Consider the following 65179-nt stretch of genomic DNA (forward strand, 5'->3'; position numbering starts at 1 on the left):
CTCTGGGGAAAGACGAGCCACACCTATCAAAACAGGACTACAGAAACAAGTGATGGGTCTAATGGGAGCCTCTGAGCATAAGTCACAGGGGTAGAGCACCGAGCTGCAGACTCCAGTTTGCAATGGAGCTGCTTCTCAAAAGGGCAACTCTTTGTAGGAGGGTGGGGGGGGGATTGTCCAGGGATTTAGTTACTTAGTGATGGTTAAAACTGGCAAGGCCCACTGGTGGAATAAAAGTGTTAGTAAAACTTGTTCTAGATAGGAGGTATCAGTCCCCCATATTTGCACAATTGCAGCACGACCTGTTGCTTTGATCTGTTCTATGTCCACATGGGAGGCCTCTTCCAGGTGCCAACGTGGAGTCAGGGAGGGAAAAAAGCTTATTTCTCTACCCTCTTGGGTTCGGTGACTGGGACCCTGCAAAATAAACTGACAAAAGACAGATTAACAGGAGAAAAAGGTTTATTAAATATGCATATGGGGGGGCTCACAGAAATGAAGTGAAAACCCCAAAGAGGCTATCAGACCTAGAGGCTTATATTACGATTTCAACAAAGTGCTATAAATTGGTGGACATGTGCCAAGACAATGGAGAAGGGTTTCAGGACTCTGGGGACAGTAAATTGTGAGGAACACATGGAGGAGACTAATGGAAGATAAGGATTATTTCAGTAAGATTTGTTTATGCAGATTTCACTGCCATCTCCAGTGATAAGTCGTCTCCTCTTGATGCCGGAGAGTGGAGGGGAGACATCTCCACAGAGGGAAATGTATGCCCTGCCTTTCGGCAAATAGGGGAGGGTAGAGAGCTTTTTCTCTACCTGCTGTTTCTCAGTTGCCTTTCGCTCAAAGTCATCATCATGCCCAAGTGGCATATTTGGGGATAGCATATTCGGCTCCTCTTCAGTGGGTGTATGATTGTAGAAGTGAATAGTGGGGGACACTCAGGATGTTGATCCCCTTATCATAGAATGGCACCCCTTACCCTTTCTGCAGTCATATGATCTACCACTGAGCTATGCCCCCTCTTACCCTTTCTGAATCACTTTTAGGACAACATTCACAAGAGCACACCCATACAAATTCAGTCTACCTCACTATTAAATGTGCGCTCTCAACCAGAATCGTGCATTTGTCAAGATGTCGGTTGTCCATTTAAATGAGATCCATTTTTGAAAAACTAATGTTACCAAGTCCAAGCTCGCAGACAGGCCAATAAAGAGGTGAGGTGTTGAGACAAGGAAGACGACTTTATCCGGAAAGCCGGCAGACCTGGCAGACCGAGAAGATGGCAGACTACAGTCTCAAAATAACCATCTTATCGGGGTTTGGATGCCAGTTTCTTTTCTAGCAGAGAGGGGGAGAAGATGAGGAAGTAAAGTAAAAAGGCCGTAAGATTTGCAAACTTCCCCTGGAATGGCCAGCCTCGGGGAGGGGATGTGTTAATTTCTTCTTTCTTACAGCCATCCACAGGTGGAGAGGGTCCGGATGTTTCCCTGAACAAAGGCACTTTAGTTTAACATTCAGGCAGAGGGGCAGGGTTCCCCGAGGCAGGCCATTATGTATAGACAGTATCCTTTTAGTGAACCAAAGCAATGGGAAGCAAGGGTGAAAGTAAAAGAAACAGATCCAACATGTAGTCACATTTGGCCCTTCCCTGTTACACTGAGATGGGCCATTTTATTTCATTTAAGGGTGAACACAAATCGGGGTTAAGAGACTATCTTGTTTCTCAAGTTTCTTTGGGATGGTTGCAGAGGATGGGGGCAGGACTCACCACAACAGAATGTCGACGTGTGACCAGAGCCTCCCCAGTAAAAGATCCCTCCAGACTGAGGCTGGACTCCCAGCTTGCCTGACGGGGTCAGGGTTCAGTGGAAAACGTGTTCTCTCCAACGCTGTCCAACGTGTTAGAAAGATTTTAGAGACACACATGTCTAGGTCTGCATCACAGCACTTAAGGGGTAAAAAAACAACCGGGAAAATGCACATCAGTGCTTTGAAGTCTATGTCTCTATAAATACTGTATTTTAAGGGATTACGTCAGTGGTTCTCAAGAGGAGGTGGGGGAAGGCGATTCTGCCTCCAGGGGACCTGTGGCAAAGTCTGGAGACATTTTTGGTTGTTACCAGCGGGATGTGGTGGAAGCTACTGGCATCTGGTGAGTCGAGACCAAGGATGCTGCTAAACATCCTATAATGCACAGGACGGCCCCCAGGACAGAGAATGATCTAGCCGCAAATGTCAATAGTGTCATGATGGGGAAAACCTGCTTTCCATCACCATGCGGCACAAGTCAGAGCACACCCACCCCCTGCCTCCCAGCCATGGCTCCAAAAACAAACCACCACCACAGGACACCCGCAGACACCACGCCAGATACGTAGAAAGAGACCAAATCCTTCAATCAATTCTTAAGAGTCTTATGTGTTTTTAAACAAACATACTGAATCATCAGGAAAGATATTTGAGCTTCTCTTTTTTATTAGACTCAAAGTGAATTTTTCATGGAAAAAAACCCTCATCAGTGATGAGTGATCACAGGTTTTGAAAGCTTCTGCATACTGAGAGACAATTCTCATCCCCAAATTCCCCTGCTCCAAGCTTCTGTAGGTTTCTTTCAGTGTTTCTTTGGGTTTTGTTTGGACTTGTAATTTGAGTTTAGGAAACGTCCCCTGAGGCATTCTGGGATCCAGTCCTTTGAATGTTGATCCTTGGATGGATCATTAAAGAGCCATTAAGAACTGGCTGTGGTGTCCCTTTGTAGAATAAAGTCAGCATTTTCACCCGCTGAGAGTAGCCCTGTTAATCCATTGTTTCTATTTCTTGGAGGAAGTAGCAGATTTTTGTTAACTGAAAAGCAAAACCACCTGGTAGATTTCTGAAATAAATGGAGTCTCCAATCTCCCAGTTCTTTTATAAATGGGGTAAATGGTACTGGGAACCCGGGGGGTATCCCCAGGCCCTATGCTTCTTGAAACAGAGGGAGTTAGTAGCAAATATATAAGAAAGTAAAGGTCCGTGAGAATTGTTGTAGTAATGACTTCTCAAAAAACTGTTTTTTTTTTAAAAAACATTTGGCTTGATTATGGGCAAAGGTCAGCCTCCTGTTTGTTCCAGGCAACACAATTATTAATCAGGATGTAGCTCGTCGAAATAGTTGCTAGTGACCTCTTAGAGCCGATGTTATTTTTCGATACACCAACAAATCCTAATCTAGGTTTTCAGGCCCTCCCTGGTCTAGAACAGCACTGTCCAGTAGAAATATCATGTGAGCTGCATGTGTAATTAAAACGTTTCCGGTAGCAAAATTACAAATAAAACTCAATGTAATCATATATTTTATTTAACCCAATATAGCCATGGTATTATAATTTCAACATATGATCTGTGTTTTTAAAATTATTAACGAGATATTTTACATTCTTGTTTCATGCTAAATTTCTGAACGCCTGTGTGTATTTTTCCATCTTCAGCGTATCTCAGCCAGACTCACTGCATTTCAGTTGATCAGTTAGCCACGTGGAGCCGATGGCTGTCATATTGGACAGCGCAGTCTAGCCCCCGTCTATCTATTGGACTCCATCTATTTTTTCACTCTCCCTTGTGAAATTCACATTCCAGTGTTGGCGAATTTCCTTCTGTCGGCCCATGTGTTGTTCTCTCTTATTTCTTGGTCTTTGTACAAGTCTCTCCCTGGAGCAGGCTCCATCATCTCTCCTACCCTACCTGGCTAATTCCTACTTATTCGTCACCAAAGTTGATTCTTCTGGGGGAAAAAAAAAAAAACTGTTGGGTAGGAAAAACTTTTCCTCTGCCCTCTTAGGTTTGTGATTGGGAGGGACCTGAGAATTTAAACTAACAAAAGACAGATTAGCAGGAGAACAGACAGACTTCATCTACATGTGCTGCACACATACATGGGAGGGCTTGGTGATGAGTATTTCAAAGGAGTGGTTAAAATCTGGGGCTTATATACCTAATTTAGTAGGCAAAATGGAGTGGGGAGTAAAGACATATGTGGGGAAGAACAAATAGGTCTTTTTTGGAAAGTCAAATGGGTTTTTAGAAGAACAAATGGCAGATTTTTTTAAGTTTATGATAATGTTTGCTTATGCATGACTAGGAAACTCCCCCCAAGAGGGGATTTATGGTGGGTTTACTCTTGGTCTGTCTCCTGGGAGTAGAAGCCACCCTCAAGAGGGAATTTATGGTAGTCTTCATTTCTCCTAAGTTTCTGCTTTTAGTCAAATAAGGGAAACTCCAAGAAGACTTCTTTCTGTATCTGTTGAATCTCAAATGTCATCATCTTAAAATAATCTTTATACCAACTTTGGAGTTCCAAGTGCGGGCTCACAGAACCATAGAAGAGGTTAGGTGTTTGCTCTTCCATGCTGTAATGCTACCTGTACCTCTCATTCCATAGTTCTCATTCACTGTATTATCCCCTCAAGTTGAGTGTTTTTCTTCCCAAATAGACTCTAACCCATGGGAAAGCAGGATCAACTGTGTTTCCTGTATGTTAGTGTGAACTAATCATCTCGGACAGTGGGCTGGCACATAGTAGACACTTGATCAATATTTGTTGAATGAATCAACCAGCTCTTGGAGGAAAGGAAAGATATCTTTTTCTTCTACGCTTCTAAATTCTTGACTGGGGCCTCTGTAACAAAAGACATATTAACAAGAGAAAAGCATACATATTTATTTAACAAAAGTTTTACATGACACAAGAGCCTTTATAAAGAAAGAAAGACCCAAAGAGTGGTTAAAGCTGAGTGTTTTTATGCTAGGTTTGATGAAGAGGTACAAATGCTATTTAGGGTTAAAAACCAATGCAGTCATAGTACATGTTACAACATGGATGACGCTCAAAAACAATTTTTTTAGTAAAAGAGGCCATACACAGAAGACCTACGTATTGTATGACCCCATTTATAGGACGTATCCAGAACAGACAAATCTATAGAAATAGGAAGTAGTTGCCTGGGGCTGGGGGTAGGAATGGGGATAAACTCTAAAGAAGCACGGGGGTCTTGTTGGAGTGATGGAAATACTCTAACAGTGACTTTTGGTGATGGTTGCAGAACTTGATAACTTTTCTAAAAGTCATTTAAAATGGGTGAACTTTGTGATACGTAAACTATACCTCAGTAAAGCTGTTAAAGATTCAAAAATAATGACATTTTTTGAAAAACACAATGTAAAAATGTATATATGTATATATATATATATATATATCTCCAGCATGAACTCAATTTGTTGAATGTTATCTCTATCATTTATCATCCATCTATCTATAAATATGTATAGCAAACTATTAATAGTGGTTGTCACTTCAGTTTTGAATTATAGGTGATTTTTTTTCTTAGATTTTTTTTTTAATATCCACAGTTCCACACTGAGCATTTATTACTTGAAGCAATTAACTTACAAACTGAAAAAACAAAAACTCTTTGGAAAGACGAAATGATTGACTCTTTGGATGAATAATATCTTGCCTGTGGGAGTTGGAGGTGGGAGCGGGTGGGGGTGAGTGTGGGTGTGAGCACGCCTGTGATTCAAGTGATTAATGATCCGATTCCAAAAAGGAGGATCAGAGATCCTAGCTTCCAGAGACAAGATGAACTGTGTTTATTCAGGATGTTAATGATTTCGTCATTAAGAGTTGACCGTGGAACTCTTTTTGCTTCTAGAGAATCAGAGCTGAGTTCACCCATGCATTCCTTCAGAGGCGTGACCTTTCAAGGAGTGAAGTTAGAGCTCTAGCATAAAATATTAGAGATTTCAATTGGAGTCAAGTAAAAGGAAATGACTACAATTGGATACAAACATGACAAGGCTTACTAAAAGCTGATGACTATTAAACCAGTTTAGGAGTTCAGCTAAAACTATATTCTTCTGGTGTCGCACAAATGACTCTCATTCTATCAGGATTGTTTGTTTAATCCAGCTTCATCCGATGCCCAAATCTGACACTATCACTCTCCCAGCACGAGGGGAAATTGTCCATTCACATTGGTTCATGTGTCATTTCTAACATCTTGGTTAAGCAGCGCTTTCAGAGTATTTGCTATGTGAGAAGTTAGCAATTTTGCTTCCAAAAATAAGTTCTATTTTCATATATTTTAAAAATAGTAATGTTCAAGAAAAAGGTAGTGATAGTGTAGCATGGTGCCTTACATGCACACCACAGTTTTTCTTTTCTGATATCCTGATCCCCATTGAACTATAGCCTACTATTTCAGTGATGAAAATGTGAATTGATTACTGTTATTCTCACCAATGACTAATTTGGAGACAAATTACTGTAATGAGGTATCTTATAGTTTAAAGTAATTGTATTTTATGTTCCTGGTGCTCTTTAGTTATTACGAAGGAAAGAGAAAGTTTTATTTTTACGTCCCTTAAATTCTTTAAATATTATACTTTACATCAATTAAATGCTTACAGATAGCTAAACAATCAGTTCTTCCAAAAGGCAGAAAAAGGAAAAAGTGCTTGGCAGGGAGCATTCTAATTAGCTTTCAATTATCTTTAAAAAAATAGGGCAACCTTTCTGACAATCAACTCAGACTATTGTCCTCTGAGGTTCATTTTGAAATACCTTTTAATTTTCTATGAACATTCATTAAAAGAATATTATAAACTCACTGTCTTAAAAAAGTGAAACTGTAATCCCATCACAGAAATATAACCAATGTTCACATTTTGATGTAGCTTCTCTTAGAATGTTTTCAATATAGACGCAAGCATAAAACATGATTCATTTCTATACAACAATTTATTCAACCAATTTTTGTTGAGTGTGAGTTATGTGCCTGTGTTCTTTCTAGTGGATGGCACCATATTGGCTATTCTAGCAACTCAGCATTCACTCTCATTTGAATGTCTTTCCATGTCAATAAATTGGATCTGCTGTATCATTTTTAATGACTGCATAATTATGACAGATTACACTTTGCAAAATGATGACGACAACCTTTCCATCACCCCCTTCACTTTCTGGACCTGTCATGCCCCAGCAAGAGGTAGAGTCTACGTCCCCTTACCCTGAACTTGGGTGAAGTTTTATGACTGCCTCAGTCCACCAGATGTGACACCATATGATTTCCAAGAGAGATCATAAAAGGGGATGTGACTTCTGCCTACTTCTCCCTTCGGACACTCACCCTTGGAACTCAGCCATCGTATTTTGAGGGAGCCCGTGCCACACAGGAAAGGCTGTATGTACGTGTTCTAGCCACCAGCCCCCACTAAGGCGTCAGGCAACACCCACTGTCGGCTGCTGTCCACGTGGTGAGCAAGTCTTTAGATCGCTCCAGCCTCCATCCTGCAAGCCACAGTAGCTGATGGGAAGTAGAGAAGAGGCGGTTGTCCACGCTGGACCCTTCCAAAATCACAGGTGTGTGAGCACGGTGCATGTGGCTTGTTTTAAGCCACTAGGTTTCCGGGTGGTTTGTTTATATAGGAGTAGATAGCAGGAATAGCAATATTCCTTTGAATGACCATACCACAACTTCTGTAGCTGATTTCTTCTTTGGGGACATTTCTTTTGTCACTAGTATTTTGATGTTGCTTTGCTAATTTATACATCACTTGTATGTACTTCTCTGAACACAGTGGTATGTGTAGCCTTATTTCCTCAATATTATTTCCCAAAAGTAGAGGTGCAGGTCAAATGATGTGCATATTTTAAGGGCTTTTGATGCACTTTGGGGGCAGTTCACTTTTTAGAGACTCACAGATATGTATGGTTTAGAAATAGTTAAAATACTTTAACAAAATCAGTTACTAGAAATTCGTTAACTGAAAAGGAAAGATCATTGAGTATAAGAAAAACCACTGATAGTTCTAACAAAAAGAAGTTCTGGTTTTTATGTTAAAAATAATACATTCAGGGGCTTTCCTGGTGGCGCAGTGGTTAAGAATCTGCCTGCCGATGCAGGGGACATGGGTTCGAGGCCTGGTCTGGGAAGATCCCACGTGCCGCAGAGCAACTAAGCCCGTGCGTCACAACTACTGAGCCTGTGCTCTAGAGCCCGCGAGCCACAACTACTGAAGCCCGCGAGCCACAACTACTGAGGCCTGCATGCCTAGAGCCCGTGCTCTGCAACAAGAGAAGCCACCGCAATGAGAAGCCCCCGCACTGCAATGAAGAGTAGCCCCCGCTCGCCACAACCAGAGAGGGCCCTCACGCAGCCGTGAAGACCCAATGCAGCCAAAAATAAATAAATAAAAATTTAAAAAAAAATTTCTTTAAATAATACATTCAAAGAAGAAAAAGTGATTATGCAAACATGAATTTTGAGGGTGGGAGTCTCTTCCTCAAATCTGAGTACATATTTGTCACATATAGTCCCCAGGTGGACCCCAAATACATTTAGTATGCCACACTTCATAGTAAGATAACCTCTGTTAGATGAATTTTAACTACTAGAACTTAAAGATATCTTCAAGTCTCAAAATTTCGAGAGCTTTCTGAAAACCAAACAATTCTACTGCAGTCTGAAGACCTTGTCCTGAGTAGGCTTTTACCTGTGAGTCAGTATTGTCACATGATCAGATGCAATGACTCGACTAGTTGTGGAGAGCAGATGGGAGCTGAGAGTTATCCTGTGACCATGGCTGATATAAGTATAATATTACCTAGAAATGTTAAGTGGAGAAAAGTTTAAACGCAATGTTTTCTTGTTAAGTGCTGCAAATTTTTTAAATGTCATGGCTACTCTAATATCAATTGTCTATACTGATTATGTGTGTATATGTGTGTTACCTATCACCTCCTAATATAATAATATTAAAAATAAATCTTAGTATAGTCGTTGAGAGTTTACAAGGTGCTTTCATATTTATTTCATTGGTTTTTGGTTTTTATTTATTTATTTTTGGCTGCGTTGGGTCTTCGTTGCTGTGCGCGGGCTTTCTCTAGTTGCGGAGAGCGGGGGCTACTCTTCGTTGCGGTGCGTGGGCTTCTCACTGCAGTGGCTTCTCTTGTTGCGGAGCACGGGCTCTAGAGCGCAGGCTCACTAGTTGTGGCACGTGGGCTCAGTAGTTGTGGCGCAAGAGCTTAGTTGCTCCGCGGCATGTGGGATCTTCCCGGACCAGGGCTTGAACCCGTGTCCCCCGCATTGGCAGGCGGATTCTTAACCACTGCGCCACCAGGGAAGCCCTGTTTCATTGTTTTATTTAATCTTCACAGCAAAGCCAGGGGTCATCACTTTGCAGAAGATGAAAACAAGTCCAAGGAAGTTAAGTAACCAGACAGAGACATCCAGGAGTTGAACACAAGTATTCTGATCTCAATTTAACATCTTTTAAAGTAGAAACCAGGGATATCTACCTCATCTTCTTAAGAGTGTCTCTTGCAGTATGCTAAAAGTCATCTCATCACACAGAGTGGGGATCAGCAAATTTTTTCTGTAAAGGGCCAGATAGTAAACATTTTAGGCCTTGTGGGCCATTCAGTCCGCTACCGCGACTACTCAGCTCTGTCACTGTAGCAGGAAAGCAGCCGTGGACAACGTGCCATGAATGGGCATGGCTGTGTTCTAATAACCCTTTATTTTCAAAACCAGGCAGAGGGCCTTTGGGGTCCTTAGGCTATACAGGTAGTCCCCGACTATCGAGCCTGCGCCCCCTGCAGTGGAAACACGGAGGCCTAACCACTTGACTGCCAGGGAAGTCCCATGGTTTTTTGACTTTATGGTAGTATGGAAGCGATACACATTCAGTAGAAACCGTACTTCGAATTTTGAACTTTGATCGTTTCCCTGGCAAGCGCTGTGCAGTCCGATTCTCTCTCGTGATGCTGGCCAGCGGCAGGCCGCACTCAGCCCCATGATCATGAGTGGAGACAACCCATACACTTACGACCATTCTGGCTTTCACCTTGAGGACAGTATTCAATAAATTACATGAGATATTCAATACTTTATTATAATATAGACTTGGTGTTAGATGATTTTGCCCAGCTGTAGGACTAGAAGTGTCTACATGCCTGTGCCTGTATTTACAAGAAAAGGTAACTCTGGAAGGATAAATAAAAATCTAATAAAAATAGGTTTTTATAGGGAAAGGAAGTGAAGAGGGGGAGAAGGGCAGAAACGGGCCTGAGATTCCTCTGTGTTTGCTTACCCTTTTCTGTCTGGGATTCGCAAACTACAGATCCTCCTCGACTTGCGATGGGGTTACATCCTGATAAACCCAATGTAAGTTGAAAATATTGTTAGTAGGAAATGCATTTAATAAACCTAATCTACCAAACATCACAGTTTCGCCTACGCTACGTTAGGACTTTTAGTCCTCCCACTTCCTGATTTCTCACAGCCCCACGCCCTCTTCTACACTTTGTTTCAGTGACCTGGGCGTTCGTCATACTAGTACATGGAGATCTGACCTTCCTTTTGCAGTTGGGCAGAGCTTTGCTATGGAGCCGTACTATGGAATAATCAGTCTACTGCTGGGCTTTCCATTATTTTGCTTGAACGTATGACATTTTATGCTTGTACTGGTGATTCTGTGGAATAGATGCCTAGAAAGGGGTATGGCTGGATGGAAGGGTCCATGCATCTCTAAATTTGTTACTTATTGCCAAACCCCCTCCATATTTGTAGTAGTGTTTTGTACTCCCGCCAGCAACCTATGGGAGTGCCTGTTTCTCCAATGATGTATGAGGCCAAACCTTTGGATCTAGTCTAGTCCATTAGGTGACAAGTGATATCTTGGTGTAGTTTACATTTGCATTTCTTACTGCAAGCGAGAAGGAACATCTTTCCATACGTTTAAGGACCAATTATATGTCACCTCTGTTTCATAACCTTTGCCCATTTTTCTTTTGGGTGGTAGGTTTTTCTCTTTTCAAAGTTTACCCACTTGTTAAACATAAAGGAGAGAGGCCCTCTGTCCCAGTTCGTCATTTCTTTTGACTTGGCTTATGCTGTTTTATGCCATGCCAAAGATTTTGATTTTTATATAGTTAGATCTACTGATCATTCGTAGATAGATAAGCTAGAAAAAGAGTATAGATATAGATGATACAGATAGAGATATAGATGAGATAGATTGATAGATAAATAGATGAGATAGATGAGACAGACATAATATAGATATAGATATCTTCTGGGTTTTTTATTGTCCTTGTGCCACACATCTGAAACTTAAATGGGTGAAAAGGATGGAGGTAATGATGAGAGTGGCAGAGATATTAGAGCTTTTATTTGCAAGTACGTTTGTATTAGAAGTTCAAGTGGACTTACTAAGCATTACTTTTTTTAAATTATTTTTTTTGCTTTTACTTTATGTTTTAAACATCTTTATTGAAGTATAATTGCTTTACAATGGTGTGTTAGTTTCTGCTGTATAACAACAAAGTGAATCAGCTATATGTATACATATATCCCCATATCCCCTCCATCTTGCATCTGCCCCCCATCTTCCCTATCCCACCCCTCTAGGTCGTCACAAAGCACCAAGCTGATCTCCCTGTGCTATGCGGCTGCTTCCCACTAGCTATCTGTTTTACGTTTGGTAGTGTATATATGTCCATGCTGCTCTCTCACTTTGTCACAGCTTACCCTTCCCCCTCCCCGTGTCTTCAAGTCCATTCTCTACATCTGCGTCTTTATTCCTGTCCTGCCCCTGGGTTCTTCAGAACCTTTTTTTTTTAAGATTCCATATATATGTGTTAGCATACGGTATTCATTTTTCTCTTTCTGACTTACTTCACTCTGTACGACAGACTCTAGGTCCATCCACCTCACTACAAACAACTCAATTTCGTTTCTTTTTATGGCTGAGTAACATTCCATTGTATACATGTGCCGCATCTTCTTTATCCATTCATCCGATGATGGACACTTAGGTTGCTTCCAGGTCCTGGCTATTGTAAATAGAGCTGCAATGAACATTATGGTACATGACTCTTTTTGAATCATGGTTTTCTCAGGGTATAGGCCCAGTAGTGGGGTTGCTGGGTCGTATGGTAGTTCTATTTTTAGTTTCTTAAGAAACCTCCATACTGTTCTCCATGGCTGTGTCAGTGGCCATCATCAAAAAATCTACAAACAATAAATGCTGGAGAGGGTGTGGAGAAAAGGGAACCCTCTTGCACTGTTGGTGGGAATGTAAATTGATTCAGCCACTAAGCGTTACTTTAACCGTTAAGACTGGTGACGTGTACTGGTTCAGAGAACAACTAAAACACAGAATAGAGCGAGTAGCCAAGGTTAATTCAAAAGTTATATATTACTTGAGAGTGAGGAAGAGGAAAATCTTTTCTAATCAAGAAAAATGTGGTATTAAGTGAGTTGCGGTTAAGTCTGAAAGTCTTCATACAGACACTTGAAATATCCTTGCAGTTGTTTGTATATAATTTCATCGTAAAATCTCTTAAATCGCGTGTCACTGTGGAGGTGTTCAATAGTGATAGGAAAAATAAAATGTTCCTTTTGAAGGTTACTACTTTGCTGTCCGGTGATAAACTTTTAGAATATCGAATTCTGCGCTTTTGTTTGGTTTTGTCTGAATTTTCTCCCCAGACCATTCATATCTCGGTCCTCCTTTCATTACCCCAGCCAAGGGGAATCAGAAAATTGAAGTGAAGAAGGACAGATAAGTTATAGCATTTGTTTTGCACCCCGGGCTCATTTTTGCTTTTCAGATGGCACTGTCACCAAGCAGGGGCAGTTTTCTATCGAGAGAGGAGAGGCTGGATGGGGCCTGGGGTAGGGAGTGCAGACAGAACCGTGATGTCACAGATTGCATTGTCTCTTGGGAAACTCATCCATCAAACCGTCACTTCTGATTCTGTGCAGGGTCACTACGGAAAGAGGCGGCCTGCCCCAGTTGGGGCATTCTGGAGTGTTAGTATGTAGCAAAGCTGGTGGTGTGAAGCCGATTCATTTTGTTTCAAAGGCCCAAATGGCATGCTGCCGAGCAGAGGCACCCGCGCAGCAGCGTCTCCTTAGAAATAATGACCCCAAGGCAGACAGCCCTCACTGCAAAATGTAGAAGGGTGCCATCTGCTTATCTCCTCCTTGATTTATTCGTTTCGGGGTTTCAAATGACACACTAGAAAGGTAAGTCTTCTTTTTCAAAACTTGAGGGGAAAGGGAGGAATTCCAGATTGATTATAGCATCTCTGAGATATATGTAAGCTATTTGTCTTCGGTTGGAAGGGGATTTGGATTTGTAAGGTGCGAAAATTTTTGTGAAATACCAGGGTGAACCCTGTCCTCGGGAAGACAAGGTAAACTTTAGATCTTAAAAAAGGTCGTGCCTTACAACTTAGCAACTGACTTTTCATTGCTATTTTTAAAACATGATTTTTTAAAAATGTATTTAGGTCAGAACAGTCATTTTCAGGATCTTCGCTAGCGCATGTCCATCCACGTTTTCCTATTTGCTATTCTGCCTTGTCTCGATGTTTTCAATTTATTTTCAGTTTGGGGATACATGAGAAACAGCTGCTGTAAATTGTCAAGGGCTTTGAAAGTGCTAGCTAGATTTGGGCAGCTTCTAGCTGATTTCTACCTACCTTGTTTGAAATTCTTCTGTCGTGGGAGGGAGTAGAAAGGAGTGTAGAAGTCAGATGAAGTTTTAGGCGAGCTGCCTTGCCCATCCCTGAGCGTTTGGAGGGCACCGAGAAAGAGAGCAAACACGAATCCCCACGCTTGCCAGGGACCCATCCCGGTCCCGGGCTCCGTACTTGCTGTCCGGGTCCCATGCCTCTCTGAGGATCCGCCTCGTAGGAATTACTGCCAGCAAACACCCCCTTTCACCCCCTCCCCTCCCACTCCCCAGGAGAGGCGCTTCTGCAGGAGTCATTTGGTGTGTGTGCCGGTTTTCCTTGTGAGGGGATTAGAGAATAGCAGAGCGCTTTGTGGGAAAGATCCTGGGAGGGCTTGCTGGGGAGAAACCAAACAGAGCAAAGGAAGACTTCAGCCTTCTTGGTCCCCTCAGTCAAGTGACTCTAAGAAACCCAGTTGCCCGGCCTAGAGCAGCTGGGGGTGGTTTTCTCTCGTCTGTCTACCGTAGGAGAAACTGGTAAGGCTCCTTTTTTTTTTTTTTTTTTTTTTCCTACTGCTCCTGGGATGCTACTCTAACTGCTTTATTAAAGTGGCGGTGTTGGAAGGAAGGGAAATTGGTTAGCGATGCTGGGGGATGTCCTGCATTGTCTCTGGCTAACGTCTGAGAAAGGCGCTGTTTCCCGCACAAAGGGCTGGTAGTCAGAGCATAATCTGACTTTTCCCAAAGTTGATTAGCATCACTTTTGAGCAACTGATTTAAACAGAACACACGCAGACCCTATTCTCCGTATCGGAATGCTGCTATTTATAGGATAATCATATTTGTAAAGCAGTTATATGTAAATGTGATTAGTTTGAGGATATAACTGCATGGAGGTGGGAGAAAAATCAGGCCTTTCTAGAAAGGAAGGACGCCCGTTTCACCTGTTTTGTAACTAGGGCCGTGCGGACCCAAACCACTGCTGATCAACCAAACAGTCCCAAGAGTAAGTTCTAGACAGTGTGAGATAAGGGGAGAGTGGTCCCACTAAAATGAGGAAAATGGAATTTTGAGTCAGTCACGAAGAACTTACATCCTCTGTTCCTTACTCAGCCGGTGTTCTAATGGGAAAGCAGTGAGGAAGCTGCTCCAGAATCAGAAAGCGCAGGTAGCAAGGCTCCTTCAGCGTTTGCAAGGAATCAGCTCGCTCCCGTGGCCTTATTTGGCCAACGTTATGTCTTACTCCCTAGTTCCATTCTGTTATTTTTAGAATTGATTTTGGTATTTGTATGGAGATATATATACATATATATATCCTTTTAGTATATCGTGGTAAACTTGAGTCGGAATAATTTAGAAACATATGAATTCAGGTGGAGGCCATTTATCCCTCAAACAGACTACTAAAGTCCTCCAAGCTGGTGTACGCATGGGGAAGATATAAGTGACAGACAGCTGTTGCTTCTGTGACGGACAAGTCCAGAAGCCTGTCCCCAGGGCTGAGAACCAAATTCCTGCAAACCCTGCTGCCCCTCCTGTCCACAGCACAGGAGGGGTGGTAATCTTTGCCGTGGTGTTTTTTCCCTGACAAAGTTTGGGTGCTGCCTGATGGAGCTGACGGCATTTTTTCCCCTCCTCATTAAAATAAAACTAAAAATTTCGCAAGCTGTGCAAAGTTCTGCAAAGTAGATGTTTAGTTTCTAAACCTAACATATACCAAAGAGTACACTTACGATCATTCCAGTTGAATCTGTACATCATGAAAACGATACTCAAGTAAAATGATTCAGCCGCAAGTAATTACACAGGTCTGCACCTTTAACCTCAATTGAGATTAGGCCCCTAGAGTTTTGTCTCCTTAATTCTGCCGTCTTAAAATGACCCAATTATTAGAGTATTCAGAAATCAGGTTTTCTAAGTATATAACTATTTAAATAAAGTTTCTTTGCACGTACATTAATACGAATGCCTGAAAAATATATGCTCTTTCTTTAAAAAAATGAAAGCCAATTCCCTTTCAGTTTTGGTTTTCATTCTTCTTCCGTTTTCATCCTTCCTCAGCTGAAAATGCTAATTTAACCAAACAGTTTTATCTTTGCCTGGGAATTATTTACAGAACGCAGGCAGTTAATTTGGGGGTCCTGGGTGTGAGATAACAGTTAATCAATTTATCTGTGAACTCAGAGGATGCCTAGGAGGTTTTCAGCTTTGATCAGTGTTATTTACTATCCCTCTGCTGCTTTGCTCATTGCAGTTTCAGAGACTATTTACGTTCATGATATTTGAGCCCGAGAGCATCGAGTTGATTAGAATTGATTTTCTTTCCAGGTTGATCTTTTAAAATACTTCTGCTGGTCATTTTTCACCACCACCTTACACAATTGTCATTCATCAGGCCTCTATTTATTGAGTGTCTGGGTGTCACCCGTGTGGCCCACATTTGCTCTTAGAGATAAAAACTGTGTTTTGCTGGGGCTCCCTGCAGAGGTGGCCACGGCTAGAAGGGAAGAGACCAACTTTGGCTGCTCTGACAGTTGTCTGCTTGTTCACGTGGTTCAAGTGCAAATGTGGTTTCAGCGACCACAGAAAATGCTCCTTCTTCTGAATTATTGATACCTTAACATAGATTACTGGCTACTTAGAATCCAGGAGCTGAGTTAATCAATAATCCTCTCACACTGCACAAGATCCACTGTGTGTTATTCTCACGGCTGGGCATTTCAAGAATTCAAAAGTCAGGTTTCTCATGAATTAATCCAGTCATGGTGCAGGTTGGGAAAATATGGACCAAAACGTTTTCACAAGCTTAATCTTTACAGCCTATAAATGACTGTTCCTTCTCATCTTTTTATCTTGACTTATTAGCTTTTTTTCTGTTAGATGGTTTTTGTGAAACGTTTTTCTCGTTAAATGATGCATTACAATAAAGTACATAGTTTACAATAATATCAATCGGAAAAGGGCATCATGGGAAAGAAAGGAACCTTTCTTGAATCCACCATGTAGCAGACACTGCCCTGGCATCTTCACAAGCATGTTATCATTTAATCTTCTCAACAATGCTGCAAAATAGGTATTGTTATGCCCATTTTAAAGATGAGGACGCTGAGACCCAGAGAACTAAGAATGAAATCATGTCATGTGACTACTGAGGTCGCAAACCCAGATCTGTCCCTTGCTCCGCAAAGGTACTTTTTAGTCACTTCTGTGTCACTCTCTTAACAGCCATGTCTTTCTTTCTTCCCAGATCCCAGATCGCTTGATCATTCCCTACAGCCTATCTTAATGCTTCCAGAGAATCTCCCTTGACAGTTTCACCGTGCTCTCTGCTTCCTTTATGAGCTGGCAGCCAACATATGTATGTAGGGATTCGACAGGTGCTATATGTATTTACGTGTAAAAACTGCTTTTGAAACGTCAGAGTAGAAACAGCATATTAAAATGCAGAAAGCAGCATATTAGGTTTGCTTGGTTATAGGGGAAGTGAGTAAACTTGGTTTGGTTTTTGGCCACACCTGCCCTGGTTTTCACCATATATCTAGTAGGGGTCCCAGTCTGCAGGCAAGCTGGGAGGCAAGTGGGTCTCCTCCTCTATTTGTATAGACACGTGGGTTTCCCACCCCGCTAGGCCTCACTTCCTGCCTCCTGCAGGGAAGGTGAGGAAAGGACAGAGCTGTAGAAACCCGGGAAAAGCATCCCAGCCCCCTTCTAAAGCACTGAGTTGAGAGAGAGGAAACAGTGGCATGTCATGAATAAAAAAGACTTCTAGATGTATTGGTGCATTAGTCTGGCGCACCCATAGTATAGTCATTGATTGACCTCAACACATTTATTTAGTCAGCACTATCTATCCAACTGCCTTGTGTATTTGTTTCCTGTCACTGCTGTAACAAATTACCACAAATCTAGTGTCTTAAAACAACACAAATTTATTTTCTTACAGTCCTGGAGGTCTGAAGTGGTCTAAAGCCAAGATGGCAGCAGGGGTGCATTCCTTCTGGAGGCTCTAGGGGAGCATCAGTGTCGTGCTTTTCCCAGCTTCTAGAGGCCACCGGCATTCCTTGCCTCATGGCCTCACATCCCTCCGACTTCTCTGCTCTCATCGTCATGTCTGCTTCTCTGACACCGACTCTCTTGTCTCCTTGTTTCCCTTAAAAAGACCTTTGTGATTACGTTGGACCCACCAGGCTAATCCAAGGAAATCTTCCCATCCCAACATCCTCAATCACATCTGCAAAGTCTCCTTTGCCATGTAACATATTTACAGGTTTGGGGAATCAGAACGCGGACATCACTGGGGAGACATTATTCTGATTTTCCCACCCTTTTGAATATTTCTTTATAGCTACATGATATTTATTTATTCTGTGATCTTGTAGGTAAGGAGGAGCCACGGAAGCATTTCAAGTGGAGAAGGTGAAGTAATCAGGTTTCCTTGTTAGGAAGCTTCCAGAGAGAGTCCTATGGAAATGGAGGCCCAACTAAGATGCCAGCTGGGATGCAGGACAGAAGAGTTGTAGAAGAGGGGACGGGGAAGAGTTTGAGAGATAAAAAGAGCGTGTCGGCAGGACAGCTGAGAGGAAACGGTCTGTGACTTGGATAACTTGGGTGGGTGACTCTGAGAAGATGTGTGTACACTGGGCTGGGTGCTGGGAGTACAGTGGTGGCCAGAAATACCTCTTTGCTCGTGTAGCTCAAAGCCCAGTTATGAAGATACCAGTGATAGGAATAACAAGAACTCATATTTATTGAGTGCTTTATCTCACTCCAAGCACCTTATATTTACGCTTTATACCAAGCCTCTTAGGTAGATATTAGTATCATTATCATCCCATTTTTCAGATGAAGAAACTGAGAGAAAGAAAGATTATATAATTTGCCCAAGTTTGAGCAATTCGCACGGGGAGAGAAGGGAGTTGAAGCCAAGTAGTCTGGCTCCAGGGCCCACGGTTTTAATTATAACACTCTACTGCCTCACTTAATAACTAATTTTAATTTTATGGGCTGTTTAGTATGAGAGCTATCTGTACATTTCCACGGGAGGGCAACGGGGATAGGATGTGATGCGTGATAAAATAAAATATTGGTATGGGGCGCTGAACTAGGCATAACGGCAACCTTAGAGAAAGATCCTATTTCCCTGCTCCTTGAGAATTTATGTCCACATGGAGAAAACCATATTGCAATCATAAAAAAATACATGATCAAAAACGAAGTGCTTCCAAGGCCCTCTGGAGAAATCTGCCACGAGGATATAGTCTTCTTCTAAAAGGAAGTGGGGGGCTTCCCTCGTGGCGCAGTGGTTGAGAGTCCGCCTGCCGACGCAGGGGACGCGGGTTCGTGCCCCGGTCCGGGAGGATCCCACGTGCCGCGGAGCGGCTGGGCCCGTGAGCCATGGCCGCTGAGCCCGTGCGTCCGGAGCCTGTGCTCCGCAACGGGAGAGGCCACAACAGTGAGAGGCCCGCGTACCGCTAAAAAATAAAAAAAATTTTAAAAAAAGGAAGTGGGAAAAAGCAAGGCGATGAGAAGGTTAAGATGGTCAGATGCAGGGGTGTTGAGCCAATGCCTCCATGTGCTATGCACTTTCTGTACATTCTTCCATTTAATCCTTACAACAATGCTATAGAATCACTGGCCTGATAGATGGGGAAATTTAGGCAGAGAGAGGTACCAGAGTAACATTTGGACCCCAAGGTCTCATTTCTCACTCCGCTAATGTGTGTTTAAAGGCTTTGGGTTCAGTATACCAGACCTTGAAATAAAATTTTTAAATGCCTCAGGAATTCTAAAATAATGTTTACATCTTTTGAAAAGCCCTGGTCCGTAATATGGTTCTTCTTCAGTATCGTTATCATTGACGAGTCTGTTGGGTAGAGCTGCCTTGTGTGTCTGAAGATCTGAGTATCGCTCACTGTAGGTGGTCTTTAAAAGGAAAATCATTCTTGCCAAGAAAGATAGGTGTAAGCTTCTTTTTTACATTCTCTTGTTATCTTCTTTAAACTATTCTATAATCTTTGCAGAAGTTGCAACGTGAAGTGATAGAACAGGTACCTATGGGCTCTAAAAAAATAATACGGTAGTCACTAGGTAACAAATACCAAGAGATATTATTGACAGGAATAGGGTGAGGTTTTTTTCTTTTACAGCTAGCTCACCAGGAAGATATGAGACCTTGCCCCTTAAGCTGGCTTCTTAATTTATGTAACAGAAAAGTTTAGATGTGTTTATTTATTTATTTTTCTTATTTTTGGCCGTATTGGGTCTTCGTTGCTGTGCACGGGCTTTCTCTAGTTGCGGCGAGTGGGGGCTACTCTTCGTTGTGGTACACGGGCTTCTCATCACGGTGGCTTCTCTTGTTGCGGAGCATGGGCTCTGGAGTGCGCGGGCTTCAGTAGATGCGGCGCGTGGGTTCAGTAGTTGTGACTCATGGGCTCTAGAGCGCAGGCTCAGTAGTTACGGCGCATGGGCTTAGTCGCTCCGCAGCATGTGGGATCTTCCCGGACCAGGGCTCGAACCCGTGTCCCCTGCATTGGCAGGCGGATTCTTAACTGCTGCGCCTCCAGGGAAGCCCTTTAGATGTGTTTAACCTTTTCTACTGGATGTTTATTTCACAAACAATGATTTGGTATCTACGGTGTGTTGGGCACACGTTTGCTTTCGTTTATTCCCTGCAGCTCTTGTTCAGAAGGCTCCTCTTTCTAGGGGAGGAAAGAGAGTCTTGGAGAATGGCACAGCCGGACTTGAACTCCTGGTTTCTGCCCTTAAGCCCGGAAGACTGGCTCTCATGCCTCTCAAGCTACTGAGCTAAGATGGGCACTCAGAGCTGCCGGAGAAGGACCCCATGATGTTTCTCCATTTGGAAGAGCAGACTAGGAGAGTTTGCTCATATTCCCATGTTAGGCACATTTGGGGATCAATATTCCTATTTATCAAAACAATCTGCAGCTTGCTTTAATGAAAGAGGATTTCAAAGCCCATTTGTTGAAAGGATAACGCTCTACAATTGTATAATTTGCTTCAAAGTGAGAATTCCAAAAAATAGGAGGTTTACCCAACAGCTTGCTAGCCAGTGGCTGAGAGATTTACATTCAACGTGACATCTGTTCAGGCTTACGCTCTGCTTCCATACGTGTTGGCAAAACACTCTCTGTGAACCTTCCAAATGTTCTAACCCCGTGTTGACTTCTCCCAAAACTCCTGACAAGGAGGGGACCAAGTTAGAATGATCATCCCAGAGTACCTGACCCTGGGATCAATGCTGAGAGTAGGTCACGATTAGTTTTAATAGTAAATAATACATAATTGCTGACAGGTGCCTTTGGGCATTGGGAAATAGCACTTAAAATAATGTTTCAGTGATACATTGCGTACAGGAAGATGTCATCATGCAAACTTAATAGCACTGCTTGACGGTGAGAACTCAGTATCTTATCAAAAGGGAAAGTTTGTTCAGATTTTTTGCATCCACCGTTAGGTAATCAAACATCTCCTAGCGTGTCTTATATTTCTAAAACGAATGAAGCTAAAATCCATAATTGCAACCTAAATAAATACAGTCATCAACATGCCAGTAAGATCTGCAAAGCCTGATCCCTCAATGAAAAATTATTGTGTTCAATGAATTTCCATTCAGAGTTCAGAGATCCTCAGGTCACAGTAATACTGTATTATTCTTCCCTGTAGTTCTGCACCACAAAGATAAGTTAACGCTTTATATTGACTAATTCAGATTAAGGTGATCAACAAATTTAATTTCCATATACCTGTGTAACTTCAAATATGTAGAGGCTTGAAGCTACTGTAAACACAAGCTTACTCACCGAATTTGTTTCATAATACCCATCCTCTTGCCACGTAACAGCAAGAGCAAACATTCTAAAACTTCTTGTAAGTGAAAGGAAATCATCCGTCTTTGTTAATTATGTGAACTTTCCCTCATTAGTCATGCACCGTACGGACCCAAGAAAAGTGTGGGAAATTGGCACATAATTGGGACATAATAGGCATTTAAGCCTTATATTTTCATAACAAAACTGTCCTAAATTAAAATAAAAATGTTATGCAAATGAGATTTGTTTAGCTAAATGTGGACAGAAGGGCTGTAAAGATATCAGGATGTATTAGCACAACATGAATAATTTATTTCATGATGTAAAGCCTAATAAAGATTTAATGATCACCCATGTGCCTTTAAAATTATGGGAGAAATAGCAATACAGTGGGCACACAGAGCTATCACAACTCTGTCTAAAACTCTGTTTATAACTGTTCCTATGTAAGTTATTTTCTGGAAAGGGTGGGTCACAGAATGAGGCAATAAATAGTTGCAAAGAAGTTTGTGTCCCGAGGTGCGCATTCAGTGAATTCTAGGCCTGAGCTGCTTTTCTCTAAAACCGTGAAATACACACTCTTGCTTCAGAATTGGACTAATGATTTTCTCATTTATAAATTTAATGATTACAATATCATAGAATAATTTCTGGGAAGAAAAACTATGTTAGGGGTTTCATTTCCTACAAATATTGTTGGCCTGTTGCTTTTAATTCCATCCGAATGCATGCTACGGAGTAGTTGAGTTAAAGCCGTAGCATCTTGGTTTTTCTTCATGGATGAGTTCCAGTTCTTTTGGTGATAGAACTGAAAGCTCACAAGATGCTGTGTATCAGCAATGAAACAATTAGTCTTTGAGAAGCTTTGGGGAAATTACTCAAGCAGCGAATTAATTGTGATTCTGGTCTCCCTTCACAGATGCTAGATCTCTGAAAGGAGTCCCCCACCACCCATCCTAGTTCGCGGTGCTCTTATTAAAGTTGTAAAATTTCATAAACTTTGGGTAAAGCATTATGAATTCTCTTTCTGTGCAATACAACTGGTATTTTTTCCAGACGTGTATTTCCATAATTAAACATCCTAAAATACAAATCCCATTTTTATTTGTTATGTCTAGTCAGTAATTAGACCTCAGCTGGTAGGGCAATTTCAGAACAGAGTTTACCAATTTACATACTAATCCAGCAGAGTCTGGTGGGACGTGATTAGCATAGATTCAGTCAACATCTTAATTAGCCCTAATCCCAGCATGCACTCCGAGGTGCCTTACCCCACCCCCACCCTGGTGAGTCTTGTTTAGCTGACTTGTTTCCCTCAACAGATTCCCACTCTTCAAAGATGTTCTTCCAGTGTCCTTTTTCACAGGTGAAATGGTTGTATCTCAAAGTAGCATGCCAGACAAGGTGTTTTGTGTCAGGCCCAAGAAATGTGAGAAATCTGGTCAGGCAAATGATGAATACGTGAGTGTGAAGTCGAAGCACATTGTGTTCTAGAATGTTAGAATAGACCCACTCTATCATCCCAGCCCCAGCTCTAGGTAGCAAGGTCTGTAAGCCATCCCACACCTAGGAGAGTCTTACTTCTTTTCTAAGACACTAGAGGATATTCCTTATTCCCATCCATGATCAGGAGCCCATTTCATTATTTGCCGTTTCTCATGTCAGGGAATTCCTTAAACTTAACTGAGATCCCCCATGTTGCCTCTTTAAGCCTCTTGTGTCTCTGTCCGTCCGTAGTGGCGATGGAGGGCAGGTGGCCACCTTGCCTATGAAAAGCTCCTCAATTATGTCCTTAATCTTCTCTTCTCCAGATTGAATTTTTCCAGCTCCCTGAGTCGTTCCTCTCAGGCCCCTTTTCTTCAACTCTTTGATCTTCTTTGTGGCTTTGCCCCGAACTCTTGCCAAGTTTTCCACACCCCTCTTTAACTGTGGCGCTCGGAACTATAGGCAGAGCACCTTTGAAATAGCTTGCATGGCCAGATTTCTGCAGGCTGGGTAGCTAATACTTCAGTGTATCTCCATATTCGACTTACTTCTACGATCAGTGCTTGCTATTAGGTAGCTGGATAGCTTTGTTTATTCCTTTCCCATTTAAAAAAAATTGATTTTTCTCTTTTTGTGTTATTCTGTAACCTAGAGGGCATTTCTTCTCTGTAATATTTAATTGCAGTTTATCAAAGGCATTTTGAGTTTCAATTTCAGTTTGCAAAGCTAGAAACCACTGGTAACTCTTGCTGAGGTTTGAAGTCATTGGCAAGCTCACGTTGGGCATTACCAACGAATCATTGTACCAACCAAGGGCTAACACCCTCAGCCCAAGCTCTTGGTTTTTTGCTCTCTGCCACCCTTCCCCCCTTCTGACCTGTGTCCCAGGACGTACTCTTTCCCTATTTCACACGCTCTTTTTCCTCTCTTTTTTTCTGTTTACTCATCCCTTCTTCCTCTGCTTCTCTTCCATTTTCGCTCAATACCTTCCAGTTCTCCCTGCTGGAGATGGTTCCCCAGCCGGAACGTTTGTTGACTTATCATCGTTGGGAGTGACACAGTGGCTTCGCTCAAATCCAGCCACATAGCTCACGGATAGGAACAAGTCAAAAGCACCAACTGATGGATCTTATAAGAATCAAGAAGAAGGAGAAAACATGGCCACTTCAGCCCCAGCAGCCTAGCAATGCCAGCCAGGAGACTTCTGCATCCCTCTCTGGCACGCACCTTTCTGGCCACACAGAAAGAGCTAGTCAGAGCATTGATAGGTTTGTGCACAAAAGAAGCAACCTCCTTCACCTCCAGACTCTTACTTGATTTGTCAGGGGCCAAGTATGTGTTTTAAATTCCAGAAGGTGTCCAAACTTGTCTGAAAAGCCAAAGTCTGTATTGATCCCTGTCTAGAAACTTAAGAATCCTTGAGATTATAAAAGGTTTCTTCATGCATCTTTGGAGATTTTTTTTCATAGTTGTGTGTCTGTGGGCAGGGAGCAGGTGTGAGGGCTTTTGCATGGATGTCTTTATAGCCCAAAATATCTCTTGCTAGTGAAAACTACAAAACTATAAAAACAGTTCAAATATCTCCTAATTCTTCAGGAGATGAAGAAGCAAACGCCTGCACATTGGGAGTTCCTGTTTGACTGGTTGGTTTGTTTTTATTTTTGTAGGGTAATTGAGTTTTGTGTGAATGTGTATTTGTTGTCATCTAAAATTTTAATTTTCCTTGCCGAAAAGTAATTCACACTCTAGATGTAGAATTGATAAACACATCCTTAATTTCCTTGCTTCCCATTCTAATTCCTGATCACTTTTCTGAAATCATGGTGAGGCAAATACACTCTCCCATCTTTCAACTGGCCAGTGAAAGAAGGGACTTTGGAGTTTACTAGTAACAGTCAAAACATAAGCCCTCAGAGTGACTTTGTTAGCTCAGGTTAAAAAAAGGAATTACTGGTGGGATGTAAGATGGTGCAGCCATTTTGGAAATATTCTGGTGGCTCCTCAAAAAGTTAAACATGAAGTTAACACATGACCCAGCAATTCACTTCTAGGTATAGCCCCAAGAGAAATGAAAACATATGTCCACGCAAAAACTCGTACATAAATGCCCATAACAGCATCATTCACAATAGCCAAAAAGTGGAAAGAGCCCAAATGTCCATCAACTGATGAAGGAATAAATAATATGTAGCAAATCCATGGAATGGAGTATTACTCAGCAATAAAAAGGACTGAAGTACCGGTACATGCTGCATTGCGCTGAGTAAAAGAGGCCAGTTACACAGGATCACATGTTCTGTGATTCCATTTGTATGAAATGTCCAGATTAAGTAAATCTCCGTATAAACAGAAAGTACATTAGTGGTTGTTCGGGGCTGGGAGTGGAAGGTGGGGGGAGTAGGGAGTGATTGTTAATGCATACAAGGTTTCTTTTATGGGAGCTGAGCCTGTTCTGTAAATTAGATTGTGCTGCTAGTTCTACAACTCTGTGGATATTCAAATAAAACCTTGACTTGTGCCCGTTAAATGAATAAACTGTATGGTATGTGAATTGTATGTCAGTGAAGCTGTTAGGGAAAGAAAAGGAGTTATGATACAGAGCCCAGTGTTCCAAAATGCTTTTATTTATTATAAGTTAAAAAAGAGGGGGACTTCCCTGGCGGCGCAGTGGTTAAGAATCTGCCTACCAAGGCAGGGGACATGGGTTCGAGCCCTGGTCCGGGAAGATCCCACATGCCACAGAGCAACGAAGCCCATGCGCCACAACTGAACCTGTGCCCTAGAGCCTGCGAGCCACAACTACTGAGCCTGTGCGCCACAACTACTGAAGCCTGCACGCCTAGAGCCCATGCTCCACAGCAAGAGAAGCCACCACAATGAGAAGCCCGCGCACCGCAACGAAGAGTAGCCCCCGCTCGCCGCAACTAGAGAAAGCTCGCGCGCTGCAACGAAGACCCAACACAGCCAAAAATAAATAAATTAATTAAATAAATAAAAAACGATAACTAACTCCTGTTATCGCTTTTAATTAAATATTTTCGCCAAGTGGCACTATTGGAGATGCCAAACAAGATAATTTAATCATGACCATGGCCTTAGAGACTGTGGCTCAGAATGAAGTACCTTGAGCAAGGATGTGGAATCTGGTTTTGTTTTTCTTTTCATTTATTTTATTGAAGTATAGTTGTTGTGTTCATTTCTACTGTACAGCAGTGATTTAGTTATACGTGTATATACATTCCTTTTCATATTCTTTTCCATTATGGTTTATTACAGGATAGTGAATACAGTTCCCTGTGCTCTACAGTAGGACCTTGTTGTCTATCCATTCTATATGTAATAATTTGCATCTGCTAATCTCAAACTCCCAGTCCATCCCTGCCCCAACCCCCTCCCCCTTGGCAACCACAAGCCTGTTCTCTATGTCCGTGAGTCTGTTTCTGTTTTGTAGATAAGTTCATTTGTGTCATATTTTAGATTCCACATATAAATGATATCGTACGGTATTTGTCTTTCTCTGTCTGACTTACTTCGCTTAGTATGATAATCTCTAGGTCCATCCTTGTTGCTGCAAACGGCATTATTTCATTCTTGTTGACGGCTGAGTAGTATGGAGTCTGGGTTTTAATCCCCAACCTCACCTTGGCATGCCTTATAAGAGTAAGCTAGCGGTTGGACCTCTTTAGAAGTTAGCTGCCCATTTTCTCAGTGAGAATAATGGTAACGACCTCTAGTAAGTTCACAGAATAATATTAGGATAAAATTAGGTGTGTGCTATCATGGCGCCTTAAAGAATGCCATGGAAAGGCAAAGACTTATTATATAACCAGGGGTATGTATTATAAATATCAAATATATGTATGTTTAATATGTTAATATTTAGGTTGAATTAGGTGATTCCTATGATTCTCTTGATCCTGACATTGTATGATTACACACCTCCACACACATACACAGACACACGCGGTTACACCCAAGTGAAATATGAACAGACATTTACATTAGGTATAATCTTGGTTTGTGCTATGGTTTTTTGTTTTTTTTTTTTGCGGTACGTGGGCCTCTCACTGCCATGGCCTCTCCCGTTGCGGAGCACAGGCTCCGGACGCGCAGGCTCAGCGGCCATGGCTCACGGGCCCAGCCGCTCCGCGGCACGTGGGATCTTCCCGGACCGGGGCACGAACCCGTGTCCCCTGCACCAGCAGACGGACTCTCAACCACTGCGCCACCAGGGAAGCCCGTGTGCTATGTTTTATATTCTTTTTTTTTAAATCTCTGAGCTTCACTCATGAAGAGGAGGAATGCAAAACTAGGATTTTAACTACCAAGTTTTTAAAAAGAGGACAACAAAGTTAAAGTGAGAGATCCAATGACACAACTAGGTTTATGGGAATTGTAAATGCTGTTTTAATAACTACTGGAGGGACGTCTGAAGTAGTAAAAGTAAATAGAGCTCTCACTTATAATTGTTTACAGAATTCTTTTCTGAGTGAATTGAAAATGTGGAGTACATAGAATTTTTGTTGAGAAAGTTAACTTATTGTCCAAAACTCCTTTGACTCCAGACCCCTACACAAGTGCTGGGAGTAATATGTCATATGGCTCTGTAATTGTAATATCTAAGCTCTACTGAGACAGCACATTTTTCTACAAGTCGGAAAAATACATTTTTATTCGGCATCCAAAGTGGATTTTTGCTCTAACTGTTTTGTAGTGTGAAATAGTTTAAGACACAAAAGGTTGCAAAACTAGTGCTGAGAATTCATATGTACACTTCATGCAGCTTCCCCCAATGATAACATTCTTCATAAGTACATAGAGTGTCAAACCCTGGAAATCGACACTGACAGAATACTGTCAAAAATCGATTTTCATAGTGGTAAAATTTCCCTGAGAAATTGGGCTGCAAATTATCACAGCTTGTCTCAAGTGTCACAATTGAAACTGTTTTCATTGGATCAAGCTTTTAATTATTAAAGAGTGTCATTTGATTCTTCACGTAAACAAATGTTGCCTTCAGTGGTTTTTTTTTAAATTACATGTATTGAAACCCCAGATAATGGTGCATTTTAGATTACATTTGTATCCAAAAATACTATTAAACTCCTTTTCAAAATATATTACTATTTTTTAACTCTGCTTTGCTTTCAAACAACACTTAGATCATTTAATTAGATCCTCATTGTTTCCTCAGAGGTGGCAGGCATTATTAAAATGTATTCTGCATATTTTGTTTCTGTAATTATGTCTAATCAGTGTGAATTGATGCTGTAGTAAAATACTTAATTAAAAACACACATTTGAGAGATAAGTGGGGAACAAAAGAGAAACTCTCCTACTTTGCTTCTAAGTGACAGAAATTGATAGAAAGTTGAAGTATTAGACAAGACCAGGAGCCTGGAAACAAAAATGTGTTAATAGGGAGAGAATGCAAATTTTCTATAGAAAGATCCTGGCCTTAAAACAAAAGCAAGGGCTTCATCATTGTGAATTCTTTTGCCCCTGCAGAATCAATTCTCAAAGATATGGAGATCTCATAAATGTCTCCAAAGACCAGTTAGCAACACCCAGCAAGTGAAGCTTTCTGAAAGAAATGCCTTCCCAGGCTGTGTAAATGCATGTGTCAAGGGGGAGAGACCCCAGCGCTGTCGTGATTGAGCAGGGCCTGCCGAGGCCCTTTCCTTTGTATCCTGATCATTTACATGACTTAAACACAACAATGTGCTCCATAGTCAATAAAACAAGACGCTTTTGCCATAGCAACAGTTTCAGAATGTGGCACAGCTTCGGTGCTGTCCCTGAGACAGAGAAAAGTACCATAAAGGAACACTCCTTATGAATATGTTCAGAGATTTCTTTATTCCACTCGTACTTGTTTCAGATGCCACTGGATTTAGGTTTTATTTATGCAGCCCATCTTTCCTTTGCTCTGGGAGAACGAGCTTTGTGTGTCAAAGTTGTGGACGTGACTGAGGGGTCAGAGGGTGGGAGTATATACTTGGCTGTGATGGAGATGGAATTCCAGAGTATCTTCGCGGAAAACTCTTAATGCTATCGAGGAAACCACGTAAAACTCAGGAATGTGCTATACATCCCTAAGTCGCTGGTTTCTTTGAAGATATGTAATAAACAGCCCTTTTAGCATTTGCACTTTTCAAGTCTTTCTATCACATATCAACATGTGCACATAATACCACACTCTTTAGAAAATCATAAGGAAATAAACTCTACGCTCAATGCTGTTGTGCAAAAGACATAGCACATGTGTTATCAAAGCTGTAATTAGGCTTCAGTGTTTTCCTTTTCTTTCAAGGTCATTTCCTGGCATGATAAAATTTTCTAGTTAAGAAAGAGCCCTCTCTTTTTTAAAAAGCAATCGTACTTGCTACAAGTTTGAGTCTAATGCAGCTGTGCTGGTAAATCTTCACTGAAGAAGGCAAATCAGAGAGGAAAAACATAATTTTAATGATCTTTTCTTTTTTCTCTTTTTTACTATGTGACATACAGTGGGTTTTACCTTTAGGAGATAGAGAGCTTGGTCGTTTGTAAGTAGTAAATTCTTTACCTTGAGACATTCGTGCTTCTTCGGAAAGATATCCCTTCTGTGGCATATGGGTCTTGTCCCTTTTCCTCGTCTCTGTTCTCTTCGTTGATTGCTGGGAAGTAGCCAGCCCTTAACACTGGAGCTACTTATAGTGATAGATGAGGCATTGAATCTGTGCACCTGACTCCATAGTAATCTATAAATTAGTTATGAGCTGGTAATAAAAAATCCTGAACGTCCCTGCTTCTTGGGGAGCCGCAGACCCCAGGGGTCACCAGGCAATGAAAGATCAAACTGGACTCACCAGTGAAAACACAGTTAATGATTTACACACATCAGCATTTGACATTGGTACAATCTGAATCAAGAGATCCTTTGTTTGCTACATTGCCTCACTGACTGGTGCCCCGAAGACTGTAAATTTGGGCACACTGTTGTTAGGCCAAAGGGAGGTGAACACACAGAGGGTGAGTGTGTACTCACTCATAAAAGGTGAGCTGTGAGGGTCAGATTTTATGCACATGTTGGTGTCAACTAGAAAGTCACGTGGATATTGCAGTGACACATTCAGGAGGGTTGGAAACACAAAGATTGTGTGCGGGTGCAGAGTGGAAGGGATGACGAGTGGAGAAGCAATTATAATTCTCTTATCTCAGGCCAGTGAAGTCAAATTAATTTAACCAGACCTGGGGAGAAGTCCTCAGGGAGAAGGCCTTCCAAGTAAAATCCCACTGGAGACACTTCAGCGACGCCAGAGAGGAGTGACTCCAGTTCACGTCTCTTGGTTACTCTACCATTCTCGAAACTGATTTCTCGAGCACAGCAGGGCTGGTGAGTTTCATAGCAGAAATTTCTGGCTCGATATCATAGGCATTTTACACGTTAAATTGTGCATTGGAGAATAAAGCGTGTCCTCCTAAGTCGGGATGCCTCGAATATTTAGCCTACTCCAAAGGCTGAGCAGGTTGGAGTCTTTTTGTGAACCTGGGGAAGAGGAATAGTCATCTTCATTTCGTAGGTCCTCTGATCTGCGAGGCTTTTTACAGGCAAAGGGCTACCACTGGAATGCTGTGGATCTGGTGGGCCACCGCTGAACAATAGGGAAATTTCACTAAGCCGAGCCAAGGCTAATTTTGAAGCGGTTCTAATACGTTCTCTGTTAAGTAGAGAGATTTGATTTCCTATCCTCCCTGTCACACTCGAAGGATCTCAGAATTCTTGACAAAGCAGTGACAACAATACTGGCTGCGAGCAAAGGGAGCCCTCTTCAGATGGTCAGCCTTGTCTCCCAGATGCCGAAATCACTTTTTTTCTTACACGGTTCATCATTCAGAACTATTAAGCATTTTTCTGCTCTTTGTTAGAAGAATAGGTCCAAGATTTACATAGCAGTCTTTCCTCAGTCAGTTTGGTTGTTCACTCTGTCCCAAAAGATGAAAAGTAAACATGTTCAATATTTAATTCATATGTACCAGTAAAGACTCATCATTTTCTGGACCACACAGAATCCTTGTACAAGTTTTGGATATAATCTCTGCTTTTGTACTAATTCCAAAAAAAGTCAATGAAGTCTGAAGGCATTTGGCAAAAGAACTAAGGAATTTAACTCTGTGCTCAAAAAGTCAATGTTGCATAAATATTTGAACATAGTTATTGGAACACCCCTGGTTATCTGTTTAAGTTGTACTTTGCTCTTAGACAAAGAATCGTATCAGAGTATCATTCTCCCATAGAAATCTGCAGAGTAATGCTTGAATAGCTCCACATGCAAAGAAATTAAATTCCACAAGTTTATTGCCCTGTGGATATTGGGCAAAGAGACCGATGCCCACGTTACAGATGGAGCAGGTCATAACCAAAACTTGCCCTTATATTCGGCCTGTTTCAGTTACTCCACTATCAGGAAAATCACCCAGACTCTTGGACAGAGGGCACATGGGGCCCAGTGGCAGCTCTTAGCCTCTTTACCATCCCAGTGGCTGGTTCTGTTCATCATCACATCGTTAGGCTCTTTTCCCCCTAAACTGTTGCCATCAGCTTCGTAGATCCAACTCCTGTCCTTCAGGGCGTTCAGTAGGTGGGTTACTGTCTTTGTTTGGGCTCTCCTGGATGTAGATCTTGAAACAAAATTTCAAGCGCAAGTGATTTATTTGGAGGAGAGAGACAAAGGAGGGAAGGAAACCAATAAAGACTGTGTTTCAAGTAAGTTATCACCGTGGGCATCTGAAGCTTAATCCTACTGGGGAACTCTGGGAGCCAGTGTCAAACAGACTCCTCAGAGGTATCCCAGCCAAGTGACAAGGGAGTTGGGGTATTTATATACCAACTCTGGTCATTGACTAGGTAAGGACTGCACAGGGCCAGAGGTGGGAGACTTTAATTCTCCAGTACCTCTGACCTTGCCAGAGCAAGCAAAAATCGGTTCCAGCACCAGAGAAGGCTCTCTAGCAAAGAGATGTAGGGGCTGGCAGGTGTCAGGCCACCAGGCACAGAAATGGAAAGGCTTAAGGGAATACGAGTTGAGCGTTGACCTATCCAGCTCATACTATTCAGAACCGTCTTCACTGTCTATGCACCCCAAAGGCAGCCCACAGACTCCCCAGGTCTCTGCAACAACAGCCCTGTCAATATTCTTCCAGCAGAGAGAAAGAGTATTTCCTTATGACTTGTTTTTAAAGCTCATCATCTACTTCTGTGGTTTACAATTTACCATCTGGATATGAGAGCTCGTGGAGATTCACCTGACTTCCCAGGCCCCGCTGTATCTCAGACAGAGGATAAACCAAAAACCAAAAGAATAAGAGCATGAGAATCTGGGCCTAATGGAACAGAACATCCAAGGAGGAAGCTGGCTGTCAGTATTTGGCCGGTGGATAGCTCTCCTCTTTGCAGGAGGAGGCCTACACAGACAAGTGAGGCGTGGTGGCAGTAGGTCCGATGGTCAGTAACAGATGGAGAGTTGCATCATCAAGCAGTTGGCATTGGGAAGAGCCAACAGGAAGTGGCAGGTACAGACCCTTGGCCAAGGCCATGGGAAGGGGTCCAACCTGCAGGTTGTTGGGCATGGAGAGAAGGGAGGAGATGGTTCTTTGGCAACTTGTGAGGACAGAGCATTAAGTGGGTAATGGCAACATGGGGGTTGGGAGGAGAAGCTTGGGATTTAGGGGCATAGTTCGAGTCACAGAATAAACTAAATGAATGGACAGAGCGTCGAGGCACTGACACTGACACAGGAAGCCCTTTCATTTTAGTCAGGATGTCTTTTGGTTGTAAATGGCAAAAGAAAAAATCTTTTATTTTAGGGAAAGGAATGGAAAGTTTGTTCGTGTTGGGTGTGTGTGCGAGAGGAGTGTATCAGCTATCCAGTGCTGCGTAACAAGCTATCTGTGAACTTAGTGGCTTAAGACAACAATCATTAGGTCATGATTCTGTGGGCCAGCAATTACCTGGACTCAGCTGGATGATTCTTCAGGTGGTCTCACCTGGGGTCACTCATGCGTCTGTAGTCAGCTGGCAGGTCGTCTGGGGACTGGTTGGTCTACAAAGCATCAGCTATGGTGCTTGTACATGGTCTATATGATCTATGCTCTCCATGTCTCTCATCTTCTAGATGGCTGGCCTGGACCATTGCATAGGTTAATGGAAAGGTACCCGGCAGCAAGAGAGGCCAGCTCCCAAAGCACAAACACTTTTTAAGCCTCTACTTGCTTCACGTTCGCTGGTGTCCTGTTGACCTACAAGAACTGTATGACCATGCCCAGATTCAAGGAGTGGATAGATTCTACTTTTTGATGGAATTTGGGGCCAAATTTTGCAATCTACTAGAGAAGGGCAGCTGAGGACCCACAGAATTAGGAATAGAACGGTGAAAGAATACAGCCTCTGCTTATTATCTTTTCTATTCGTTCTCTACCCACTTCAGTCTCTTGGGCCAGCTGTCTTGACAAGACAGGGGCTCTCTGGTCACTTTCAGCTCTTGGGCTCACATCCTCACTACATCATAACCTGAGAGAAAAGTGTTCTTTTCTCTTAGGCCCAATTAAGAAAATTCTGAGAATAAAGCTGACTGACCTGGCCTGAGTGTTGGGGGATGAAGGTGGGTGGCTCTTTCCACAGATGGAAGCCATACAGAGCAGGCTGTCTCATGGCCCGTAGGGCAAGTCCAGGGTCTGAAGTGATTGAGTACTTACTATACTCCAGGTGTATGTTTTAAAAAAGAGGTTTGGCAAATATTGTTTCAATCTTCCCAACAACTTGTGATGGAAATGTTATTGTTCCCATTTTGTCAAGGAGGAAATTCAGGCTCGGATTGTTAAATAACATGGAACACATTTTGATCCAAGCCAACTGGACTCTAAAGTCAAGGTTTTCCACTACATACTGGTGTCACCCCACAAATGTACATTACTTAAGGTGAGAGGATCATATATTACCTTCCTAAGAGGTCCTCTCTGACTTCTTGTGTAAATTACAAACCCCCCATCTTGCCGACAGTACTCCCACTGCCCCTTACCATATTCTGTTTCCCAATAGGGCTTATTTTCTAAGATACCATATAATTTATTTTGTTTCTTGTTCCTTATCTTTCTATCATGCTGTGGCAGCACATCAAAGACAGAGATTTTGTCAGTGTATTTCACTGATGTATCCTAAACGTCTAGAACAGTGCCGGGCACATAGAAGGCACTTAGTAAAGATTTGTTGAATGAATGAATGTATCAGAGTGAGTCTTCTGTAGCACATAGTCCTATTGTTGCCCTTGACTCTACCCCCATGTCTACTGTGGGTTTCGGGGATTTTATACATTTTTATATCTCCAGTGCCCTACCCACTCTGGCATGTATAGGAGCCCCATAAATTGTTCTTAAGTAAATAACTGACTTACCCAAGAAAGGAAAAGTAGCTGATGCTATTGGAAGGGGAAATTCTTCTCATGACAAAAGTGTTTTCCCTATTTAGGTAATATTTTCAAGGTAGAGGAAGTACATGAATAAATTTATTAGGTAGAATAAGACCAAATTCCTTTTGGTTGCTGCTATATTTATATCTACATGTAACGATAACTATATTAGTGTCTATATCTACGTGCACTAAAGGTTCAGTTGACCCGGCAGAAATTCCACCTTTGCTAGAACTACCTCTGCTGAGAATAACCTTTTTTTTTTCATCTTCATTAGATTATAATTGCTTTACATTGTTGTGTTAGTTTCTGCTGTACAACAAAGTGAATCGGCTATATGTGTACCTATATCCCCTCCCTCTCAGGACTCCCCCTTACCCTCCCCGAGAATAATCTTTTTCTCTTCTCAAACTCTGTATATAAAACATGCTCTCCATAAATATTCATTGTCTGAATGACCGTAGAAATGATACACAGATCTTTATAATGCTTCACTAAGGAGTGCGGTTAATTGAAGCTAAAGAACAGTTCTCTTAAAATAGTGGTAGAATTTTCTGTTACTCAAGGAGAATGCTTGGCAGGGACGACTTACACAACAGACATTTTTTGATAACTTTCTTTTGCATTCCCATGGAGGAAAACCTTAAAAGGTATGGCTAGGAATGACAGTAGCTTTTGGCAAAAGGCCTTAAAACTGTATCACTGTCTTTTTTAACCTCCATCTACAAAATAATTAAATTTTGTTATGTTTTCACATTGGGGGGAATTTTCTGATAATTTCCTTTTTCATGTTTCAATTCTTGTATTTTTCATTGGAAAAACAATGTTTCCCTTTTTTTTTCTAAATTTATTTATTTTGGGCTGTGTTGGGTCTTCACTGCTGCACGTGGGCTTTCTCTAGTTGTGGCGAGCCGGGGCTACCCTTCGTTGTGGTACGCGGGCTGCTCATTGCGCTGGCTTCTCTTGTTGTGGAGCACGGGTTCTAGGCACGTGGGCTTCAGTAGTTGTGGCACGCGGGCTCAGTAGTTGTGGCTCGCGGGCTCTAGAGCGCAGGCTCAGTAGTTGTGGTGCATGGGCTTAGCTGCTCCACGGCATGTGGGATCCTCCCGGACCAGGGCGCGAACCCGTGTCCCCTGCATTGGCAGGCGGATTCTTAACCGCTGCGCCACTAGGGAAGCCCTGTTTTCCTTTTTTTCTTTAAAGAAATGTAGGTTTCTATTTCTACCTTTTTGGTCGATGATATAAAAGAAAGATTAAGGCAGGTATAGACCTTGCCTTCCATTGTTAAGAGCAAATATTTTCTGAGAAATGTGCTGTGCTGATTTTTGCATTAACAATGCCTAGTGCCGGGCTTCCTTGGCGGTGCAGTGGTTAAGAATCCGCCTGCCAATGCAGGGGACATGAGTTCGAGCCCTGGTCCGGGAGGAGCCCACATGCCGCGGAGCAACTAAGCCCCTGTGCCACAACTACTGACCCTGAGCTCTAGAGCCCACGATCCACAGCTACTGAAGCCTGCGTGCCTACAGCCCGTGCTCTACAACAAGAGAAGCCACCACAATGAGAAACCCACGCACCGCAACGAAGAGTAGCCCCGGCTCGCTGCAACTAGAGAAAGCCCACACGCAGCAACGAAGACCCAACGCAGCCAAAAATAAATAAAACAAAATAAAAAAATTTATAAACAAACAGAAACCAACGCCTAGTGCTGAAAATATGTTTTAGAGAGAATTTTGGTTATTGCACAGGAGTTGATTTCTAAGTCAGAAGGCAGAAATAAAACACGAGAATTAGTGAATCGGTCTTGCCTAAGTTAACTTAGAGTTGAAACTACTTAGTGCCTTAATTAAGCTTACATTTTATTCATTAATTTATACATTTGAAGGGTAATATCTAAGGCTGGGGAAACAACTCATACTTTGAAGTACAAATTCAAGGGACAGGAGGTAACCTCACTGTGAAAAGAACACATAAAACCAAGGGACCTGGCAGGCCGGGGGCGGAGCCGGAAGCTGAGGGCAGTAAAGGGTTCATGCCTCCCTCAGCAAGTCTTACTGAGCACCAGCCATATATCCAGCTCTATTCTGAATGCTGAGGCTACAGAAGTCAATGTAACAAGTCCCTGTCCTCATTCGGCTTATATTCTAATAGAGGGAGACAGACAATAAACCAACGAGTGTCTAATATGTCAGGTAGTGAGAGATGCTATGAAGACAAAGCTGCAGAAAGAGAGAGGAGTGAGGAAGTTGTCTTGTCATATGAAGTGTCTTGGAAAAGATAACAGTTGAGCAGAGACCCGAAAGAAGTGCAAATCATGCTGTTCTCCTGGGGGAGAGAATCCCAGGCAGAGAGAAGAGCAAGTGCAAAGGCCCTGACACGGGAGCATGAGGTGTGTGTCATGGATTGCCCGGCAATGACCTTTTAGAGGCTTGTAGGTGTTGCGTGAACTTTGGCTTTTACTCGTGTGCAAATGGGAGCCGTTGAAGAGTTTTGAGCAGAGAAGTTCAAAAGAGTGACAGCTTTAAATAGGCTGGGGAGGGGGTGCAGGCCGAATGCACGGTAGAAGCAGGCACGCCTTAGGAGGCTACAGCAGGAATGCAATCAAAAGATGGGGGTGGCTTGGACCAGAGCAGTGGGATATGGTGAGAGGTCGTCAGATTCTAGGTGAGACTGACAGAATTTCCCGATGAACTGGATGTCAGATTTGAGAGAAAGAAACAAACCGTGGATAACTACAAAGATTTTGGTCTGAGCATCTGGCTGTGTTCATGGCTGGCTCTAAACCGCTCAGTTGCTTTTAGGGATGTCACATGTTTAAAGGGCCAGAGATGGAACAGATAGGAGCAAATGTGTGCGGATTAGGCTAGTCACAGTATTCAAATCCAACAACGTGAAATGAATAGAGTATCAGTCCTACCATTAAACTAAGTGCAAAAAGGAAGAAATGTAGCTTGGCAGCCATGCGATCACTATTGCAGTATTTTTTTTATTAATTTTTATTGGAGTATAGTTGCTTTACAGTGGTGCGTTAGTTTCTGCTGTACAGCAAAGTGAATCAGCTATACGTATACATATATCCCCTCTTTTTTAGATTTCCTTCCCATTTCGGTCACCACAGAGCACTGAGCAGAGTTCCCTGGGCTATACAGTTGGTTCTCATTAGTTGTCTATTTTATACATAGTAGTGTATATATGTCAATACCAATCTCCCAGTCCATCCCACTCCCCCCTTCTCCCCCTGGTATCCATACGTCCGTTCTCTACATCTGTTTCTCTATTTCTGCTTTGCAAATATTTGTATCATTTTTCTAGATTCCACATATAAGCAATATCATACGACATTTTTTTTCCCCTTTCTCACGTACTTCACTCTGTATGACAGTCTCTAGGTCCAGCCACGTAAAAAATATGGAACACTTCACAAATCTGCGTGTCATCCTTGCGCAGGAGCCATGCTAATCTTCCCTGTATCATTCCAGTTTTCAGTATATGTGCTGCCGAAGCAAGCACTGCAGTTTCATTCAGTTTTTACTCAAGCTATAGAACAACTGGAGCTAAGAAAAACAAAAGATCACGTGGGGACATAAAAACAGACCATATGAGAACAAGTTGGCTAATTGTAGGAGTAGCCCCAAAACAAAAGTGAACCAAGAAGCATGACGACTATCTTTGAATATCTGTAGGGCTGTTGTACAAAAGCAGAATTAAACTTAGTCAACACGACTCAAGTTTAAGCTGGGTCCTATAGGGAGAAGCTCCTGCAAGAAGCACTTTAGCTCAATGGAAGGATAGCTTTCCTTAACAGACACAGCCAGTGCCCTCAAAGATCTGTGAGCTCATCTCCAGCCTTGGGACCCTGATACGCTATATGTCCTAGCCTGCCAGCCAGCCAGGTGCAGAAGACCCAGGGGAAAATTCTGAGACCCTAGAAGATGGTGGTTGGGAGCCTGGGTGCGTGAGAGGAATCGGGACAGCAACTCCATGTTGGACTGTGATATGAGCATGAACTAAATCCTTATTGTGTCCAGCCATGGAGAATTGGGGGTCTTTTGTTGTAGCAGCTAGATTTACTTACCCTGACAGTATATCTTCTAACTTATAGAGCTTCCCAACTGTAGAAGGGATTGCAAGGAAGGGAATGAGTTTCCTGTCCCTGGATGTGTTCGAACACACTCACTTAGATGTGAAACTCTTGAGGCAAAAATCAAGCTGGAGATAAGTGACTTGAGCAAATAACTTGAGCAAATAGTGCTTTTGAAAATTTTCCACTAAAGTATCCCTATCAACACAGAGGTTTCACTCCCTAGTGGCCGTGGGTTTAGTTTCCAGTGAACTTTCTTTGACATCTTTTGTTTTCATAATCTTATCTTAAACATGTATGCAGTCTCTGTGTTTTTCTGTTTCTTTTAATATATATTTATTTTAATATATATCAGTTTATTTTACTATACATTTTTAAAAGTTATGAAGTGCATACTATTACTGAAGAGGACCATTTCTTTTCAGTCTTCCAGTGAGGTGGACCCTTTAGGATTAAGTGTTCAAAAATTACTATTTTCAAAGCCAAGCTATATCGAAATCAGTAAATTCATATTTACGCCCTGTTTCAAGTGAAATGCAAAACCAAATTCGAATGAGAATGTACATTGCATTTCATTAAGCTAAAAATTTTAAATCATGTCCTATGTTAATAGTATTCCACATTACATGGTTCGCATTAAAAAATTGTAATGCCAGCTAGAGTTCTTTGGGAAATGCTGGAGACTTCTTTATCTTCTAGGTAACATATATAGAAATTATTTCCATGGCATTTTTTTATTTAGATGGATATAAATTGTAATTCTGTTCTTGTGCCTGCTTACAAAAAGTAGAAGTTGCCATAAACGTGATACAACTCATAAAACGAAAACTCTGTTGCCATTAGCAGGCGCACACATTTACTTGCTTATATCTCCTGGTAAATGTGATTCAGCTACAAGGAGAGGTGGATTTCTCCTTTGGCATTTTCTCACAACCCCACATCTTCCTTTAAAACCAGCCAGGCCAGACAGAGTGGAAATGCAGAGTGTGTGTTACAAGCTGCAGGAGAAGATAAGCTGTCTAGGCTGTGCTTGAGAAAAGGAAAAAAAAATGTATGTGCCTAAGGACATCATTTTCTTTACGGGCGTTCTTCCTAGTGGATGTTTAGGTATAAATAATACCACTTATATGCACCTACTTAGAGGGGTAGCTGCTTTGCTTCCCTGGGAAGAATTTGTCCGTGGATTTTGCAAACTTTATCTGATATTTTTAAAGCCATTTCCCCATATTTAACTTTATATAGATTTTGAGCTAGCTTTCTTAATTATTAACTTGCCTTTCATTTTTAAATGGAAAATAGAAAACATGAGTGAAAGGAGATCATCGTAAGTGAGATCATCGTCACTGAGATGGTTAAGGGCATAGTACGAATCCACCAATTATTATTAACTGTTGTATCATACATGAGAAATCCGGTATGGCAGAGATTGCTATATGGCCACCAAATCGTGTTATATTTTGTTTTTCTTCCTGGACACACAGGAAGACCATTTTTCCCCAGTTTCCCACATGAATAGGTCTCGATCATGTGACTGAATTCTATGTTGTGGGAAAAAGTGATGCAATCCGCCTGCGGCCTGACTCCTGTTAATATCGCACGTGATCCTCCTGCTGGCTCTCCCAGTGTCATATTACTGTTGAATTTCAAGGCATGAGACCAAGTCTTCGTATTGGCCACTAGATGGACATTGAATACTTTTATTTTATTAAAATATCTAACAAGATTTAGATATTTTAAACCAGGGAAGCCCTCTTCTTCTTTTTTTAAAAAGTCTCTCACACACAAATTCAAGCACAGTTCAAGGACTGATTCATTTCTTGGCATGACAGTATCATCAAGAATCCTGATGGGGCTTCCCTGGTGGCACAGTGGTTGAGAGTCCGCCTGCCGATGCAGGGGACACGGGTTCGTGCCCCGGTCCGGGAGGATCCCACATGCCGTGGAGCGGCTGGGCCCGTGAGCCATGGCCGCCGAGCCTGTGCGTCCGGAGCCTGTGCTCCGCAACGGGAGGGGCCACAACAGTGAGAGGCCCGCGTACCGCAAAAAAAAAAAAAAGAATCCTGATGTGTCTCAGTTTTCCATTCTGCATCCTCACTAGGTAGCCTTACATCAGCAAGTGGTTGGAAGATGGTTGCCCTAGCTCCAGGCATCACCTCCTCACTCCCCCGTATCCAAGGGCAGGAAGTAGAGTTACTCTTCGCACATCCCCCCCTTTTTGTGGCTTTGACAGTTCCACATCATCACGTGGAGTTGAGGAGAGCACACCTCCCTGAATATATTGCTGCCCCAGACCTGACAAAACTTGGGGGAGGGTGCTGTTAGCCAAGATTAAGGGGCCATGGCTGTAGGACGGTCAACTACAAGTGTCTTCCAGGTACAGTCTCGCCTCTAATAAGTATTAGAAATGAGAGATATAATGAGAAATGCTAGAGCATGGGTTTGAATCAAAGGACTTAGGAAATTATTTAATTCAACCCTTACTTTACAGATGGATAAACTGAGTCCCAAACAGGTTAACTGGTTTTACCAGCTTACACAGCTAGATAAGGGTAGAGGTAGGACTAAAAGTGAATTTTCTGATGGCCAGTTTAGTGTATATCTATACATATCATTGCTTAATAGCCAATAGACTGTTGATTACAATATTATGATACATGGTACTTGGTTTTTGGGTTTTGGTTTTCAACTTGTCAAGGGAAAAGAGCCTCTTATTGAGCTTTGAATCTCCAGTGGGTAGCACAATGTCCTATATTCAAGAATAGTAGGGGGGAGGGATAAAGTAGGAATTTGAGATTAACATATACACACTACTATATATAAAATATGTAAACAATAAGGACCTACTGTATAGCACAGGGAACTCTACTCAATATTCTGTAATAACCTATATGGGAAAAGAATCTGAAGAAGAATAGATAGATAGATAGATAGATAGATAGATAGATAGATAGATAGATAGATCGGTTGATCTGAATCACTTTGCTGAATACCTGAAACTAACACAATATTTAAAATCAACTACACTTACGTAAAAGAGAAAAGAATAGTAGAGTTCATGTTTGTACCCTATTTAATGATTGGTTGTATTTAATTCTTACCTTAACCCCTAGAGGTACATGAAAAAACTGAAGCAGTTTTGGGACTTACCCAAAGTTACGTGGTCATTGAGGCATTGTAACAAAAGCATAGCTACAAAAGCATATGCTCAGATATACAATAGAGGGAAAGCCTCAGAGAAATCTGTTTTTATGCTGCTGATAAGCACATGTATGAAACCTTAGAAATGCCATTGGCAGTGGACTCTCATATTCTTCTGCCGGAGGTGAAGGTAAAAATAAAACATAACTGGAATAGTTAGAACCTGTGGCTGGAGATTACTGAGGAATTTTGTTCAATACTTTTTCAGAAAGATGAGAGGCACACAGTGATGTGTACAAGGTGAAAGGAAAACTAACTTTTGACAACGGGAGGAGGTCCCTAAAATGAGGAATGAAGAACACGGCTGAGTCATTTGTGATAATTCTGCTTTTCTTTTACCTGCACAGAAGACCATTCTGCTGCTCAGTGATTTCATCCAGGACCACATTTGAATGGCACTGACTGTAGTTGCCATAGTTACCTGCACAAAGGGACAGGATTGTCGTGCTGAGGTTCACTACACGCTTTGGACACATGGAATCAGATGCGTCCTTAAGCCTACAACCACCCCCCCCCCCCCCCCCCCGCCAAATTATAACCTGTTTCTTTTTGGTAACATGGGTACTAAATGCGTTTGATTCATCCATTTCCAATTTATCATCTGTTACCTTTCGGGTTTAAGGTTTTCTAAAACAAAAGTAGCACTTTTTAAAAAAAAATATTTGTTATCGCTTAATTTTTTTCCTTCTAGTTTTATTGAGATATAATTCACATACAAGTTTTAAGTTTAAGTTACACAGCGTAATTATTTGACTTACATACATCATGGAATTATTGCCAAAGTAATTTTAGTGAACAACCCATCATCTAAAGTAAAAAAAAAAAAAAAAAGGAAAAATGTTTTCCTTGTAATGAGAACTCTTAGGATTTACTCTCTTAACACCTTTCGTATATAACATACAACAGTGTTAATTATATTACTCGTTTGTATATTACCTCCCTAGTACTTACTTATCTTTTTTATTTATTTATTTATTTATTTTATACAGCAGGTTCTTATTAGTCATCCATTTTATACACATCAGTGTATCCATGTCAATCCCAGTCTCCCAATTTATCACACCACCATCCCCACACCCCCGCCACTTTCCCCCCTTGGTGTCCATACGTTTCTTCTCTACATCTGTGTCTCAATTTCTTCCCTGCAAACCGGTTCATCTGTACCATTTTTCTACGTTCCACATATATGTGTTAATGTACGATATTTGTTTTTCTCTTTCGGACTTACTTCACTCTGTATGACAGTCTGTAGATCCATCACGTCTCAACAAATGACCCAATTTCGTTCCTTTTTATGGCTGAGTAATATTCCATCGTATATATGAACCACATCTTCTTTATCCATTTGTCTGTCGATGGGCATTTAGGTTGCTTCCATGACCTGGCTATCGTAAATAGTGCTGTGACGAACATTGGGGTGCGTGTGTCTTTTTGAATTATGGTTTTCTCAGGGTATATGCCCAGTAGTGGGATTGCTGGATCGTATGGTAATTCTATTTTTAGTTTTTTAAGGAACCTCCATACTGTTCTCCATAGTGGCTGTATCAATTTACATTCCCACCAGCAGTGCAGGAGGGTTCCCTTTTCTCCACACCCTCTCCGGCATTTGTTGTTTGTAGATTTTCTGATGATGCCCATTCTAACTGGTGTGAGGTGATCCCTCATTGTAGTTTTGATTTGCATTTCTCTAATAATTAGTGATGTTGAGCAGCTTTTCATGTGCTTCTTGGCCATCTGTATGTCTTCTTTGGAGAAATGTCTATTTAGGTCTTCTGCCCATTTTTGAATTGGGTTGTTTGTTTTTTTAATATTGAGCTGTATGAGCTGTTTATATATTTTGGAGATTAATCCTTTGTCCATTGATTCGTTTGCAATTATTTTCTCCCATTCTTAGGGTTGTCTTTTCGTCTTGTTTATGGTTTCCTTTGCTGTACAAAAGCTCTGAAGTTTCCTTAGGTCGCATTTCTTTATTTTTGTTTTTATTTCCATTACTCTAGGAGGTGGATCAAAAAAGATCTTGCTGGGCTTCCCTGGTGGCACAGTGGTTGGGAGTCCGCCTGCCGATGCAGGGGACATGGGTTTGTGCCCCGGTCCGGGAAGATCCCACATGCCGCGGAGCGGCTAGGCCCGTGAGCCATGGCCGCTGAGCTTGTGCGTCCGGAGCCTGTGCTCTGCAACGGGAGAGGCCACAACAGTGAGAGGCCCGCGTACAAAAAAAAAAAAAAATCTTGCTGTGATTTATGTCATAGAGTGTTCTTCCTATGTTTTCCTCTAAGAGTTTGATAGTGTCCAGTCTTACATTTAGGTCTGTAATCCATTTTGAGTTTATTTTTGTGTATGGTGTTAGGGAGTATTCTAATTTCATTCTTTTACATGTAGCTGCCCAGTTTTCCCAGAATCACTTATTGAAGACTGTCTTTTCTCCGTTTTATATCCTTGCCTCCTTTGTCATAGATTAGTTGACCATAGGTGCGTGGGTTTATCTCTGGGCTTTCTAACTCGTTCCATTGATCTATGTTTCTGTTTTTGTGCCAGTACCATATTGTCTTGATTACTGTAGCTTTAGAGTATAGTCTGAAGGCAGGGATTCTGATTCCTCCAGCTCCGTTTTTTTCCCTCTAGGCTGCTGTGGCTATTCGGGGTCTTTTGTGTCTCCATACAAATTTTAAGATTTTTTGTTCTAGTTCCGTAAAAAGTACCATTGGTAATTTGATAGGGATTGCACTGAATCTGTAGATTGCTTTGGGTAGTATAGTCATTTTCACAGTATTGATTCTTCCAATCCAAGAACATGGTATATCTCTCCATCTGTTGGTATCATCTTTAATTTCTTTCATCAGTGTCTTGTAGTTTTCTGCATACAGGTCTTTTGTCTCCCAAGGTAGGTTCATTCCTGGGTACTTTATTCTTTTTGTTGCAGTGGTATATGGGAGTGTTTCCTTAATTTCTCTTTCAGATATTTCATCACTAGTGTATAGGAATGCAAGAGATTTCTGTGCATTGATTTTGTATCCTGCAACTTTACCAAATTCATTGATTAGCTCTAGTAGTTTTCTGGTGGCTTCTTTAGGATTCTCTATGTATAGTATCATTTCATTTGCAAACAGTGCCAGTTTTACTTCTTCTTTTCCAATTTGTATTCCTTTCATTTGTTTTTCTTCACTGATTGCCGTGGCTAGGACTTCCAAAACTATGTTGAATAATAGTGGTGAGAGTGGACATCCTTGTCTCGTTCCTGATCTTAGAGGAAATGCTTTCAGTTTTTCACCATTGAGAATGATGTTTGCTGTGGGTTTGTCATATTTGGCCTTTATTATGTTGAGGTAGGTTCCCTCTATGTCCACTTTCTGGAGAGTTTTCATCATAAATCGGTGTTGAATTTTGTCCAAAGCTTTTTCTGCATCTATTGAGATGATCATATGGTTTTTCTTCTTCAATTTGTTAATATGGTGTATCACATTGATTGATTTGCGTATATTGAAGTATCCTTTCATTCCTGGGATAAATTCCACTTGGTCATCGTGTATGATCCTTTTAACATGTTGTTGGATTCTGTTTGCTAGTATTTTGTTGAGGATTTTTGCATCTATATTCATCAGTGAGATTGGTCTGTAATTTTCTTTTTTTGTAGTATCTTTGTCTGGTTTTGTTATCAGTGTGATGGTGTCCTCATAGAATGAGTATGGGAGTGTTCCTTCCTCTGCAATTTTTTGGAAGAGTTTGAGAAAGATGGGTGTTATTAGCTCTTCTCTAAATGTTTGATAGAATTCACCTGTGAAGCCATCTGGTCCTGGACTTTTGTTTGTTGGAAGATTTTTAATCACAGTTTCAATTTCATTACTTGTGATTGGTCTGTTCATATTTTCTATTTCTTCCTGGTTCAGTCTTGGAAGGTTATACCTTTCTAAGAATTTGTCCGTTTCTTCCAGGTTGTCCATTTTATTGGCATAGAGTTGCTTGTAGTAGTCTCTTAGGATGCTTTGTATTTCTGTGGTGTCTGTTGTAACTTCTCCTTTTTCATTTCTAATTTTATTGATTTGAGTCCTCTCCCTCTTTTTCTTGATAAATCTGGCTAATGGTTTATCAATTTTGTTTATCTTCTCAAAAAACCAGCTTTTAGTTTTATTGATCTTTGCTATTCTTTTCTTTGTTTCTATTTTGTTTATTTCTGCTCTGATCTTTATGATTTCTCCCCTTCTGCTAACTTTGGGTTTTGTTTGTTCTTCTTTCTCTAGTTCCTTTAGGTGTAACGTTACATTGTTTATTTGAGATTTTTCTTGTTTCTTGAGGTAGGATTGTATCACTACAAGCTTCCCTCTTAAAACTGCTTTTGCTGCTTCCCATAGGTTTTGGATTGTCATGTTTTCATTGTCATTTGTCTCCAGGTATTTCTTGATTTCCTCTTTGAGTTCTTAAGTGATCTCTTGGTTATTTAGTAATGTATTGTTTAACCTCCATGTGTTTGTGTTTTTTACATTTTTTTCCCCTGTAATTCATTTCTAATCTCATAGCATTGTGGTCAGAAAAGATGCTTGATGTGATTTCGATTATCTGAAATTTACCGAGGCTTGATTTGTGACCCAAGATGTGATCTGTCCTGGAGAATGTTCTGTGCGCACTTGAGAAAAAAGTGTAATCTGCTATTTTTGGATGGGATATCCTATAAATATCAATTAAATCTATCTGGTCTATTGTGTCATTTAAAGCTTCTGTTTCCGTATTTATTTTCATTTTGGATGATCTGTCCATTGGTGTAAGTGAGGTGTTATAGACCCCCACTATTATTGTGTTACTGTCGATTTCCTTTTTTATAGCTGTTAGCAGTTGCCTTATGTATCGAGGTGCTCCTGTGTTGGGTGCATATATATTTATAATTGTTATATCTTCTTCTTGGATTGATCCCCTGATCATTATGTAGTGCCCTTCCTTGTCTCTTTTCTTTCTTTTTTTTTTTCTTAACATCTTTATTGGGGTATAATTGCTTTACAATGGTGTGTTAGTTTCTGCCTTATAACCAAGTGAATCAGTTATACATATACATATGTTCCCATATCTCTTCCCTCTTGCATCTCCCTCCCTCCCACCCTCCCTATCCCACCCCTCCAGGCGGTCACAAAGCACCGAGCTGATCTCCCTGTGCTATGCGGCTGCTTTCCACTAGCTATCTATTTTACGTCTAATGATGAGTGATGTTAGCATTCTTTCATGTGTTTGTGGGTAATCTGTATATCTTCTTTGGAGAAATGTCTATTTAGGTCTTCTGCCATTTGGATTGGGTGTTTGTTTTTTTGTTATTGAGTGCATGAGCTGCTGGAAATTTTGGAAATGAATCCTTTGTCAGTGTTCATTTGCCAAAATTTTCTCCCATCTGCGAGTTGTCTTTTGTGTTGTTTATGGTTTCCTTTGCTGTGTGTGCAAAAGCTTTGAAGTTATGAGGGTCCCATTGTTTATTTTTGTGTTTATTCCATTTTTGTAGGAGGTGTGTCAAAAAGGATCTTGCTGATTGTGATTTAGTCATAGCGTGTTCTGCCTATGTCTTCCTCTAAGGTTTGATAGTGTTGGCCTCTTACATTGGTCTTAATCCATTTGAGCTTATGGTGTGTTGGTGTTAGGGAGTGATCTAATATCTACTTTACATGTACCTGTCAGCTTCCAGCACCACTATTGGAGGCTGTCCCCTTTTTTATCACTGTACATTCCTGCCTCTTTATCAAAGATAAGGGACATATGTGCGTGGGTTTAGCTCTGGGTTGCTATACTGTTCCATGGATCTCTATCTGTTTGGTGACAGGTACCATACTGTCTTGATTACTGTAGCTTTGTGTATTTCTGAAGTCAGGGAGTCTGATTCCCTCCAGCTCCATTTTTCGTTCTCAAGATTGCTTTGGCTATTCGGGGTCTTTGGTTGTTTCATAGAATGTGAAATTTTTAGGAATGGTTTTCCCTTTTTCATTTCCCTCCTCTTTCCTTCACTTTATTATGAAATTTTTGTCTATTCGGTGAAAAATGCCATGTAGTTTGATAGGATTGCATTGAATCTGTAGATTGATTTGGGTAGTAGAGTCCTTTCACAAGGTTGATTCTTCCAATCCAAGAACATGGTATATCTCTCCATCTATTGTATCTCTTTAATTTCTTTATCAGTTAATTTTCTGCATACAGGTCTTTTGTCTCCTTTGGTAGGTTTATTCATAGATATTTTATTCTTTTTGTTGCAATGGGAGTGTTTTCTTGATTTCACTTTCAGATTTTTCATCATTAGTGTATAGGAATGCCAGAGATTTCTGTGCATTAATTTTGTATCCTGCAACTTTACCAAATTCATTGATTAGCTCTAGTAGTTTTCTGGTAGCATCTTTAGGATTCTCTGTGTATAGTATCATGTCATCTGCAAACAGTGACAGCTTTACTTCTTCTTTTCCGATTTGGATTCCTTTTTTTCCCTTTTCTTCTCTGATTGCTGTGGCTAAAACTTCCAAAACTATATTGAATAAGAGTGGTGAGAGTGGGCAACCTTGTCTTGTTCCTGATCTTAGTGGAAATGCTTTCCGTTTTTTACCGTAGAGGATGATGTTAGCTGGTGGTTTGTCATATATGGCCTTTATTATGTTGAGGAAAGTTCCCTCTGTGCCTACTTTCTGCAGGGTCTTTATCATAAATGGGTGTTGAATTTTGTCAAAAGCTTTCTCTGCATCTACTGAGATGATCATATGGTTTGTCTCCTTCAATTTGTTAATATGGTTTATCACATTGATTGATTTGCATATATTGAAGAATCCTTGCATTCCTGGAATAAACCCCACTTGGTCATGGTGTATGATCCTTTTAATGTGCTTTTGGATTCTGTTTGCTAGTATTTTGTTGAGGATTTTTGCATCTAAGTTCATCAGTGATATTGGCCTGTAGTTTTCTTTCTTTGTGACATCCTTGTCTGGTTTTGGTATCAAGGTGATGGTGGCCTCATAGAATGAATTTGGGAGTGTCTTCCCTCTGCTATATTTTGGAAGAGTTTGAGAAGGATAGGTCTTAGCTCTTCTCTAAATGTTTGATAGAATTCGCCTGTGAAGCCATCTGGTCCTGGGCTTTTGTTTGTTGGAAGATTTTTAATCACAGTTTCAATTTCAGTGCTTGTGATTGGTCTGTTCATATTTTCTGTTTCTTCCTGATTCAGTCTTGGCAGGTTGTGCATTTCTAAGAATTTGTCCATTTCTTCCCGGTTGTCCATTTTATTGGCATAGAGTTGCTTGTAGTAATCTCTCATGATCTTTTGTATTTCTGCAGTGTCAGTTGTTACTTCTCCTTTTTCATTTCTAATTCTATTGATTTGAGTCTTCTCCCTTTTTTTCTTGATGAGTCTGGCTAATGGTTTATCTATTTTGTTTATCTTCTCAAAGAACCAGCTTTTAGTTTTATTGATCTTTGCTATTGTTTCCTTCATTTCTTTTTCATTTATTTCTGATGTGGTTTTTATGATTTCTTTCCTTCTGCTAACTTTGGGAGTTTTTTGTTCTTCTTTCCCTAATTGCTTTAGGTGCAAGGTTAGGCTGTCTATTCGAGCTATTTCCTGTTTCTTAAGGTGGGCTTGTATTGCTATAAACTTCCCTCTCAGAACTGCTTTTGCTGCATCACATAGGTTTTGGGTCGTCGTGTCTCCATTGTCATTTGTTTCTAGGTATTTTTAAATTTCCTCTTTGATTTCTTCAGTGATCACTTCGTTATTAAGTAGTGTATTGTTTAGCCTCCATGTGTTTGTATTTTTTACAGATCTTTTCCTGTTATTGGTATCTAGTCTCATGGTGTTGTGGTCGGAAAAGATACTTGATACAATTTCAATTTTCTTAAATTTACCAAGGCTTGATTTGTGACGCAAGATATGATCTATCCTGGAGAATGTTCCATGAGCACTTGAGAAGAATGTGTATTCTGTTGTTTTTGGATGGAGTGTTCTATAAATACCAATTAAGTCCATCTTATTTAATGTATCATTTAAAGCTTGTGTTTCCTTATTTATTTTCGTTTTGGTGATCTGTCCATTGGTGAAAGTGGGGTGTTAAAGTCCCCTACTATGAATGTGTTGCTGTCAATTTCCCCTTTTATGGCTGTTAGTATTTGCCTTATGTATTGAGGTGCTCCTATGTTGGGTGCATAAATATTTACAATTGCTATATCTTCTTCTTGGATTGATCCCTTGATCATTATGTAGTGTCCTCCTTGTCTCTTGTAACACTCTTTATTTTAAAGTCTATTTTATCTGATATGAGTATTGCTACTCCAGCTTTCTTTTGATTTCCATTTGCATGGAATATCTTTTTCCATCCCCTCACTTTCAGTCTGTATGTGTCCCTAGGTCTGAAGTGGGTCTCTTGTAGACAGCATATATATGGGTCTTGTTTCTGTATCCATTCAGCAAGCCTGTGTCTTTTGGTTGGAGCATTTAGTCCATTCATGTTTAGGGTAATTATCGATATGTATGTTCCTGTTACCATTTTCTTAAATTGTTTTGGGTTTGTTTTTGTAGGTCCTTTTCGTCTCTTGTGTTTCCCGCTTAGAGAAGTTCCTTTAGCATTTGTTGTAGAGCTGGTTTGGTGATGCTGAATTCTCTTAGCTTTTGCTTGTCTGTAAAGCTTTTGATTTCTCCATCGAATCTGAATGAGATCCTTGCTGGGTAGAGTAATCTTGGTTGTAGGTTCTTCCCTTTCATCACTTTAAGTATATCATGCCACTCCCTTCTGGCTTGTAGAGTTTCTGCTGAGAAATCAGCTGATAACCTTATGGGAGTTCCCTTGTATGTTATTTGTCATTTTTCCCTTGCTGCTTTTAATAATTTTTCTTTGTCTTTAATTTTTACCAATTTGATTATTATGTGTCTCGGTGTGTTTCTCCTTGGGTTTATCCTGTATGGGACTCTCTGTGCTTCCTGGACTTGGGTGGCTATTTCCCATGTTAGGGAAGTTTTCGACTCTAATCTCTTTGAATATTTTTCTCTGGTCCTTTATCTCTCTCTTCTCCTTCTGGGACCCCTGTAATGTGAATGTTGTTGTGTTTAATGTTGTCCCAGAGGTCTCTTAGGCTGTCTTCATTTCTTTTCACTCTTTTTTCTTTATTCTGTTCCGCAGCAGTGAATTCCACCATTTTGTCTTCCAGGTCACTTATCCGTTCTTCTGCCTCAGTTATTCTGCTATTGATTCCTTCTAGCGTAGTTTTCCTTTCAGTTATTGTATTGTTCTTCTCTGTTTGTTTGTTCTTTAATTCTTCTAGGTCTTTGTTAAACATTTCTTGCATATTCTCAATCTTTGCCTCTGTTCTTTTTCCGAGGTCCTGGATCATCTTCACTACCATTATTCTGAATTCTTTTTCTGGAAGGTTGCCACTCTCCACTTCATTTAGTTGTTTTTCTGGGGTTTTATCTTGTTCCTTCATCTGGTACATAGCCCTCTGTCTTGTCATCTTGTCTATCTTTTGGTGAATGTGGTTTTTGTTCCACAGGCTGCAGGATTGTAGTTCTTCTTGCTTCTGCTGTCTGCCCTCTGGTGGTGAGGCTGTCTAAGAGGCTTATGCAAGTTTCCTGATGAGAGGGACTGTTGGTGAGTAGAGGTGACTGTTGCTCAGGTGGGCGGGGCTCAGTAAAACTTTAATCCACTTGACTGTTGATGGGTGGGGCTGGGTTCCTTCCCTGTTGGTTTTTTGGCCTGAGGCAACCGAATACTAGAGCCTACTTGGGCTCTTTGGTGGTGCTAATGACAGACTCTGGGAGGGCTCAGGCCAAGGAGTAATTCCCAGAACTTCTGCTGCCAGTGTCCTTGTCCCCATGGTGAGCCACAGCCACCCCCCGCCTCTGCAGGAGACCCTCCAGCACTAGCAGGTAGGTCAGGTTCAGTCTCCCCTGGGGTCACTGCTCCTTCCCGTGGGTCCCGATGCTCACACTACTTTGTGTGTGCCCTCCAAGAGTGGAGTCTGTTTCCCCCGTTCTGTCGAAGTCCTGCAATCAAATCCCAGTAGCCATCAAAGCCTGATTCTCTAGGAATTCCTCCTCCTGTTACCGGACCCCCAGGTTGGGAAGCCTGACATGGGTCTCAGAACCTGCGCTCCAGTGTGTGAACTTCTGTGGTATAAGTGTTCTCCAGTCTTTGAGTCACCCACCCAGCAGTTATGGGATTTGATTTTACTGTGATTGCGCCCCTCCTGTGGTCTCATTGTGGCCTCTCCTTTGTCTTTGGATGTGGGGTATCTTTTGTGGTGAGTTCCAGTGTCTTCCTGTCGATGATTGTCCTGCAGCTAGTTGTGATTCTGGTGTTCTCGCAAGAGGGAGTGAGAGCACGTCCTTCTACTCCGCCATCTTGGTCCCAATCAGTAGCACCTTTTTACGCCAACACTTCTACACTTTAATTCGCCATTTGAAGTTGAGCTAAGAGAACACATAATACTCTTAACAGTTTTCCAGAGATGATTTTGACCCTTCCCAACCTCATATATTTCCTTTTGTGGCAGTACTATTGGGAAAAGACCAAATAACTAGTAAAAATACAAAGTGATTTCTCTTTTGTCGAATGATAAGCTCAACAAACAAACTAATAAAAATGTCACAATATAGGTTTGGTGGTGGTTAGCATCCTGGATCAGGAAGGAGAAGATGTAGAGCTTATATCCTGGCTCTCCCTCCTCTGTCATTTAAATGTAGGCAGGGACTTCCCTGGTGGCGCAGTGGTTAAGAATCCGCCTGCCAATGCAGGGGACACGGGTTCCGGCCCTGGTCCAGGAAGATCCCACATGTCGCGGAGGAACTAAGCCCATGCGCCACAACTACTGAGCCTGTGCTCTAGAGCCTGCAAGCCACAACTACTGAGCCCGCGAGCCACAACTCCTGAGCCCATGAGCCACAACTACTGAGCCCATGTGCCACAACTGCTGAAGCCCACGTGCTCTAGGGGCCCATGTGCTGCAACTACTGAGCCCACGTGCTGCATCTACTGAAGCCCATGCACCTAGAGCCCGTGCTCTGCAACAAGAGAAGGCCCTGCAATGAGAAGCCCGCGCACCACAACGAAGAGCAGCCCCTACTTGCTGCAACTAGAGAAAGCCCGCGCACCACAACGAAGAGCACCCCCCACTTGCTGCAACTAGAGAAGGCCCGCGCACAGCAACGAAGACCCATTGCAGCCAAAAATTAAAAACATAATAAAAAGAAGTAAACGTAGGCAAATGCTGAACGTTGATGTCCTCTACTAAGTAGTAAGGATCCCTATTCTGCCTACCTCCCAGATTGTTGTTTAGATTAAAGGGTGCAGGTAAGGTGAGGCAATGCCGTATAAACCCTAATTCACCAGACAAAGCCCAGGTCATTTGTACATTTTATCCAGTAGTATTATATCAAGATCATAGTGAGAGAAGAAGCCTCAAGTATTTACCTATTACATCGTCCTTAAGACATTCAAATCATGCCAAAAAAGACAGCCTTCTTTTCATTTCTCTAAGCCTATTCCACACCTTCTTGTCCTGGAAAATGACCTGTGGAAAAATAAATTAGGGAAATGCTGCTTTCTGGGTCTCCCTCTCAAAGAATCATAATATATATTATTTTCAAGGTTCAGGGAAAACCTGCCATCTAGAAAAGAGAGAGCCTGCTTAACTTATTTTCCAAACTTGATTTACCAAAAATACTCTCCCTCCCCTTGCAACAAGGGTTAATGTCCCTTCGTTCTAAAGGGAGAGATGACATACTTCTCTCATTTTCTGGCAACTTGCAACAATGTGTTTTTTTAGAAAATTTTCTCCTGAACTTAAAAACTTCCGTTTTGAGCAGAAATGCAGGTGGAAATGTCCTTCCTTTAACATTTTGCTGAACATCAGGGACTGGAAGAGAGCAGAGCTGTTTCTGGGTCTTTCTCATTAGCCTATTTCTGTTTAAATTACTCTCTGTTATATTTCCTTTCCACTTATATTAGGTCACCACGTGATGTAGCCAAATACACCCTGGGACTGTACCAGAACCTTATGCCCGGTGGCCTCTCGAAGTCAGGCAAAAAGCTGGAAGTAATTTTCAGTTATCGTGGCCACTCAGCCTCTTCCCAGCCTGTTCGCATTATAAGAACCACTGGTCAGAACTGAAGTCTTCCAGCAAGTAATTGCAGAACAATCCAAATTTAGAGCAGAAAAGGATGACAATGTCTGATGTAGAGTAGGCTGTTGTCTTAGCCTAGATACCCCCCAGAGCGGATCCTGAAGCGCAGTCTACTTGCAGGAAGTCTGTATGGGAAGTGGTCTCAGGGGGCAACAGTGTGCGACGGGGGAGTCACAGAGATAGTGGGAAGGCTGGGCCAAGGGCATTATCAAGTTCGCTTCTCCCATGGGCAAAGGAGATTTATCCCAGGGAGTGTTTTGAGGAGCTTATCAAGTGCGTCTCAGAACTCATCTGTGGGGCAAGAGGCTCCCGTGCCCCAGCAGTCTTGTGTGGCCCTGTGAGAGTTGGCTCCCTGTACTTCCAGTTGTGCGTCCAGAAAAGCTGAGATACAGTCCGATGCCCAGTCAGAAAAGCCCTTAGGCAGGAATCGAGAGGCCCTTGGTACACCCAGAGGCAAGACACCATCTGTTACACACAAGGGAAACTGGTTGAAGCCCATGTAGAAATGGTCACCATGGCAGGGGCTGGAGGAAGAGGGGCCAATGAGAGGAATGACATGGTGCCCAAGAGGCGTCCAGCACGGTGCTCAGTAAACCCTAGTGGTTTATCTGAGTCAAGTCCAACCCCTCGCTGCTCCCCTGAGGACTTTGAGGCTCTGAGAAGTGAACCAGGTTGCCCTGGGATACACAAAGCTTGCTGGTGGCAGGAAGAATTGGAGACAGCGTTCCTGACTACCTGTTCCCTGGGGCTTTCAGCCACATGGCACTGCCTCACCTCCATACTTGCTGTAGTTAAAAAGCCTGAGAGCAAGGTGCCATGTAGTCGTACCCATAAAGTCTGGGAAGAAGTTCAAAAGAGATGTCTGCCTTCAATAATGATAATAACAACAGAGAAGCTAATGCAAGCTAGAATAGAATCAATAGTTAAATGAGTGATACAGGGCTTCCCTGGTGGTGCAGTGGTTGAGAGTCCTCCTGCCGATGCAGGGGACACGGGTTTGTGCCCCGGTCCGGGAAGATGCCACATGTCGCGGAGCGGCTGGGCCCGTGAGCCACGGCCGCTGAGCCTGCGCGTCAGGAGCCTGTGCTCCGCAACGGGAGAGGCCACGACAGTGAGAGGCCCGCGTACCGGAAAAAAAAAAAAAAAAAAAAAAAAAGAGTGATACAGACAGTGGGTCTCAGTGAAATTACAAGGAAGGCAAGAGAGGTCTAAAAGGAAACTGGGCTTTGGAGACCTACTGTTGACGTTTGTAATCTGTGCATCTTTCACTTTCTGAGTATGGAAGGGAATAATGTTTTTGTGTCACACTTGAAATTGTGCTGTGTGACTGTCATGGGAACTTCGGACCCTGTTCTGGAGCTAAGAATAGCTGAGATACTAATTAGGTTACTCGACAAATGCTGAAGAGGAACTCAAGTCCAGAGAATTCACAATGGGGCCTCGTGACCAGACTGAGATTGGCTCTAACTAGGGTGAACACGTCGACCACATCCTTGCTTTCTCATATGGAAAATAATATGTATTAGAAATCTCCGAGTTTAAATATTTGAGTATTGGTTTTTACTGTCTCTAAATTCAAATATTTGACTATTGAAATAATTGGACGTTCAATTATTCTGCACAATTGAGTAATAGCATATGAGTAATAACAAAGAAATGTCGTTTAGGGAAGGAATAAAGATAGGGTTTGAAGTGGGCCTAAAACCCCAGGGAAGGAGAAAACAGGGAGATAACAGAGAGGAAGGATAAAGGAAGGTTCTCCTCCTGAAATCTAAACATCGCATGTCTGGGATTTTTTCCTTAAGAACTGGTTCTCTTGTTAATCAGCGTAGGCAACAGTATTCCTTTATCAGTGTGCTTAAAGGGCACCATTTTAATGACTTAATGTTAAGGTATATAGTTTAGTGCCTGGTACATAACAAACAACAATAAATGATTGCCTATTAGTAATCCTTTTTCCTCTGAGAGAATTTTGGCCATCCTTTACCACTTCCCCTCAGTGTATTCGCCCATATTAATTTCTGTACTTTCTAAAGAATAAACTTTTGATTTCAGAACATTTTAAAATTTACAGAAAAGTTGCAAAGATAGCATAGAGAGTTCCTACATACCCTTCACCCAGGTGCCTCTAATTTTTTTAATATTTATTTATTTATTAGGCTGTGCTGGGTCTTAGTTGCGGCACATGGGATCTTTGTTGCCACGTGCAGGTTTTCACTGGGGCATGCAGGATCTTTTGTTTGTTTGTTTTCTTTAGGTTGCAGCATGCAGACTCTCGATTGCATCATGCGGGCTCTTAGTTGCGACATGCATGCGGGATCTAGTTCCCTGACCAGGGATCAAACCCAGGCCCGCCGCTTTGGGAACGCGGAGTCTTAACCACTGGACCACCAGGGAAGTCTTTAGCTTCCCCTAATGTTAACATCTTACATTGTCATGGTACATTCGTCGGGACTAAGAAATTAACATTGGTACATTACTATTCATTCTGTGTACTTTTATTTTTTTATTTTTTATTTATTTATTTTTTTGCGGTTCGTGGGCCTCTCACTGTTGCGGCCTCTCCTGTTGCGGAGCACAGGCTCCGGACGCGCAGGCTCAGCGGCCATGGCTCACGGGCCCAGCCGCTCCGCGGCATGTGGGATCTTCCCGGACCGGGACACGAACCCGTGTCCCCTGCGTCGGCAGGCGGACTCTCAACCACTGCGCCACCAGGGAAGCCCAATTCCGTGTACTTCTAAACAGATGCTGTCTAATTTGGGGGCACTGATTAGGAGCCCGGATCATTCTTTGGGGGGTGGGGGGCAAGGAATAGAGACTTTATTTGGAAAGCCAGCAGACTTAAGAAGATGGTGAACTTGTGTCCAAAGAACCATCTTACCCGGTTTTGGCAAGCCCAGGTCACTCAAATGGTGATATTTGATTGAACTGGGATACTTATTTGGGAATGAGCAATAAGTGGGCTTTATAGTTTCAACACTGTACGCACAGAATTTACCATGGGTTTTTGGTCAGGTTGACGCAGTCTTACGAGAATTCCATGGCTTCTAGCAGCCCTGGGAGACTGCTGGCTTATTGCTAACAGTAAGTAAAGCTGACCCCTATTGAAACCAGTTTTAAAATATGTGTTTGAATATTCACCTTAGCTGTTGGAAACCTTCAAGCCTTTTTTGAGAACATAAAACATCTCTTTTTGAACAAAACCTTCTAACCTGCTGTGTAAATGTGATGTGCTCAGAAACAGGATACCACAGATGGCAGCACTCTTTGGGACATGCCGGTTGACACAGGTGACACTGTAAGGTTCAAGATTTTGAAAAGGGGCCCTTGGAAACATCCCAGATGAGATAGCTCAATGGGAACCTACCAGATGGAATTTATGAGCCTCTGTCCTAAACAGATGTTTTCCAGCTGTGACAAGAAAATGCACCCAAATGCTTCTAATGGACAGATCTCTGCGCGCACACACTCACTCACTCCCTCCTACAGACACAGAGCTTTTTAAGAATTGAAAATATCTGGATTGCTTAAAAACATCCATTGCTTAAAATTAAAATTAAAATTTCGAGTGTCAGTCACCGCTGGTCCATCCTTTATTTGAAATACTAGGAACGTTGGAGGTAATTTTGTATTTAACACTTTATTTTTTAAATTTTATTGGAGTATAGTTGATTTACAATGTTGTGTTAGTTTCAGGTGTACAGCAAAGTGAGCCAGTTATACATACACATGTATCCATTCTTTTTCACATTCCTTAACCATATAGGTTATTACAGAATAGTGAGTAGATTTCCCTGTGCTACACAGTAGGTCCTTTTTGGTTATCCGTTTTGCGTTAAGGACGCAGGATTAAAAATGCTTTCGGTGCCCGTAATGTGTTTGGTATTTAATCTTGGACAGCTAAGCACTGATTTCAATTGTTAATTGAAGAATGAAACTAGTTTCTTCATGTGAAATTGCTTTCAGCCTTCTCGAGCAAAGGCACGATTGTGGTAGACACCCATCAGCCCATGGAAAGCAACTGGTTTTATGTTATTGTTGCATGTCACCCTGATTAGTATACTTCCATGAGAGTAAGTTACTACATAAAGATGTAAAGTTTTACAGCCCTGACAAATACCAAATTAATAGTTCTGTGGCAGGCAAAGTCATCAGTGTATAGATGATCTGGAGAATTTCAACACTGCAATTCTTTAATTCTAGACCTTTTTTTTGGCAAGATTCCACGTCTGATTGAAAAGGGTGTCATTTAAGTATACGTCTTCTTACATGTGCTTCCTTTTCTATAGATTACAGAAGAAAACCAATTGAACTTGAAGGAAAATGAATACGTATTTTATTAATTTCTATTTTTAGTAACAGATGAAAGTTTCAAGATTTCTTTTGCTCTGAAAAGAAATTCTTGAGGTACCAGGAAGCATTCCTGAGTGTTTGGTGCCATTACATTCATAGAAATGTTTGCTGTTTCCCCTCAAGTGTAATAATAATGGTAGAGATCCTCACCTAGTAAGTTCATGAGTAAAGTAGGATACCTAGTCGCTTATGTTTTCAAGTAGAATAGTGACAGCCACAATACGCAAGTTGGGTACTATTTCACTAAATGCTTCCGCAAAGGTGGAACGCCAGCGAAAGTGCTAGATTCCTTCTCTGTGGCAGGTTCCGCTTTTTGTCTTGCCTCAACTCAGGAGAGGACCAGAAGTCTTTTGCCGACGAGTAAAGCCTTATTAAACCATCGTGATTTAATGTGGCACACTTTTCTCTCGATTTGCGTGCCTGACAATCGATTTCCTGAATATCACATTTAAGCTGAGCCGCGGAAGAAAAAGAGACCCGCTGAAGTAGCACTAGGTCAGCTCTGTGGGATGCATTAGCGGCCTGTCTGAACAAAGACGAGGGACTTAGGCTCAGAAGGTCATCATCACGTGGCCCTGGGCCCTGGGCGCCTTGCAAATGCATAGCGTGACTCATTATTAAACGTGCCGAGAACAGACAAATTCCAGGCAAGTGAAACATCCACTTAATCAACTGCAGTTAGGTGGGTCGTGTGATATTTGTCTTACTGGTTTTTCCTTAAGGAACTCCCACGCCATCTCCAGCCCCTCCTGAACACCACATGTCAAAGGCACAGAGCAGCTGTATTAAGATAAAATTGTGAACATTAAAGACAGGCACTTAAATGAGTATAACCCTCAGGCCAGGTAGACTTCACTAAATTGCACAGGCTTTAAAATACCAGCGCTCAATTAAAAAAAAAAAATGTATCCATGGCAACCTCTTTGTCAAGGGAATGGTTACCTGAAAAGATACACATCTTTTCAGAGAAACAGGGAGAAATAAAACCATATTAGTTAACCGTGGATGGTATTACTTGGGTTTAAATTAGGGGCATGATTCAGGAGGAGAAGGGGCTTTTAAGAAAGTTTTACAACGTACGTGCTTATTTCCAGTAGAATGTGTTTTCATGCCTTCTTTATCACCAAAGGGTTCTTACATATGGGATTTTTTTATTCAAATGCCATGAAATAACTTCGGGTTTCAGATATTTAAGAAGAAATAGCAGACCCCCTCTTCTTCCTGGCCATAGCATGCCTACCATTTTTTAGAAGGAGCCTTCGTTAGCATACACGATGGGTATTAGCCTGAGGTTTTTGCTGCATCTGGATCTTTGGTGGTCATTTCACGGGTATTTGTTACCAGAAAGGACACAAGATCATGTAAACGTCCACAGTCTTTCTATTGTGAGGTGACCTGACTTAAGCCGTCCTGTTTCCAAGAGGCTCTCTCTGATGGAGTGGCCTTTATTCTGTCGCGTTGTATGACGTAGGCTGCGAGGAAAAGTCAGGAGTGGGCCTTTTTTTTTTTTTTTTTTTTTTGCGGTTCGCGGGCCTCTCACTGCTGTGGCCTCTCCCGTTGCGGAGCGCAGGCTCAGCGGCCATGGCTCACGGGCCCAGCCGCTCCGCGGCATGTGGGATCCTCCCGGACCGGGACAAGAACCCGTGTCCCCTGCATCGGCAGGCGGACTCTCAACCACTGCGCCACCAGGGAAGCCCAGGAGTGGGGCTTTTGATCATGTCTGATGACAAACTGAGGTATGGTAAAGGGCTGCTGTAGAACTGAGAGCCTGCAAACTTCACCTTTTCCCATCTCCTGGGCAAGGAGTGTCAGGAAGGAAAAACTTTTCCTGTACTCTCTTAGGTTTATTCATTGGGGCCTGCGAATTAAACTAGCAAAAGCCAGATTAACAGGATAAATGGCACACACAGTGTTAACAACATTTACGTGCACTGGAGTTCACAGAAAAGGAATAAAAATTAAAGAAGCAGTTAGACTCGAGGGCTTATGTACGCTTTTCACAAAGAAAGGAGGGTTTGGGCTTCAAGGAACAATAAAATGTGAGGAAGTGACTAGGAGAGATATGGAGGGACTCCTAGAAGATAAGGGCTATTTTCGTGCAGTGTGTTTCTGCACACTCATCTTGGTGTTAACACTCTGTCTTCCATGATTAAGAGTCACTCTCGTCTCCCTGGTGAAAGGGGTGGGGTAGGAGAGACCTTGCACAGAGGGAAATTCATGCCGATTTTAGACAGGTAAGAGGAGGACGGAGAACTCTGCCTACATCTCTTGGTTCTCAGTTGCCTTCAGCCCAAAATAATCCTGATGCCAAAGTGGTATATTTGGGGGTGGCCTATTCTGATGTGCTTCAGACGGTAAACACATCAGGCTTGGAGCTTGCAGTAGCCGATGTCATGCAGGCCTGGCTTTGTACGTAGCAATGCACTCACGCAAGGCCCTGAGCTTGGTTTAATGATTTGTGGCTGCCTTCCAATAAAACTTTATATATGGACACTGAATATGGATTTCATATACTTTTCACATGACAGGAAACAGAATTCTTTTGATTTTCTTTTCAACCATTTGAAAATGTTAAAAACCATCCTCAGCTGGCAGACCATCCAATAACAGGTGGTGGGTAGGATTTGGCCAGAGGGCGGGAGTTTGGAGAAGGGGGCTGATCTAGAGAAGTGGTTCCCAAAGCAGCACCATCGGCCCCACCTGGGAACTAGGCAGAAATGCAAATTTCCAGGCCACACCCCAGGCTTTGCTGAATCAGAAATTCTGAGGTGGGGCCCTGTAATTGTGTTTTAACGATCGCTCGAGGAGATTCTGATGCCTGTTTGAATTTGAGAACCACTGTTCTAGACAGACCTCTGGTTCCCCACTGCTCACTCTAATTCCCTAGGGGAGATCTTTAACAATCTCTCCGCCCAAGCCCAGCCCAGATCCATTAAATCAGACTCTCTGGGGGTAGGACCCAGTCACCAATATCTTTTTTTTTTTAATTGAAGTATAGTTGATTTACAATGTTGTGTTAATTACCGCTGTACAGCAAAGTGATTCAGTTAAACATATATATGCATATATATACATTCTTTTTTTTATATTCTTTTCCCTTATGGTTTATCATAGGGTACTGAATATAGTTCCCTGTGCTCTACAGTAGGACCTTGTTGTTTATCCATTCTCTATATGAAAGCTTACATCTGGGCTTCCCTGGTGGCACGGTGGTTGGGAGTCCACCTGCCGATGCAGGGGACACGGGTTCGTGCCCCGGTCCGGGAAGATCCCACGTGCCGCGGAGCGGCTGGGCCCGTGACCCACGGCCGCTGAGCCTGCGCGTCCAGAGCCTGTGCTCCGCAACGGGAGAGGCCGCAACAGCGAGAGGCCCGCGTACAGCAAAGAAAAAAAAAAAAAAAAGCTTACATCTGCTAATCCCAACCTCCCACTCCGTCCCTCCTCCACCCCCCTCCCCCTTGGCAACCACCAGTCTGTTCTCTATGTCCCTGATTCTGTTTCTGTTTCTTAGATAGGTTCATTTGTGTTGTATTTTAGATTCTACGTGTAAGTGGTATCATATGGTACTTGTATGTTCATAGCAGCACTATTCACAATAGCCAAGACAAGGCAACAACCTAAATGCCCATCGACAGATGACTGGATGAAGAAGAGGTGGTACATATATACAGTGGAATACTACTCAGCCATAAAAAAGAATGAAATAATGCCATTTGCAGCAACATGGATGCAACTAGAGATTATCATACTAGGTGAAGTAAGCCAGAAAGAGAAAGACAAGTACCAGTATCTTTTAAATCTCCTCCAGGTGATTTCAGTGGGCAGACAAGACAACTCATGCTTTCGTTGTACAAGTAAAGGACATCGAAACACAGAGAGTTTGACTTGCCCGAGATACGCAACAAAAAAAAATAGGTATGGCGTGGTCCAGTTAGGCTTTTTTAGACACATGAGCCTTAAAATAGTACATTTGGTGATGGAATATATTTGCCAGCAGCTTCAGGGGTCATGTTGTCTTTTATTAGTAGCACTGATTAATTTAAAAACACATCTGGAAACATGCCCTCAATAAAATGAAAACTGGTTTTAGAAACTATAATTGGAAGAAATAAGGTGCAGAGATGCAGGACAGGCCCATGTGCAAGCACTTTGGGGCTGAAGCCAGACCTCCAAGATTTGGAGAGAGGACAGAACACTGAGAGCGTCTGAAAGTCATTGTCTACCCTGGAGCTACTTGCCCGTGTATCTGAGCGATTGTTTCCTAGTCCATATCTGGAGCACAGAAGTAAGTTACAGTCTTGAATGTTATTAACAACAGTGAGAAACCAACATTTGCACACTTGTGATGGGTTTTCTGACTCTGAAGGACTCCTGTGCCTTGGGTGTTTTTAAAGGGAACTTTTTTTTTTTTTTGCGGTACGCGGGCCTCTCACTGTTGTGGCCTCTCCCGTTGGGGAGCACAGCCTCCGGACACGCAGGCTCAGCGGCCATGGCTCACGGGCGCAGCCGCTCCGCGGCATGTGGGATCTTCCCGGACCGGGGCACGAACCCGTGTCCCCTGCATCGGCAGGCGGACTCTCGACCACTGCGCCACCAGGAAAGCCCTAAAAGGAACTTTTTTTAAATTGAAGTATAGTTGCTTTACAATGTTGTGTTAGTTTCAGGTATACAGCAAAGTAATTCAGGTATATAATTTTTTCCAGATTATTTTCCATTAGAGGTTATTACAAGATATTGAATAGTGTTCCCTGTGTTATACACTAAATCCTTGTTGCTTATCTAGTTTATATATAGCAGTGTGTATCTGTTAATCCCATACTCCTCATTTATCCCTCCCCTCCCTTTCCCCTTAGGTAACCATAAGTTCCTTTTCTATGTCTGTGAGTCTATTTCTGTTTTGTATATGGGTTCATTTGTATTATTTTTTAGATTCCACATATAAGTAATATTATATCATATTTGTTTTTCTCTGTCTTACATCACTTAGGATGATCATCTCTAGGTCCATCCATGTTGCTGCCTATGGGATTGTTTCATTCTTTCTTATGGCTGGGTAGTATTCCACTGTATATATATGCACCACCTCTTCTTCATCCATTCATCTGTTGATGGGCACTTAGGTTGCTTCCATGTCTTCACTGTTGTAAGTGGTGCTGCTGTGAACATTGGGGTGCATGTATCTTTTTGAATTAGAGTTTTTGTCTTTTCTGGATGTATGACCAGGGGTGGGATTGCTGGATCATATGGTAGCTCTATTTTTAGGTTTCTGAGGAACCTGCATATCGTTTTCCATAGTGGCTGCACCAATTTACATTCCCACCAACAGTGTAGGAGGCTTTTAAAGGGAACTTTCAAATGATGAATGCTTTGTTCTGATTTCCTCAGCAAAGCCTTCAGCATATCTGTGCATTCCATGGACAGAAGAACACAGGCTGTGTACCCAGAATACAGCTGGAGACAGTGAGGCCTGGTAGAAACCGAGCCACGTGATGATTCCAAGTGGAGTCGTACAAACTGACCATTGGGTGTTTTCATTGTTTCGGTAGTCACCTCATCGTGATACAAGCCACGATTTGTGGGCGATTACCATGTGCTGCATTCTCATAGTTCTGTGATTAAGAGCAGGCTTTCAGGGGCTACTCAGCCTGAGTACATAAACCAGGATCTGTGGCCTCTTAGCTTTGTGACCTTGGTGAGACACTTTGCCTCTCTGTGCCTCAGTTTTCTCTCAGAAAGTGGGGATGGTGATATGAGTGCCTGTTCTCCTCGGGGCAAAGGAGAATTCAGCGTGCTCACAAGCACTTGGCATGTAGTAAACACTCGGTAAAAGTTAAATAACATTAACTGTAAACAAATCACCTCATTCAAATCACAATAACTTTGAGGGAGAATAAGCAGATGGGCCATATTCACAGTTACTAAGTGTCAGAGTTGATAGTTGGACTGAGGCTGTTTTCAGAATCAGTGCTCTTCGCCAGTGTGCTATATTGTGTTGCTTGGGATTAAGAAACCAAGTAATGGGCTTCCCTGGTGGCGCAGTGGTTGAGAGTCCGCCTGCCGATGCAGGGGACACGGGTTCGTGCCCCGGTCCGGGAGGATCCCACATGCCGCGGAGCGGCTGGGCCCGTGAGCCGTGGCTGCTGAGCCTGTGCGTCCGGAGCCCGTGCTCCACAACGGGAGAGGCCACAACAGTGAGAGGCCCGCGTACCGCAAGAAAAAAAAAAAAAAAGAAACCAAGTACTTATGGGCAGTGGTTTTTTCCATGTGTAGCATAAACGTTTTGGCTTCCTTCATATATCCCTGGACCTGCTTTCTTTCTGGACCATCTTCCACTGCCTCCAGACTCCCCCTCCCACAGGAGACTGAGGCAGAGAGGTGGCCCCTCCTTCCAACAGCTCCCCTGACTGCGTTCCCATCTCAGTCAATGGGGACTTCATTTTTCCAGCAGTTCCAGCAAAGAACTTGGAAGTTATCCTAATCTCCTCTGTTTATCTGATACATTCACTCTGTCTGCAGATCACACTGGCTCTATCTTTACAATCACCATCGAGAATCTAGCCAGGTCTCCCCACCTCCACTGTTATACCTTCCACCACCATCGCTTACCTGGGTGACCACAAGAGCCTCGTCAGCGACTTTCCTTGTGTCTAACAGGCTGCTGTCCTCCCATCAGTCACACTGAACTCTAAAAAGTCACTCCTTGGCTCCAAATCGTCCACGCCTCCCCGTCTTGCTCCACGGGAAACCCAAAGCTCTTCCCGTAATCTGCTAGACCCGACATGACCTACAAACACTGCCCCCCAACACACACACACACGCATTCAGACACATTCCTGAGACCCCAGCTCCTACTGCTGTCATCCTTACTTTGCCCTGACCTCAGAGCTTCTGCAGTCGCTGTTCCCTCTGCCTGGATGGCTCTGCCCCATCCATCGTCAAGGCTGAAAGTCACGCTTCCTCTCCCTTCCTTAGAATTTTTTCTTTAATAGTGAAAACTTTTCTATTTAGAATTAGTCAGCTGGACTCAGTTTAGATGACCCCAATTTGGTTGGCAACATCCAAAGCGTCATAGTCAGGAGCCAGTCGAACATATGCCTCTTCTCTCCATCAGGCCTGATCGGGGCGTTGACCTTAGCCACGTCAATGTCATAGAGCTTCTTCACAG

At 42.1% G+C, this 65179-nt stretch overlaps 1 non-coding gene and 1 pseudogene across 1 annotated transcript; both read right to left on the reverse strand.

The window, feature by feature from the left end:
* Positions 1-37666: 37666 nt before the first annotated feature.
* On the reverse strand, positions 37667-37774 carry LOC114906697. The gene has a single exon (XR_003796512.1). It is a non-coding gene; the product is annotated as a U6 spliceosomal RNA (small nuclear RNA).
* A 27269-nt stretch (positions 37775-65043) lies between these two features.
* The window catches only part of LOC114906420, a 5521-nt pseudogene continuing 5385 nt past the window's right edge, over positions 65044-65179 (reverse strand).

Source organism: Monodon monoceros, unplaced genomic scaffold (genome assembly GCF_005190385.1).
Source record: "Monodon monoceros isolate NGI ecotype Baffin Bay Population unplaced genomic scaffold, NGI_Narwhal_1 Super_Scaffold_22, whole genome shotgun sequence".
Classification (NCBI taxonomy): Eukaryota; Metazoa; Chordata; class Mammalia; order Artiodactyla; family Monodontidae; genus Monodon; species Monodon monoceros.